Source organism: Bufo bufo, chromosome 1, assembly GCF_905171765.1.
Source record: "Bufo bufo chromosome 1, aBufBuf1.1, whole genome shotgun sequence".
In the NCBI taxonomy this organism is placed as follows: domain Eukaryota; kingdom Metazoa; phylum Chordata; class Amphibia; order Anura; family Bufonidae; genus Bufo; species Bufo bufo.
This window is the reverse complement of record NC_053389.1, coordinates 189,956,337-190,028,425: the sequence shown is the minus strand read 5'-3', so window position 1 is coordinate 190,028,425 and position 72,089 is coordinate 189,956,337. Positions and strand designations below refer to the sequence as shown.

Below are 72,089 nucleotides of genomic sequence, written 5' to 3'. Positions count from 1 at the left end.
CTCCTATAATGCAGACGTTTGGATCCGTTCAGAACGGATCCGTCTGCATTATAGCTTAGAAAAAATTCTAAGTGTGAAAGTAGTTCAGACGGATCCGTCCAGACTTTACATTGAAAGTCAATGGGGGACGGATCCGTTTGAAGATTGAGCCATATTGTGTCATCTTCAAACGGATCCGTCCCCATTGACTTACATTGTAAGTCTGGACGGATCCGCTTGGCTCCGCACGGCCAGGCGGACACCCGAACGCTGCAAGCAGCGTTCAGGTGTCCGCTTGCTGAGTGGAGCGGAGGCTGAATGCTGCCAGACTGATGCATTCTGAGCGGATCCGCGTCCACTCAGAATGCATTAGGGCAGTACGGATGCGTTCGGGGCCGCTTGTGAGCCCCTTCAAACGGAGCTCACAAGAGGAGCCCCGAACGCTAGTGTGAAAGTAGCCTTATAGAAGTAGAGAAATATGAAAGATGAAGTATGATGGCAGACACTCACAGCAAAATGCACAAACACACGTGGCAGAATTTAGGCTACTTTCACACTTGCAGTAACAGGGTCCAGCAGGATGTTCCAGCGGGGGAACAGCCTGCCGCATCCGTGCTAACGCTAGCCCACCGTGCCGCTGGAAGTCCGCTGTAGTTATTGTCTGGCTGCCTCTCGGCATGTTTGCCGTGCTGCGGCCAGACCTCCAGTCCGCCTCCATTATAGTAAATGGGGCTGCAGCGGACCTCCTTGGCACAGTGGGCTAGCGTAAGCACGGATCTTGCAGGCTGTTCCCCCACTGGAATAGCCTGCCGGACCCTGCTGCCGCAAGTGTGAAAGTAGCCTTACACATATATGAATATCCTGCTCTTAAGTCACTCAGAAACAAGACACATGCAGTTCCTATCCCACATAGGAAACATGCAATGCACGCACCAAGACATTTTTGCCTAACCCTATGAAGTGTAGCACACTTAAAGGGGCTGCCTCACTTCAACAAATGGCATTTATCATGTAGAGAAAGTTAATACAAGGCACTTACTAATGTATTCTGATTCTCCATATTGGCTCCTTTCCATCACATTATACACTGCTAGTATCCATGGTTTTGACCAGTCTACAATCCAGCAGTGGTGGCCGCGATTGCACACTATAGGTAAAGGTGTTGGCCTATGCGCACTTCCAGCCTTTTCTCTATAGTGTGTAAGCACGGCCACCGCTACTGGATTACAGGGTGGTCGTAACCACGGATACGTGCTGTGTATAATGTGATGGAAAGGAGGCAATATGGATAATAACAATACATTAGTAAGTGCCTTGTATTAACTTTCTCTACATGATAAATGCCATTTGCTGAAGTGAGAAAACACCTTTAACCCCTTTAGGCATAAATGTCTGGCATGAAATTTATTAAATCTTAACCTCCTCAGATTGCACATAATCTACGGTATATTTAAAAGGATTGTCCTACCATAATGACCTATCGCCTATCTACAGGATAAGTGATGAATATCAGATTAATGGAACACCCACTGATCATGAAAAAAGGGGTCCTAAGACATTCAATTACATTACCGCCAATCTATGTACACAAGCGTCTTAAAGGGGTTGTCTCACTTCAGTAGGTGGCATTTATCATGTAGAGTAAGTTAATACGAGCAACTTACTAATGTATTGTTATTATCCATATTGCTTCCTTTGCTGGCTGGATTCACATTATATACTGCTCGTGTCCATGGTTACAGACCACCCTGCAATCCAGCAGTGGTGGTCATGCTTGCACACTATAGGCAAAAGCGTCAGCCTCTCTGGTGGCCGGGACCATAGGAGCACACATAGGCTAGTTCTTTATTCTATAGTGTGCATGCACGACCGCCACTGATGGATTGCAGGGTGGTTGTAACCATGGAATCGAGCAGTGTATAATGTGATGGAAAAATGAATCCAGCCAGCAAAGGAAGCAATATGGATAATAACAATATATTAGGATGTGCCTTGTATTAACTTTCTCTACATGATAAATCCGACTTATTGAAGTGAGACAACCCCTTTAAGACCATGTTCCCTTGATCATGGGGGTCCCAGCAGTCTGACCCCCACCAATCAGACACTCATCACCTGTCGTGTCATAGCTGTGTCACCTTTCCATACTTCCTAAAAAAAAAAAAAATCTGGCCCAAAATATGTCAAACTAAAATAGAAATGCTTGCCTGGTAAAGGGCCTGTGTTCACTTTTCTAGTTATCCTCTATCCACAGGATTGGGGAGAACTAAGTGATCCGTGGGGGTCTGAACGCTGGAGCCCCCACTGTTCCCCCATCTTGACTGAGTGGCAGGTGCCCTGCCTCTCCATCCATTCTCTATGGGGTCGCCGGTGATGGTGGAGTACGGCGCTGGCTAATTCCAGTGGTCCCAAAGAGAATGAATGGAGCAGCAGGGCCTATGTGTAGCCTGTCACACCATAAAAAGGGGAATAGGACCCGTTCCTGGGATCAGTGGGGGTTGCAGAATCGGACCCCACTAATCATATAGTTATGCCCTATGGTGTGGAGAGGATAACTTGAAAACCTGCACAACCCCTTTAAATCCTCCACTACTCCACCACCAGTATCTTTGTACATGGCAGCAGTGATGCCTGTAAATATGGATCATCACTGCCGCTATGTAAACCATACGTGTCAATACTAGAGAATAATTTTTCGGGCATAAGTCCAACCCCCTTTCCAGGTCACAACCTTTAACAAAGCCCAAGCAAAGGTGCTAGAGGAGCAACGTGAGCAAAGGGCACAAACGGAGGGTCATAACTGAAGCGGAGACATTAGGGTCACCTGAGGCAGGGTAGTAGTGGAGATCCTGGAGCAGGGGTAACTGGAGAAGTGGCAATATTATTGGTGCATTTAGAGTGGGGCATCTGGAGCTGGGGCACTTATGAGGATGCACCTAAAGCAGAGACATTAGGGTCACCTGGGGCATGGTAATAGTGGGGATCCTGGAGCAGCTGCAGGGGTATTAGGGGGTCAACTGGAAAAGATTCAATATTAGGGGTGTTTTTAGAGTGGGGTCATTGAGGGGGGGGGGCATTTGGAGCTGGAGCACTTATGGGAGTGCAACTAAAGCAGAGGCATTGGGAGGACCTAGGGCAGAGTCCCCCCAATGCCACTCTGAACTCTGCAGAGAGCAGCACACATTCATAGATCTATGTCTGCTATAAACAAATCCCCTATTTCGCCCTTACAGTCTCCTACAGCTCACTACTGTCACACACCTGAGAAATCAGGCCAGCACCGCGGAGGAGTCCTTCTCAGCAGCCACAGTTTCCTGACAGCAGGGAGGGCAGGAGGAGGCAGACACCTTCTCTCCTCCTTCACAGCCAGCAGCCCCAGAAGTCTAGAAGATACTGCGGGGCCTCCTGTACAATATACACCAGTAGGAGGCTGCATCACTGTGCGATATTGCCACCTAGTGGTTACAATAATTATCTCTCCTGAGAAAGCAAAAATAATTACTTCATCTTAACTCGGGCGCAGGAGACTGGGAGCCCACTGAGGAATCCCCCGCCTCCCCGGTGGGGGGCCAGTCCGAGCCTGCTTGTTAGATATTAATAAGGAGTATGTATTGGGCATTGTGATTAAAGGGGTTATCCGAGAAGCACCAAGACCTTGTGCTTACACCAATTCCGGTATCATGTGCCGTACATTGGGCACGGGGGTTAGTACTGCATGTATGAGTGTGAATCGCTCGAAGTAGTTTGGGGAGAGAGTCAGACTCATGCTTGCCACGTAGGTTGTAATCCCAAACTGGGATCACGTGCCCAAGGAATGGCACATAATCCCGGAAGTGGAGGCCGCAAGGGATCATGGCATATCTCGGATAATCCCTTTAATCACAATGCACAATAAATATGTAGTGTCCCACTACGTAAGTGTGGGCACTACACAAGGGTCAATTGGGTCACGTTGTTCTCCACCTCCTGTGGAACATGGTCATTGTATTTTATATTGCATTTTAATGTATATTGTCATGTTATTTATCTCCTGTGTACCAGGCCTGTTAGGGGCGTAGTTCCTCCTCCTAGGCAGTAGAGGGAGCTAGGGAACCCCCTAGTATATATAGTCAGGTCCAGACCAGAGAGGGAGTGTGTAGTCCGAAGCCAGTGTGTACTTTAACCAGAAGATAGCTGGGAAGCAGCTTCTGACATGCAGCTAGATAGCCCAGGTTCCTAGCTTGTACCCAGGAGAAGAAGTTGCCTCCTGAAGATATCTAGCACCTTGACAAGTATAGAGAAGAGCCACTTTTATCCAGCTAAGTAGAAAGCTGAAGGGCAGAAGGATATTTACAGCAAGAGGATTATTACCAGAGGAAGGTTCCCCTCCCAAGGATAAAGCCAGCAATAGGGCATATGGGCCTTGGTGAAAGCCAGACAGGATCTGAGGAAAATACAGCCTGATCTGTAAGTGTTATTCCCTCTGAGTATCTTGCAAAGACTTTGCCTGCCAATTGTATGAAGCCTGCCTGTATTCAACATTATATATATGGAACAAACTGAAGACTGTAAATAGTTGAACTGTTCAGTAAAAAGAAGTTCTGGTTCACTGCAACTGTGTGTACCTCAATTCTTCCTACAATAAATCGGTGTGCCACCGTTACCGGCACTGGCATCACAAACTTTAAGGGATCTTGCCACAGGCACACTAAACCTACAACACCCAGGGCACCTCACCTACCACCTGGCCTGGTCCCTATACACAGAGAGTGCTCCAGAGGATCCATGTGCCAACCTCTCCATCACTGCTGTACGCCTGCCCAGGGTATATAAAAACTGTTAGTACCAAGAGCAATCCTCGGTTTGTTAACTACCCCTGTGACCTCACATTCGCTCACCCTGCAGGGCTGCGTACTGCAAATACTCCTCATCACTATCTAACAAGCGCCATTGGCTCAGCAGCAGTCTGCCATACACATGCTAACTGACTGACCACAAGGTACTCCAGTTCCATCTATTAACATGCTGGTGCCTCCTAGGCCACAACCTGTTCGTAACAACCCTACAGCGTCTGCATGTGTGACCCTTGACCTCAGCCAAGCCTCATCCTCACTCTAAGGGTCCATTCACACATCCGTGTGTGTTTTGCGGATCCACGGATCGCACATTGCCGGCACTAAGAGAATATGCTTATTCTTGTCCGCTATTGCGGACAAGAATAGGACATGTTCTATTTTTTTCAGGATCGGAATTGCGGACCCGGAAGTACGGGTCCGCATTTCCGGACATGCGGCCCCATAGAAATGTATGGGTCCGCAATTCCGTTCCGCAAAATGCAGAATGGAATTGTGGATGTGTGAATGGAGCCTTAGAGTCCATTCACACATCCGCAAATTCCAGATCCGCAAAACAAGGACACCGGCCATGTGCGTTCCACATTTTGCGGACCGCATATGGCCGACACTTTAAATAGAAATGCATTTTCTTGTCCGTGTCTGGAAGTGCGGTTTCAGACAGCACACTGTGTGCTGTCCGCATCTTTTGCGGCCCCATTGAAAATGAATGGGTCCGGATCCGTTCCGCAACGTTGAGGAGCAGATCCAGACCCATTTTGCGGCTGTATGAATGGACCCTAAATGGGATTATCCAGCTACCTAATATTACTGGCCAAACCTGGCAACAATATTATATCAATGGGGTACTCCCGACACCTCTGCCGATTAGTTGTTAGAAGGTGCCATGTGCTTGCACAAGCACTGCAGCCTCTTCACTGCTTACATGGCTCCTTGAGGAAAACCTGTTTTAGTCTGCAAGAGATTTGAGACTAGGATTGAGGTTCACCTTCCAGCAGGAAGATAACTATAAACATTCTGCTAAATCTGTGCTAGAATGGTGGGGCTACACAGCGATTTTAGCATGAACACTTATTCTGTTACCAACAATCGCTGTGTAGCGGTGCAGTTATTAAACTGAATAGGGTCAGAGAGCAATTCGCAAGTTGCTGCAACCCCAGAATCACAAAAATCTAACACTGCGGTAACTTGCTAGTCGTGAATTTTTATCGCGAATATCGGCACTTCGAGAATTCGCGAAGATCTGGAATATAGTGCTATATCTTCATAATCGCAAATATTCTAGATTTTTTTTTCATCTGAAACCATGATCCCTCCCTGCTTCTTGCTTGTGGGCCAATGAGAAGGCTGCAATATCTTTGTCTGAGCTTAGCAACATCCCTAGCAACCAATAGGAAAGTTGCCTACCCCTTACTACATAGGAACCTCCCCAGCAGCCATTTTCTGCTGTTTTTTGCAGTTCTGAGAGAGAGAGCAGTGTAATTGCTGTGCTCTGTGCTTTGCTGAGTCTTTTGGATCCTTATTCAATTACATTAGATAGTTAGTTAGCTCATATATATAATACAGATAGTCAGTAATAATCAGTAATATCTACTCAGACCTGATAAAATGTTAAGTTGCATGTATTGCGCCAAAAAATATGAGCATCATTAGTGCCGATTTGCGCAAATATATTTGAGCACTCTATCTGCTGTGACACAGTGAGAGGTTTGGTCTGGGAAAACAGGTATTTTCCTCCCAGCATGTGGATGAGCCAGGACAAGGACAGAAATGCCCGGGTCACCCGATGGTTTCTCTCCCTACAAAACATTACGTTTTCGGTGGAACACAGGGCAGACCGGTTACAGGGAAATGCGGATGCCCTGTCCCAGGTACACTGTCTGGCGTGTGTTCACCCCCTCAGGGTTGAACAAAGGAAGGGGTTTACAGTATGTGACACAGTGAGAGGTTTTGTCTGGGAAAACAGGTATTTTCCTCCCAGCATGTGCTGCTTGGCTGAGTTACAGCCAGGTGAGGTCAAAAACCAGACTGGATTTTAAATGACGGTCCGGGTTTTGGCAGCACATGGCTGTCCTTAAATAGGCAGCTGGGCTCAGTAGCCATGTCTCTGTGTTGGGTTCTGGGAGCTTTGTGTCTGGATGAAGGCTTGCTACCTGTTTGCGTGAAAACAGGTTGGTGCTGCTATCAGCAAGGACTCTTTGAGGCAGAATTGCCGCATGGTGTGAATTACCACCAACACACCGCAAGGTGACTCTTTGTTTGAATATGACTGCTTGTTTTGTCACTTGCCTGAAGTGTGAATAAAACACTGAACTGTTTGATTCAAAGAACTTGTTGTTGCCTCTATACTGCGTCCGCTAATCCTGTCTACCAGAGCGAGTCCCCACACTGGATATAAAGCTATTGTTCTGCCATGCATGCGAAATGTAATCAAAAACAGTATTGTAATGTAAAATGACTTACAGTGATCAGGAGTTTTTCCTCACAGTCACGAAAGTTGCTGACAACCATTTTCTCTAGTCTCAGGAAACTTCTAGAAGATTGAAGAAATGAAGCAAAAGTGAGCCAGGCCTGTATTGCGCACGCAATACGCGCATATTACATTGGCAATTTTCCCAATCAAGAAAAAAATGACTGGAGATCACAAATTCTAGAATTTGTGAATTTATGGCGAATATTAGGACAAAAATTCGCGAAAGAATATTGCCTATGCTGCTCATCACTAGTCACGCTGTGACCCCATTAAGTTGAATGGTCACACGACATGTGTTATAGCCAAGATCTATATATATATATACAGTGGGGGAAATAATTATTTGACCCCTCACTGATTTTGTAAGTTTGTCCAATGACAAAGAAATGAAAAGTCTCAGAACAGTATCATTTCAATGGTAGGTTTATTGTAACAGTGGCAGATAGCACATCAAAAGGAAAATCGAAAAAATAACTTTAAATAAAAGATAGCAACTGATTTGCATTTCATTGAGTGAAATAAGTATTTGAACCCCTACCAACCATTAAGAGTTCTGGCTCCCACAGAGTGGTTAGACACTTCTACTCAATTAGTCACCCTCATTAAGGACACCTGTCTTAACTAGTCACCTGTATAAAAGACACCTGTCCACAGAATCAATCAATCAAGCAGACTCCAAACTCTCCAACATGGGAAAGACCAAAGAGCTGTCCAAGGATGTCAGAGACAAAATTGTAGACCTGCACAAGGCTGGAATGGGCTACAAAACCATTAGCAAGAAGCTGGGAGAGAAGGTGACAACTGTTGGTGCGATTGTTCGAAAATGGAAGGAGCACAAAATGACCATCAATCGACCTCGCTCTGGGGCTCCACGCAAGATCTCACCTCGTGGGGTGTCAATGGTTCTGAGAAAGGTGAAAAAGCATCCTAGAACTACACGGGAGGAGTTAGTTAATGACCTCAAATTAGCAGGGACCACAGTCACCAAGAAAACCATTGGAAACACATTACACCGCAATGGATTAAAATCCTGCAGGGCTCGCAAGGTCCCCCTGCTCAGGAAGGCACATGTGCAGGCCCGTCTGAAGTTTGCCAATGAACACCTGAATGATTCAGAGAGTGACTGGGAGAAGGTGCTGTGGTCTGATGAGACCAAAATAGAGCTCTTTGGCATTAACTCAACTCGCTGTGTTTGGAGGAAGAAAAATGCTGCCTATGACCCCCAAAACACCGTCCCCACCGTCAAGCATGGGGGTGGAAACATTTTGCTTTGGGGGTGTTTTTCTGCTAAGGGCACAGGACAACTTATTCGCATAAACGGGAAAATGGACGGAGCCATGTATCGTGAAATCCTGAGCGACAACCTCCTTCCCTCTGCCAGGAAACTGAAAATGGGTCGTGGATGGGTGTTCCAGCACGACAATGACCCAAAACATACAGCAAAGGCAACAAAGGAGTGGCTCAAGAAGAAGCACATTAAGGTCATGGAGTGGCCTAGTCAGTCTCCGGACCTTAATCCAATCGAAAACCTATGGAGGGAGCTCAAGAGATGATCTGCAAAGAGGAGTGGACCAACATTCCTCCTAAAATGTGCGCAAACTTGGTCATCAATTACAAGAAACGTTTGACCTCTGTGCTTGCAAACAAGGGTTTTTCCACCAAGTATTAAGTCTTTTTTTGTTAGAGGGTTCAAATACTTATTTCACTCAATGAAATGCAAATCAGTTGCTATCTTTTATTTAAAGTTATTTTTTCGATTTTCCTTTTGATGTGCTATCTGCCACTGTTACAATAAACCTACCATTGAAATGATACTGTTCTGAGACTTTTCATTTCTTTGTCATTGGACAAACTTACAAAATCAGTGAGGGGTCAAATAATTATTTCCCCCACTGTATATATATATACACAGTACAGACCAAAAGTTTGGACACACCTTCTCAGTCAAAGAGTTTTCTTTATTTTCATGACTATGAAAATTGTAGATTCACACTGAAGGCATCAAAACTATGAATTAACACATGTGGAATTATATACATAACAAACAAGTGTGAAACAACAGAAAATATGTCATATTCTAGGTTCTTCAAAGTAGCCACCTTTTGCTTTGATTACTGCTTTGCACACTCTTGGCATTCTCTTGATGAGCTTCAAGAGGTAGTCCCCTGAAATGGTTTTCACTTCACAGGTGTGCCCTGTCAGGTTTAATAAGTGGGATTTCTTGCCTTATAAATGGGGTTGGGACCATCAGTTGCGTTGAGGAGAAGTCAGGTGGATACACATCTGATAGTCCTACTGAATAGACTGTATTATGGCAAGAAAAAAGCAGCTAAGTAAAGAAAAACGAGTGGCCATCATTACTTTAAGAAATGAAGGCCAGTCAGTCAGCCGAAAAATTGGGAAAACTTTGAAAGTAAGGGCTATTTGACCATGAAGGAGAGTGATGGGGTGCTGCGCCAGATGACCTGGCCTCCACAGTCACCGGACCTGAACCCAATCGAGATGGTTTGGGGTGAGCTGGACCGCAGAGTGAAGGCAAAAGGGCCAACAAGTGCTAAGCATCTCTGGGAACTCCTTAAAGACTGTTGGAAGACCATTTCAGGGGACTACCTCTTGAAGCTCATCAAGAGAATGCCAAGAGTGTGCAAAGCAGTAATCAAAGCAAAAGGTGGCTACTTTGAAGAACCTAGAATATGACATATTTTCAGTTGTTTCACACTTGTTTGTTATGTATATAATTCCACATGTGTTAATTCATAGTTTTGATGCCTTCATAGTCATGAAAATAAAGAAAACTCTTTGAATGAGAAGGTGTGTCCAAACTTTTGGTCTGTACTGTATATATAGCCCCAACCATAAAGGGGACCTGTCACCACTAAATGCAATACAATCTACAGGCTACACAGTGATTTTGGCTGTGACACCCGTTGTGTGACTAATAATCACTGTGTAGAGGTGCAGTCTTTAAACTGAATGGGGTCACAGTGCGACTTGCAAGTTGCTGTGCCCCCGAATTGCAAAAATTTAACAATGCGGTAACTTGCTAGTCACGCTGTGACCTCATTCAGTTTAATGGCCGAACTTCTACACTGTGATCATTGGCTAAGACAACCATGTAGCCCTAGCCTTAAAGGGAACCTGGGATCGCGCAAGTCTCGCGCATGCCCGATGCGCTCCATGTTACTGCACGATCCCGTCTCCGGCTCCCGCAGTCAGCCGGCAGCTTTGTTCTCACTGCGCATGCGCCGACCATTTCAATTGTGTGCGCGCGCCCGGCGTTTCTTTTGAGGTAATATAATATTTGTGCCCCTGGCTAATGTGCCTAAATAGTGTAATACCTGATGCTGGTGAGGTCGGGGGCGAAGCGTGACCACTAGCCTGCGTTCTCCTGAGCCTGAAGCCAGTGATCACGCTGATTCTGCGGACAAGAAACGTCAGGCGCGCCCGCACACTTGAAATGGCCGGCACATGCGCCGTTGCCTCCTTGACTTCAAGCTGACTCTGAAGATAGCGAGAAGGGTGATTAAATATGCCTTTTTGTACAGTATGCAGCAACCGATGGAAGAATGAAAAACATCATTGTGAACACACTGGGGGCTGCTGTAAGGTAATGATGTCTGTTTTATAAGTGTTTTGGAGGTGACAGGTTCCCTTTAAAGAAAACCTGTCACTACAAAAAACAATGCAGTCTGCAAGCAGCATGTTATAGAGCAACCCCAAGCCCCGCAAGAAGCCCGGGCCCCTAATGCTAGTTATATTTACCCCGCTCCCTGCCACCAGCATCACTTCCAATGCCTGCACGGCCGCTGCATGTCCCTGTTGCGCGGATCAATACATCCAGCGGGGGGGGGGGGGGGAGAGGTCTTAGGGCGGCAGCCAATAGCAGGCCGCAACCGGGACGAGCCTCCCTAGCATCACCTGCAATACTAGGGAGGCTCTCTGTATACACACTTACACATAGAATGCTAATGACCACAACTATCAGTGGCTGACAGCTATCTCTGTATACACACTTACACAGAGAATGCTATCAATCACTGATAATACCTCCCCATGTACAACTATCAGTAACTGACAGCTATCTATGTATACACGCTTACACAGAGAATACCATCAATCACTGATAACACCTCCTGTGTACAGTTATCAGTGACTGTCAGCTATCTATGTATACACACTTACACAGAGAATGCTGTCAATCACTGGTAACACCTCCTCTGTTTACAGATATCAGTGACTGACAGCTATCTCTGCATACACACTTAGGCTACTTTCACACTAGCGTTTTAGTTTTCCGGTATTGAGATTCATCCTAGGGTCCCCGTTCATTGTCAATGGGGAGAAAACTGAACAGAACGGAATGCTCCACAATGCATTTCGTTACGTTAAGTTGCGTTCCCATACCAAAGAGAAAACCGCAACATTTTGTAGTTTGATTTCCATCCTGGGAATGTGGAACAAGACGGATCCTGCATGACCTCCAAAGCAAGTCAATGTAGACGGATCAGTTTTTTCTGCCACAATCTGCCACAATAGAAAACGGATCCGTCCTCCATTGACTTTCAATCGTGTTCATGACGGATCCGTCTTGGCTATGTTAAAGATAATACAACCGGATCCGTTCATAACGGATGCAGATGGTTGAATTATCAGCAACGGAAGGGTTTTTGCTGAACCCTGCCGGATCCAGTAAAAACGTTAATGTGAAAGTAGCCTAACACAGAGAATACCATCAATCATTGATAACACCTCCCCGTATACAGTTATCAGTGACTGACAGCTATCTATGTATACACACTTACACAAAGAAAACTATCAATCACTAATAACACCTCCCCTGTGTACAGCTATCAGTGACTGACAGCTGTCTCTCTATACACATTTACACAGAGAATGCTATCAATCACTGATAACATCTCCCCACAACTATCAGTGACTGACATCTATCTCTAAATACACACAGAGAATGCTATCAATGACTGATAAGACCTCTCATGTGAACAATTAAAGGGCTTCTGTCACCCCACTAAACTCATATTTTTTTTTTTGTGTACTTATAATCCCTATCCTGCGATATATCTATACATTATGTTATTAATCATTTTCGTTCAGTAGATATGTCAAAAAACTTACTTTTATAATATGCTAATTACCTGTCTACCAGCAAGTAGGGCGTCAACTTGCTGGTAGCAGCCGCAAAAAACCGCCCCCTCCTCCTGTTGATTGACAGGGCCAGCCGCGATCTCCTCCTCCGACTGGCCCTGTCAGCATTTCAAAAATCGCGCGCCTGTGTTGATTCGGCGCATGCGCTCTGAGATAAGGAGGCTCGCCTCCTCAGCACTCTCTCAGTGCGCCTGCGCCGATGACGTCACCGAAAGAGAAGACGTCATCGGCGCAGGAGCACTGAGGGAGTGCTGAGGAGGCGAGCCTCCTTATCTCAGAGCGCCTGCGCCGAATCAACACAGGCGCGCGACACAGGCGCGCTCAGCGGTGACTTGTGGCCAATGGTCCCATTTCACCGCTGCGGCCCTGGGCTCTGTTTCTGTAGTTGTTTTGCTTTTGAGGATTCTGCTCCACAGCTTCCACTCAGCCCTGGACACAGCTTGAGTTGGGCTGGTTTAATTTTACACTGATCTAAGGGCAGATCGCATCACTCCCTGGGCTGTGTGGGATAGGTCAGATGATCTCGCTGACCAACCCTGGCTCTCCTGCAGGTATTTAAGTGGCTCAGCCCCCTTCCCAGATGCCTCAGTATCAAGGTCCTTAAGTTTGCTGGTTCCTGATACTCTCGTGTGCTCTTGATCTATACTTCGTTCCTGGACTCTGCTTATTGTCTGATCCCTGACTGCTTGCTTTGTCTTACCCTGTTGCCGACCCGGATTGCCTGACCTGTACCTCTGCCGCCTGCCCTGACCCATTGCCTGTCTGCCTGTCTCTGCCTTGTCCTTCGATCCTGCACCGCTGCTCCTGGTAACGTCTCTGCCCACCTGGCTATGCTTATACTTCTAGTACCTACTCAGGTACCTCCTGGTCCACCTGGACCAGCTGCCACTAACTCGGGGATTGCTCTGGAGTAGCCCCTGGCAACTACCCTAATGGCTCAAGTCTATCCTCACCATCTGAGGCTCTAGTGAAAGCCAGGTAGTTGCTCAGACACGCCCCTCCAGAGTATAGCCAGTCAGTGGCACAGTGGGTTCACACCTGCTGACCCGTGACACAGCTATGTATACACACTCACACAGGGAATGCTATCAATCACTGAAAACACCTATCTCGTGTACAGCTATGCGTAACTGACAGCTGTCTCTGTGTACACACTTACACAGAGAATACTATCAATCACTGATAACATCTCCCCTGTGTACAACAATCAGTGACTGACAGCTATGTATACACACGTACACAGAGAATACTGTCAATCACTTATAACACTTCCCCTATCTACAACAATCAGTAACTGACAGCTATCTATGTATACACACTTAGGGTCCATTCACACGTCCGCAAAATGGGTCTGCATCCGTTCCGTTTTCAATGGGGCTGCAAAAGATGCGGACAGCACACTGTGTGCTGTCCACATCCGCACTTCCGTTCCGTGGCCCCGAAAAAAAATAAAACATGTCCTATTCTTGTCCGCAGACCCGGACAAGAAAAGGCATTTCTATTATAGTGCCTGCCATGTGCGGTCCGCAAAATGCAGAACGCACATGGCTGGTGTCCGTGTTTTGCGGATCTGCAATTTGCAGACAGCAAAACAGTTGCGGGCATGTGAATGGACCCTTTTACAGGGAATGCTATCAATAACTGATAATACCTCCCCATGTACAACTATCAGTAACTGACAACTATCTATGTATACACACTTACACACAGAATGCTATCAATCACTGATAACATCTACCCTGTGTACAGCTATCAGTGACTGACAGCTATCTATGTATACACACTTACACAGGGAATGTTATCAATCACTGATTACACCATCACAATGTACAGCCATCAGTGACTGACAGCTATCTCTGTATACACACTTACACAGAGAATGCTATCAATCTCTGATAACACCTCCCCCGTGTATAACAATCAGTGACTGACATCTATTTATGTATACACACTGACTGTAAGGGGCCCTCAGGCAGGGCGGCGATGACAGATTCTCTTGCAGACCACAGGGTTAAAGTCCAAATGTTGCTTTATTTATAACACCCTGGCAATACAGGCAACCCCAGTTATAATTCACTGGGTAAGGTGAAGGTCCAGCATTACAAAAACGTAAGTTAAACCAAAATAAACACCTGCCCGTCTGGGCTCTGGCTAATACAGTGAAGTTCCTAACTCACCTATTGAACACAGGTCACACAGAGAATTTGGCTTCTCTAGCCAGCAGGGCAGCCAGCTTCCCAGACTTTCTCCAGGCATCACTCTCCCTAGACTGACAGCCTGGACTGTGCTTTATTTCCCCTTGACGATCCCAGCTGGCCAGCTGGGGATCCCTCAGGCTAGGGGAAAACTTGTCCCGGAATGGGGTGGACTGGGGAGGTCCCTCTACCAAGCCTACCTTCTCCCAGTCCAATAAAATCCAACCCATAAACTTAACAAAACTGTCTCAGCAACCTACATATTGCTGAGACCATTTTAACCTTCTGGATTTTATTTACCTCACCCAGTTGAGGAAGCTGGGTGGGATATACACCCTTTCCAGGACTTTACCATACACTCTTCTGTTCACCTTACCAGAACACTTACACAGAGAATGCTATTTATCACTGATAATAACACCTCCCCATGTACAACAATCAGTAACTGACAGCTATCTATGTATACACACTTACACAGAGAATACTGTCAATCAATGATAATATTTGCCCGTAGGACTTCCGGTTCTGGCACTGGGATGCAGGCAGCAGCGTGAAGGAGCTCCGGCAGTCTCCCACCTTTAAAATCACCTCCGCTTCTTTTAAATCGGCAAGAGGTGGACAGGAGGAGTGCGGTCGGATCCCCCAACTCACCGGGACCGTTGGTACATGGACAGATATCTCCTGCGGAGCAGCAAACGGAGGATCTCAAAAGGCAAGAGCAGTGAAGTGGGCGGCATGCTCAGTAAAATGGCGAATGAGCGCCCTTCATCCCCAGTCCCGGCGACTCAGGAAAATGGTGAGTTGCTGATTCAGCCCAGCTCGCAAAGCGATCCCCCACAAATTGATTATAAATCTCTGGCCATAGAGGTGGCCAAACATCTGGCATCAGACATCAGGGACACTTTATCCAAGACGCTGTCGGCGTCCCTGCAGCAATTGCATGAAGCAGTGTCCCAGCATGACGCAAGGCTTGATGAACTAGAGCAGAGAATGTCACAGGCTGAGGAGGAATGCATTTCCTCTGCCCAGAAGATAAGTGAACTGTTTAAACAAAATACCACTTTATTAGACCGGATTGAAGACCTTGAGAACCGGTCCAGGCGAAATAATTTACGTCTTCTGGGCCTACCGGAAATGGTTAAACAGCAGGCTCTTATAAATCTGTGTGAAAGGGAGCTACCGCTGGCTCTGGGGCTGGAGGGATGTCACAAAGTGGAAAGAGCGCATAGAATTGGCCCTGCAATGGAAATACAGCAGCAACCATTTAGGGAGACCCGTGGCGGAACGCCTAGACCCCGTCAAGTGATAATGAAATTCCTGGACTACTGTGATAAGGAATCAATACTACGTGCCTTTAGATCCAGGAAGGAGCCGCTGAAGATGATGGGGCACACAATTCTGCTGTTTGCAGTTTATTCTACCGCTGTGGCGAAGAAAAGAAGAGGAGCGATCTGGTGGCCCAGAGTGGAAAAGAGGAGCAGATCAAGACCATTGGGAAGCCAGGAATGGAGGCGGAAAATCTCCCAATCGCAAGGAGGCGTCTTATCCTAGGAGATTACTTATTGATTTTGATCAATAAACAATTGAATAGCGTGGTTTTGCAACACTCGGCTGATTCCCAGGGCAGATGGCTGCAGGTCCAGAAGGCCCAATATAGCATTTATAACATATATGGCCCAAACACGGGGAATGCACCTTTCTTCAGGGATGTGGAATTGAAATTGTTAGGGGATACCTGTAACAACAAGATAGTGGGTGGAGACTTCAATGCGGTAGCTCACGGGATTGAAGATATAAAAAAAGCTGGGGACAGGGTGGGGTCGGAAGGATCCCAAGACCGAGCATTGAAGTCATTAATGGAGGGAGTGGGGCTCATTGATCCGTGGCGCCAGCATCACCCAGATGAAAGGAGTTATACCTTCTACTCCCACTCACAAAATTAATGGTCTCGAATAGACTACATTTTGATACCTCATTCTCTGGTGCATAGAGTGGAGCTAACAGACATCGGTGACATTGTAATTTCAGATCATACATCGGTTGTTCTAGTCTTGATAGACACATTTCCTAGAGGCCCAGATTATATATGGCGCTTTCCTTCACATCTATGTTCCAGAGAAGAGTTCATAGACAAGCTGATCATCTGGTGGGAAGAATACTGTCACGGCTGAGGATGGGGGAAACCCTCAGCCGTGCGATATTCTGAAGATGTCCGGTCGCTACTCGGCCAGGACGACAGAATTAGGGAGCAGGTCACCTCCTATTGCGTCCCTAACACTGACCCTGTCTCCTAGCCGTATGAGCCGACCCCGATGGTAGGAGGGCTCATACTCTGGAACCTAATAGTCCCTAGAAGCCCTCAGGCTGGCCCAGAACTAGGAGGAGGGTAAGACTACCTATTCCTCCTAGGCACGGAGGAACAGGAGTCTCACTGGCCAAACAGCAGGGAGAAGGGGAACAAGAACAGACCTATGAATATGACAGGTGAACCAAACAGTTCCACACTAACCTGCCACAGCCTTGCTGACTGGAACCCGTGCTCAGAAACGCTGTCCACACAAACATTAGACAAACCGCACACACATAAGAACACAGAGGAACCAGGACATTCATAGCTGCAATAAAAACCAAAAGCATAGGACATCAACTAAACATCAGGGATTTGGATTTATGACCGGAAGGGTGGCCCTTACTGGAAGGATGGTAACAGGATACCAGGAGGACGACTCCAGCAACATGCCTGGAGTACCCCTCAAGCTTCTGCCATCAAGCAGGAAGCTAAATAGCCCAAGCGGCCACACCCACACACACACTAGGAAAGGAGCTTAACCCTTCCATCACCAAACCAGGTAAGTGTCACTTACAGGGGAAGTGTACAGACATCAAACTCCCTTTCACCAAACATATAAAAAGTGAACACTAAAACCAGACGTTGCCAGAGGCAACCGCATGCCATGACAGCGAGCGCCTAGCAACCGCTCAGGTCGCTCCACTGCCAACAACCTTATGTTGCCAGCGGCAACCACACGTGAGGCAAGATACAGAGCCCACACCTGTGGAAGACAACATAAAACAAACCGCTGACAACAGCATGCGAACCAAGGAGTCACGACCACAACCATGGTCGTGACAAATACAAAGCTGACAATATAGCTCACTTGGAGACTCCTAGATTGTTTTGGAACACATCAAAGGCAGTCATAAGGGTAAAAATCATGGGATACATATCTGGCCCAGACCTTGCCAAGCTAAGCAAGCCAGAGGGTTAGACAGGCCTATATTAGCTTCAACCTAGACCCAACTGAGGGTAATAAAAAGAGGTGGGTGGAGGAGTGCCAGAAGTTTGAGAAATGTGAAAAAGACTCGTTGAGGAGCGCAGAGTTTGAGGCCAGGTTATACAAGTTTGGCAATAAGTCTGGGAAGCTGCTGGCCAATCTTGTGAAAGGCCTTAGGCAACCTCAATTTATCAACTGTCTAAAAAACTCTGAGGGGGAGTTGGTACATAATTCAGCTGAAATCAACTCGATAGTGGGAGAGTTCTATGAAAATTTATATAAAGATGACGGCCAAGTTGACATGACCGATTCCCTTCTGGACAAAGTACGGCTTCCCAGGCTGAACGCTGAACAACTCCTGGCCCTGAATTCTGACATTTCCCTGACGGAACTTCAGGGTGTGGTTAAACAGTTAAGTAACTCAAAAGCGCCAGGTCCGGATGGATTTACCGGGGAATATTATAAAGCTCTGTCGAATCAGGTCTTACCGGTTATGTTAGACTTGTTCAATGAAGTCCTTAAAGGACAATCATCATTAGATAAGGATAATATGTCTTACATCAAATTACTTCCTAAACCGGGGAAGGACCCATTATTGCCAGGGTCGTGAAGGCCCATTTCGCTAATTAACATTGATGCTAAAATTCTATCTAAAATAATAGCGGATCGTTTGGCCAGGATATTACCCCATGTCATAGGACATGAACAAGTGGGATTTGTTCAGGGAAGATCCGCAGTGACAAATATTCGGACAGTGCTAACAGTTTTGGACAGAATACAACATGCCCCTGAGGAGGGAGAGTCTCCAGCCATGCTTACATTAGACGCTGAAAAAGCTTTTGATGATGTAAGGTGGGCATAGCTGGAGACAGTCCTGTATAAGATGGGATTCAATGGCGCGTTCAGGGCCTTTTTGTCTCAGCTATATCATAAACCAACGGCCAGGGTTTACACGCAGGGCTTCTTGTCTAGACCCTTTGGCTTGTAGAAGGGGACTCACCAAGGCTGTCCCCTGTCCCCCCTTCTATTCAACCTAGCATTTGAACCACTAGCCAGGGAGTTATGTAACTCTAATGCTTTTGAAGGCATTCGAGTTGGGAAAACCCAGGTGAAAGCTGCGCTATTCGCAGATGATGTCATACTATTTCTGGCAAAGCCATGGGATCATATAGGGAAGATATTTGAGACTTTGGAAGTGTTTGGGAGGTACTCTGGGTACAAAGTTAATACCTCTAAATGTGAGCTACTGCCTCTAGGCCAGGACAATAAACGTACCTGGGTTTCTCCTACTGGGATAGGTCTGTCACAAGCTAAATCTCAAATTACCTACCTGGGCATCAAAATAGGGAAGTCGCCACACTCCATCTATCAACTGAATTACCCTCCACTGATCACCAAAATCATATATGACCTTGATAGGTGGCAAAATTGATGGGGAGGTGTCACCTGGTCAAAATGATGGGGATGGCGCGGTTACTGTACCCTCTCCAAACCATACCTCTACTTCTACGTCATGCAGATGTTGCGGGGCTAGAAAGTAAATTCATTAGCTTCATTTGGAATGGAAAGAAGCCAAGAATATCCATACAAAAATTAAAGATGCCAAGGGAGCAAGGGGGTCTCAATTTTCCTGACGTTCGGGGGTACAATATAGCCTGCCTCAGTAGGCACTTAATAGACTTGTTTAATGATACGGCATACGCCTAGAACGACAATTAGCAGCACCCTGGGACTTCAGGGCGCTTGTACACACTAGTCTGCCACGTCTCCTGTTTTTAGCTAGACGTTCACTAATCTTGAGAGATTACATTATTACTTGGAAGATTCTTAGGAAACTTTTTGGTTTGCCATACCAGTTCTCCAAACATATTCCTATCCATAACAACCCAACCTTTATCCCTGGGCAATGTGAAAAACCCTTAAAGAACTGGGCGACTAGGGGAGTGAGGAAAATCGGGGACCTATTCCACGAATAAGAGGCTAGATGGGCAACCTTGTCAGAATTGGAGGATAAGTGGGGCTTACAGGGCCCCAACATGTTTCCCTATATGCAGGTTAGGAATTACAGCAGGAGTTTAGTAAAAATATATCACCAATGAGTTATGGCTAAACAAGTTTGATGCCCTTCTCGTTAATAAGAGTAGAACTTCTATTTCGCTCTTATATAACACTTTGAGGAACACATGGGATGACTCCACTTCCAGAGGGCTTTTCAAGAGATGGGGCGCCCAATTAAACGTCCAGGATATATTCTGCCTGTTGTTCGAGCAGGCATTACCGCATTGAATAGAGCGGTATTAAAATGAGAGGATTCATCCACCACGCGCTATATGGATTTGATCTGCCTGTAACAGCGACTAAGCCTGATAGAATTACTGCCTGCCCTAAGTGTTCTACGCCAAAAACTGACCTTCTTCATGGTCTGTGGAGTTGCCCAAGATTAGGGGAATTTTGGCGTCAGGTAGATCAAATCTTGAAAGTGACCAGCAATTACCAGAAAAAGCTGTCACCATCGATAGTTATATTGCAGGCAGATAATATCGAAGGAACCGCAGGAGATGGGAATGGGAAAGAGACGGGCCTCACTACATTAGGTAACAAAGTGGTGGTGGTAGCTAAACAGTGTCTATTATCAAAATGGATAGAACCAGATGTTCAGACTATTGAGGTACTGCTGAGACAATTGAGACATACCTTTCATCTAGAATGGTTGGAAGCTGTTACTAAAAAAGAAACTTTAGGGAAAAAATTATACAGGACGTGGAAAAAATTTATCCTAAAATACGTACAGGAATCAGAGTATAATTCCATAAGGGAACCCTTCCGGTTGTCAGCATTGTATCTACAAGAAGACTTAAGGGCCAGCTAGGCAAGTTGAAGCTGGGGAGAGGAGAATCTGCTGAAGGGAGTTAGGAGTTGTATTACTCTGCAAATTTAGGAGGTACTGGAGAAGGGGGATTGTAAACAATAAAAATTGTTGTGCCAACACCTAAATGTACTGCTTATAAGTGTAATCAATATTGTACATGTATAACGATTCATGTTTTACAATTATTGTAACTGACATGTATCTGTCGATCAATATGGCTCAACGACAATAAAGATTTGTTAAAAAAAAAAAAAGCCGGGGGGGGGAAAGGAACATACTTCCAGATTTGCTTGTAAACTAGGTGAATCTTCACTTCCTGTGTCTGTTAAAATATGATTAAAGGTGATGTCCACCTTTAAAAAAAAAAAATAATAATATTTCCCCATTTACGCATCAGTGACTAAGAGCTATTTCTGTATACACACACAGAGAATGCTATCAATCACAGATTGCACCTTCCCCGTGTACAGCTACCAGTGACTGACAGCTATCTATGTATACACACTTACACAGAGAATGCTATCAGTGACTGATAAGACCTCTCATGTAAACAATGAAGTCAGAAATAGCAGAGATTTCAATGTATAAATTACAAGTTTTACTGAATCTTTTCATATATCAGTCTGCTCTGCTTCTTCTGCTATATAACATGCTGCCAGCCAGGGCTGGGACAAGGCCATTTGGTGCCCAGGGCGAAGATGGCAAACTGCGCCCCCCCCCCCCCCCCTTTTTAAGAAAGAATCAATGTTGTTTCAAAACAAGAATATACTTAAAGCAATAGAACAAAGGACTGTGGGACTTTGAAAGTCACAGACACTATAAAGTTCCCCCCCATCATCATGTGCCAGTATAAAGTCCCCCCCATCATCATGTGCCAGTTTTGTAATAAGCCCCCCCCAATGTGCCAGTAACACTATTGTAAAAAAAACCAAAAAAAAACACTTATACTTACCTAAGTGTCAGCGATGCGATGCAGCCTCTTCCTGTGTCCCACGCTGTAATGTAAGGCTCAGGCGGCACGATGACGTCATTGCGCCGGCCTCTGATAGGCTGCCGGCCTAGTGCCTGCAGCCAGGGGCGTACATAAAAATCACTGGGCCCCATAGCAGGAATCTAAATTGGGCCCCCATTCCCCTTTTATAGCCCCTCCCTTTGTTCCATGAACTATTCTTGCTGCTACGTTTTATAATTTATGCCATCAGGGCCGGAATGGGATTACAAAACAGCCCTGGCACACAAAAGAGGTATAATAGATGCAGATGTATATTATATACAGCAGTGTACAGTTATGTGAGGTACGCGGTATAATAGATGCAGTGTGTACAGGTATATAGTATATTCCCTAGTGTTCTGATATGTGAGGTACAGGGTATAATAGATGCAGTGTGTACAGGTATATAGTATATACAGCAGTGTACTGATATGTGAGGTACGGGGTATAATATATGCAGTGTATACAGTATATACAGTAGTGTAATATGTGAGGTACGAGGTATAATAGATGCAGTGTGTACAGGTATATAGTAAATACAGCAGTGTATTGACACCTCGTACCTCACATATCAGTACACTGCTGTATATACTATATATCTGTACACACTGCATCTATTATACCTCGTACCTCACATATATAGTATATACAGAAGTGTACTGATATCTGTACACACAGCATCTATTATACCTCATACCTCACATATCAGTGCACTGCGGTATATACTATATATCTGTACATATTGCATGTATAATACTGTGTAATATATGCAGTGTGTGTGCATGTATGTGTGTGTATATATATATATATATATATATATACAGAGCAGTGTATTGATGTGACACATAGAAGGTATAATACTGTAGATGCAGTGTTTATAGAAATATCTGGTCAGTTATGCATTATAGTCACTGTGAGGTACATGAGGTAGTGGTAACTGTCTGAAGTAGTATACATGAGTGAGCAATGAGTAAAAACAGGGCATGGAGGGGGGGGGGGGGGGGGTAAATGATGAAAAGTGGAGGACCTCCTCTTACCTCTCCATTCCAGTCTGTATGGATCAATACAGAGCTGCTTGTGAACTTTTAATACTTGCTGTTAGGGGTTGAAGGACCTGTGATGATGTCATCACAGGTCCTGGCAGATGTACCTTTGAAACCTAGGAACTACACCATTTTTGGTGCAGTTCCTTTGCTAGATTCTGCAGGACCTGTGATGTTGAAGATGATGTCATCACAGGTCCTGGCAGATGCACTGTTCTAACCTGGGAACTACACTTTACACTGTGCAGTTCCCTTACAGGACCTGTGATGACATCATCAAAGGTCCTTTAGCTTTAGAAAGGTAAACAGGAGTAATTAGGGGGCGGGGCCTCTCCTCCACTTCGGTGCCTGCCTGCAGCCTATCAGAGGAAAGGGAAGGGACACGCCTCTCCCTCCCCTGCACCTCCGCTGGCACAGACAGTTTACAATGGAGATGAGCGCAATGGAAGCGCTCATCTCCCTGTGCCCGGCGGCGGCTGCTCACTTGGGGGGGGGGGGGGTCATTTTAGTTGGGGGGGCACAGCATGATGTAGGGGGGGCCGTGGCTGGCACTTCACCTGCGCCCCCCTCCTGTCCGCAAATGGTAGCGCCCAGGGCACCCGCTCCTTCGGCCCCTGCCTTGTACCGGCCCTGCTGCCAGCAGATTGCACTGCATTTCCTGTTGACAGGTCCTCTTTAAAACCCTCTAGTGCAGCTTTAGCAGTATGTTTAGGGTCATTGTCCCGCTGAAACAGGTTTTCCCTCAAGAATTGTACAGTATTTACTGCCATCCATCTTTACTTCAATCCTGACCGGTTTTCCAGGCCATACCAATGAAAAACATCCCCCAGTCTAAAGGGGAACATTTAAATGTCTTGGACTAGCCTAGTCAAGGTCTAGACCTTAATCCACTTGAGAATCTTTGACTTGACTTCAAAACTGCTGTGCACTAACATAAGAGTCTGGTGTCTGTAATTGTAGCAAAAGGTAGTTCCGCAAAGTATTGACTTTCAGAGGGTGATCACTTATGCACAAGTTCTCTGTTCTTTTGTCTGAATTATTGTTTGTGTTGCAGTAAAAAAAAGTATTTTCACCTGCGATGGGCGGCCGCGCCCCAGGGCCCTACTATATCACGACCCAGGTGTAGGATGGCTGAGTGGTATAGTGCGGCCTATCTGTTTCTTTATGTGTCACGGTGCTCCTACCTGGATACAGCTGGACCCCAGGCTTTGGCTCCAATGCAATAAATAGGGGGAATAATTGACGAATAAGAGAATAACTGGAGTCCAGACCTTGAGATGAAATTTAATAGCAGCTTTACTTTGAATAAACGTTCTCCAAACAGTTTCAGGCTTTGTCTTGGTTCCAGCAGGCTATAGCATTAAACTGGCAGGCACTCTGCTATATCTCTGTTTCTCTCTGACTCTGCTGTACTGACAGGCTGGTTGCATAACTCAGCTTCCTATGTATGCTGCACTTCTTCTCTGTAGTCTGCCAAGGAATAGGTTAGAATCCTGGCAGCTCCAACATGGAGTCTCAACCAGCACAAACCAGAACTGCCACATTTCCTTCTGGTAGCAAGCAGGACTGGTCCACTTCGGCCCAAAGGGGGGAGAATGGTATGGTAAGTTCCATTCTCTCTAACGATAGCTCTGCCATTTACGCTGCCACCTGCTGGTGAACCAGGCACATTACATGTAATAAACAGTTACATAACAAGATTATGAATGCACATTGTGGAGGACCTGGAAAGACATACATAAGATTACATTATATTATCCCATTAGAGATAGTAGCAGGGTGCAGTAGTGGTTACACCACTCTGGGGTGTTACATACCTTTAAAGTAATAGACATGTTGTGGAAATCAAAAATTACCCCCCCCCCCCCTCCCCAAAAAAATACAAAAATAATTCAATTTTATTCAGGATGAAAACTGCTGAATTTTAGGATTTTAAATTTTTTTTTATATAGATAGTGGCATTCCCAAAACTTTTAAAAAGTATAGCAACCTTGTGTTCTTCCTCTAGGTTAGCCCACATCATGCAGCATGAGTGACTCTTGATTAACACAATGGAAACCAATATACTGATAAACCAATATCATCTGCTGCACTTTAAAAAAAAAAAAAAAGACTTGTTTGATTTTACTACAAGAGTGACCCAAGCTGAATGGTTGAATACTAAATGACATTCACTACAATGGTAGGTCTGTAACCTTTCCTTCACTGTCTGTTTTAGATTAATGTGATATCCTCCTGTCTGTGCCTTAAGGAGATTCCCAATTTATTTTATTCAGAGGCTAAGAATTACTGGCATTGTGACCTGTCTTATGTCCCGGAATTCAGTACATTGCAAACATTGGCTCAGGTTTCGGATGCTGTGCTTTTCTTCTGCATCTTTATAAGATGTCACTCTTGATAAGGGACTACCCCACTTGCCAACTGGCGTCCTACATGCCCCAGGCAGTTTAGACTGTCCCAAGTCAACGTAGACCTTGGCATGAAGATTACATTTTCAATGCAAGAGAGATTTGCAGTAAACTGTCTAAAACAAAAACTGTGTTTGTTGCCCATAGCAATCAATCACATCCTAACTTTCATTTCTTATAGCATTCTTGAAAGATGAAATCTGTGCAGTGATTGGTTGCTATGGGCAACAAAGACAGTTTTTCTGTAAGACGGTTTCATAAATCTGCCCTGTTGAGTCAAATATAGTATTAGACGCAATAGAACACTGGGGCAGATTTATCAAACTGTCTTAAACAAAAACTGTCTTTGTTGTCCATAGCAACCAATCACAGTACAGCTTTCATTCTGTATTCTTCACAGTTGTGCTGTGATTGGTAATTACAAAGACAAAAGGTTTGAAAAACAAAAACTGTATAAACCTCCCACAATTCTATTTTTTTTGCTTATTATTTTGTACCTCTTTGGCAAGTTCAATACTACAAAGACTTAAATTTGTGGGGGGGAAAAAATGGGATTTCTCAAAAACTTCAAAAATCAGCAGTGAGTTGATAAAAACTAAAATTATGTAGATGAATGATGATGGTGACTCGTCAGCTACAAGATCCATAATCCATAATTGAGTAGAGTAGCTAATATCAGCATTGATATTGCTATCCAGATAATTTATGGCATATCAACCTATCAGGAGCAGCTGGTGGTGGCAACAGTGAGGACGGTTTATAGAGAGAAGGCTGTGATGTGAGTAGCGAGGGTTCGAAGAGCGAGTGCTCATGCGTTCAAGTGGATGAGATATCTGTTTTTAAAATTTTAACTCCTGAAAGAAACTTTAACCATATTTAATGGCCATTAGAGGGGTGCACTCCTGCCTATACGGCCATTTATAAACGGGCCCATTGATTTCAATGGGGGCTATCTGGCCGTGAAAATGGGCAAAAATAGGACGTCCTTTTTTTTGGCGGCCACTATCCACTGGCCATTATAAAAACAGCCATGTGAGTAGTTTCATAGACTTTATTTGGTTCTAAAATGGCCGTGTGAATGTAATCTAAGGAAGGGATCACAGCAACGTTTTAGCATGCACGTGGAGCTTTTTTCAAGCAATGTGATATATGAAAAACAGGAAATACAGTTGAAACCAGAAGTTTACACACACTATATAAAAAGACACATATGCATGTTTTTCTCAATATCTGACATGAAATCAGAATAAACCTTTCCTGTTTTTGGTCAATTAGGATTACCATAATTATTATTATTTGCCAAATGCCAGAATAATGAGAGAGAGAATGTTTTAAGGCATTTTTATTACTTTCTGCAAAGTCAAACGTTTACATACATTTCATAAATATTTGGTACCATTGCCCTTAAACTGTATGACTTCGGTCAAACGTTTTTGGATATCCTTCCACAAGCTTCTCACAATAGTTGGTCGGAATTTGGGCCCATTCCTCCTGACAAAACTGGTATAACTGAGCCATGTTTGTTGGTCGCCTTGCTCGCACCTGCCCTTTTAGCTTTGCCCATACGTTTTCAATAGGCTTGATACAGTCCTGATCAAAAGTTTAAGACCACTTGAAAAATGGCAAAAAATCATATTTAGCATGGCTGGATCTTAACAAGGTTCCAAGTAGAGCTTCAACATGCAACAAGAAGAAATGGGAGTGAGACAAAACATTTTTTGAGCATTCAATTTAATGAAAACAATGAATAAACTGAAACAGGCTGTTTTTCAGCTGATCAAAAGTTTAGGACCACACCTCCAAAAAAAAAACTAAACCCCCCCCAAAACAGAAATCCAACTTCCAAACATGAACTCAGTAATGAGTAGCTCCGCCGTTATTGTTTATCACTTCAAAAATTTGTTTCGGCATGCTTGATGCAAGCGTTTCCATGAGGTGAGTGGGAACATTTCTCAAAGTGGTGAAGACGGCCGCACGAAGGTCATCTACTGTCTGGAACTGTTGTCCATTTTTGTAAACTTCCCTTGCCATCCATCCCCTAAGGTTCTCAATTGGATTTAGATCAGGGGAACATGCAGGATGGGCCAAAAGAGTGATGTTATTCTCCTGGAAGAAGTCCCTTGTCCTGCGGGCATTGTGTACTGTAGCGTTGTCCTGTTGAAAAACCCAGTCGTTACCACACAGGCGAGGGCCCTCAGTCATGAGGAATGCTCTCTGCAACATCTGGACATAGCCAGTGGCCGGTTGACGACCCTGCACTTCCTGAAGCTCCATTGTTCCACTGAAGGAAAAAGCACCCCAGACCATTATGGCGCCCCCTCCACTGTGTCGCGTGGAAAACAACTCAGGTGGGATCTGCTTGTCAGGCCAGTAACGTTGGAAACCATTAGGACCATCAAGGTTACATTTTTTCTCATCAGAGAATAAAACGTTCTTCCACCTTTGAATGTCCCATGTTTGGTGCTCTCTTGCAAAGTCCAAAAGAGCAGTTCTGTGGCGTTCAAGGAGACGAGGTCTTTGAAGACGTTTTTTGTTTTTGAAGCCCTACAGTCTCAGATGCCGTCTGATGGTTATGGTGCTGCAGTCAGCACCAGTAAGGGCCTTAATTTGGGTCGAGGATTGTCCAGTGTCTTGACGGACAGCCAATTGGATTCTCCGGCTCAGTGCTGATGAAATTTTTTTGGGTCTTCCACTTGACTTTTTTGTTCCATAACCCTCAGGATCATTTAAGAATTTAAAAAATTCCAAATGACTGTCTTACTGCATCCCACCTCAGCAGCGATGGGCGCGCTGTGAGAGATCCTGCTTATGCAGTTAAACAACCCGACCACGTTCAAAAAGGGAGAGTTTTTTTGCCTGTGCCATCACAACGTGTGACTACCTGACAGAAAATGACAATGAATCCACATCTTTGCACAGATTTGGGCTTTTAAAGGCATGTGGTCCTAAACTTTTGATCAGCTGAAAAACAGCCTGTTTCAGTTTATTCATTGTTTTTATTAAATTGAATGCTCAAAAAAATGTTTTGTCTCACTCCCATTTCTTCTTGTTGCATGTTGAAGCTCTACTTGGAACCTTGTTAAGATCCAGCCATGCTAAATATGATTTTTTGCCATTTTTCAAGTGGTCTTAAACTTTTGATCAGGACTGTATCAGGGCTTTGTGATGGCCATTCCAAAATATTGACTTTGTTATCCTTAAGCCACTTTGTAACCAGTTTGGCAGTATGCTTCGGGTCATTGTCCATTTGGAAGACCCATTTTCGCCCAAGCTTTAACTTCCTGGCTGATGTCTTGAGATGTTGCTTCAGTATTTCCACATAATCTTCTTTCCTCATGATGACATCTATTTTGTGAAGTGCACCAGTCCCTCCTGCAGCAAAACAACCCCACAACATGATGCTGCCACCCCTGTGTTTTACAGTTGGGATGGTGTTCTTAGTCTTCCAAGCTTCTCCCATTTTCCTCCAAACGTATCAATAGTCATTATGGCTAAAAAGTTCAATTTTAGTTTTGTCAGACCACAGGACATGTCTCCAAAAATGTAGGTCTTTGTTCCTGTGTGCATTTGCAAACATTAATCTGGCTTTTTTATGATTCTTTTGGAGTAATAGCTTCTTCCTGGCAGAGTGGCCTTTCAGCCCATGTTGATATAGTACTCGTTTCACTGTGGATATTGACACAATCTTACCAGCTTCCGCCATCATCTTCACAAGGTCTTATGCTTTTGTTCTTGGGTTGATATGCACATGTTGGACCAAAGCACGTTCATCTCTGGGACACAGAACCCGTCTCCTTCCTGAGCGGTATGATGGCTGGACGTTCCCATCTTGTTTGTACTTGCGTATAATTGTTTGTACAGATGAACGAGGCACCTTCAGGTATCTTGAAATTGCACTCAAAGTTGAGACAGACTTGTGTAAGTCCACAATTCTCTTCCTGATATCTTGGCTAATTTCTTTAGACTTTCCCATAATGCTACAAAAAGAAGCAGTGTGTTTCAGGTGTGCATTTAACTACATCCACAGGTGTGTCTCTAATTAACTCAGATGTTGCCAACAAACCCAACAGAAGCTTCCAAACACATGACATCATCATATGAGCAGTCCAGAATATTTTTTTAAAGGCATAGTAATCTCAGTGTATGATTCTCTCTCTTTCTCTCTCTCTCTCTCTCTCTCTCTCTCTCTCATTATTCTGGCATTTGGCAAATAATAATAACTATAGTAATCCTAATTGACCAAAAACAGGAAAGGTTTATTCTGATTTCATGTCAGATATTGAGAAAAACATGCATATGTGTCTTTTTATATAGTGTATGTAAACTTCTGGTTTCAACTGTACATACACAGTGTAATGACATCATAAATGGAGTAATTAAGCACAAAAATATAGAACCAGATCTAATAAAAAAAATTGTGAAAACGTGGGTGCCCTGAATAATAGTATTTATATTACTGCCAAGAGAGTATTACAGCTGGAGAGCCACAGGTTGGACACCACCACACTACCACTGGCCACTTTGTTGGGTATGTAATCAGCCATGGCAAATATGAAAGAGATATGTAGAGAATAAATGCTTATCAGCGTTCATATAAATCAGTGTCATGGATGAATATGAAGATAGAACACTTGGGAGACACATGGATGTGCAGTGTCCTCTTTATGGAGACCTCTCAAACATAACTTAGATCTTCAAAAGCCTAAACGGATGCACAAAATGGGAGATGGAGAACATCATTAATGTGCATCAACCTCCTACACACAACTAACATGCTACTTTTGTAAAGCCTATGTACATTTTCATATAATGGACATCTGTACATTGTGTTGGCAACAGGCAATTTTCTCTTCTTTTCGTCATGTTGTTTTTTTTCTACTGGAAGCTACTTAACGATTAGATTCATCTTGCACCAGACATATCCAGAGTCAATGTCTGGTGGGCTGTAATATTGTTAAAGGGGCAATTATTCTCCATTATATAATATTATGTCTTATATTAATTCTTACATTAAAGGAAGTGTTTTAGTTTAAATATGCAGAATAAGAATGTACTGGCACACAAGTTTTCCCTCCTGTCACGGAACCATGAACCAGACGTACAACAAGAGATAAGTGAAAATAAGAAGGCTTTATTGAAAATAAAGCTGTAAAGCAAAAGTCCAAACGAATGGTGAAACCGAAGCAGAGTCTTGAGAGGCAAGAGATCAGAAACCAGAAGGGTAGTCAGACGAAGCCAGGATCAGGAACCAGCAGGGTAGTCAGACGAAGCAAGGATCAGGAACCAGCAGGGTAGTCAGACGAAGCCAGGATCAGGAACCAGAAGCAGCAGCAGTCTTAGAAGCATGTGAACACAGGAGGACCAAGCAAGGAACTGAAGCCACAGACCTCCTATATATATGAGCTAGGCATCCAGCTCCTCCCAGTGGGAAGGAGGAGCCGCAGGGTGGAAGGCTACAAGAAACCCAGAAACCAAGATGGCCGCCAGCACATGTCAAACGAAGGAGAACAGCAAGAAGGTAAGACCATGACAGTACCTCCCCCTCAAGGGCCCCTCCTCCGCGGAGCAAAAAACGGTTTCTGAGGGAAGCGTGCGTGGAAGGCTCGGAGCAAGGCAGGAGCATGGACATCTGCGGAGGGAACCCAGGAACGCTCCTCTGGACCATAACCACGCCAATGGACCAAAAACTGCACCCGACCGCGGACCAGGCGTGAGTCCAGGATATTGCTCACCTCATACTCCTCATGATTGCCCACTCGGACCGGACGAGGCCGAGGAACCGAGGAAGTGAAACGATTACACACAGTGGCTTCAACAGGGAGACATGAAACACGTTAGAGATCCGCATGCCAGGAGGAAGCGCAAGGGCATAGGCTACCGGGTTTACCCTGCGAAGCACTCGGAAGGGACCAACAAAGCGAGGCGCCAGCTTGGGAGTGGGCACTCGAAGGTTGAGGTTGCGGGTGGACAACCATACACGGTCTCCGACCTGGTAGGAAGGAGCAGGCGCTCGTCTGCGATCAGCCTGGAGTCTCTGGCGCTGCGCAGAGGCCTCAAGGGACTTCTGGATCTGTACCCAAGAAGCACGTAGGACGGAAAGGTGATCCTCCACCGCCGGAATATCCTGGGGAGAGAATACCTCCGGTAACACGGCAGGTTGGAACCCATAATTGGCCATGAAGGGAGACGTCCCAGAGGAAGAGTTCACCGCCGTGTTCCTGGCAAACTCAGCCCAAGGCAGAAGGTCAACCCAATTGTCTTGGTGATCGGAGACATAGCAACGAAGGAATTGCTCCAAGGCCTGATTGGATCGTTCTGCGGCCCCATTGGACTGAGGGTGGTAGGCCGAGGAGAAGGAGAGATGAATCCCCAACTGGGAGCAAAAGGCGCTCCAGAACCTGGACACAAACTGACTCCCCCGATCCGACACAATCTCCTTGGGCAAACCGTGCAACCGGAAGACCTCCCTGGCAAAAATCGTGGGCAACTCTTGTGCAGAGGGTAACTTCTTGAGAGGAACACAGTGGCACATTTTGGAAAACCGATCCACAATCATGAGAATGACCGTATGGCCTCGGGATGCAGGGAGGTCCACAATGAAATCCATCCCCAGGTGTGACCATGGGCGCTCCCCGGTGGCTATGGGTTGCAGAAGGCCCAACGGAAGGTGCCGAGGGGACTTACTCTGGGCACAAACGGAGCATGCCGCTACATATGCGGCGATGTCGGAACGTAGGGAAGGCCACCAGAACAGACGTGAAACAGCCCAGGACAGCTGATTCTTTCCAGGATGCCCCGCGGTCTTGGAGTTATGGTAGGTTCGCAACAACCCAGTGCGCAACTCCTCAGGCACAAAACATCTGCCGTTGGGTCTCCCAGAGGGAGCACCAGATTGAGCCGCCAAAATCTGCTCACCCAGGGGAGAGGTCAGGCTGGTGCGAATGGCGGCCAGGATCTGATTCGGAGGTATGACCGAAGTCGGAATCGACTCCTCCCTGGACAGCTCGGAGTACTGCCGTGATAGGGCATCCGCCCTGATGTTCTTGGAACCGGGTAGGTAGGAGACCACGTAATTAAAACGTGACAAGAACAGAGCCCATCTGGCCTGACGTGGTGTCAATCTCTTGGCCTCAGAAAGGTAGGTCAGATTCTTATGGTCCGTCAGGATGAGAACCGGAACCACCGAACCCTCGAGCAAATGCCTCCATTCTTTAAGGGCCTGCACGATGGCCAATAACTCCCTGTCACCAATCTGATAGTTGCCCTCCGCGGAAGACAGTTTCCGGGAGTAAAACCCACAAGGAAGCAGAGGACCCTCTGGTGTTCTACGCTGAGGCAGAAGGGCGCCTACTCCCGTCTCAGACGCGTCCACCTCGAGGACAAAGGGCAACCCAGGGTTGGGATGCGACAGAATCGGAGCCGACACAAAAGCGGACTTTAGGGCCTCAAAAGCTCGGATGGCCTTGAGCGCCCAGACCTGGGAATTACTGCCCTTCCTGGTCAGATCCGTGAGAGGCTTGGCCAGCATGGAAAAGTCCCTGATGAACTTCCGATAATAATTGGCGAAGCCCAAAAAGCGCTGCAGGGAACGAAGACCACTGGGCTGGGGCCACTGTAAGACAGCCGAAACCTTCTCAGGATCCATGGAGAACCCCTCAGCGGAAATTATGTAACCTAAGAAGGTTACCTGGGATCGGTGAAATTCGCATTTCTCAAGCTTACCGAACAGCTTGTTCTCTCGTAACCGTTGCAACACTCGTCTGACATCCAGAATGTGGGCCTCCATGGATTCAGAATATACCAAGATGTCATCCAAATAGACCACCACACACTGCTGCAACAGGTCACGGAAAACATCGTTGATGAATTCCTGAAAGACTGCGGGCGCATTGCACAACCCAAAGGGCATAACCAAGGATTCATAATGACCGGTCCTGGTGTTAAACGCGGTCTTCCACTCATTGCCCGCCTTGATCCTTACCAGGTTATATGCCGCCCTCAGGTCGAGTTTGGTAAAGACCGTGGCCCCTTTAAGGCGATCGAACAGCTCGGAAATCAAGGGTATCGGGTAAGCGTTCTTGATCGTGATGCGATTGAGACCCCTGTAATCGATGCAAGGCCTCAACTCACCGCCCTTCTTTTTCACAAAGAAAAATCCAGCCCCTGCCGGGGACGAGGATTTGCGAATGTGTCCGCGTGAAAGCGCCTCCCTCACGTACTCCTCCATGGTCTCATTCTCCGCTACCGACAGTGGATAGACTTTGCCACGAGGAGGAACGGCACCAGGTTGTAACTCTATGGCACAATCGTATGGGCGGTGCGGAGGTAGGGCAACCGCGCGCACCTTATCGAATACATCCCGGTACTCCTCGTATTCAGGAGGCAACAGAGAGTCCGAGGAAGTACACAGCAACTTGACAGACCCATGGATGCAACTAGCCCCACACTGCGGTGACCACGAGAGGATCTCGGCCGATCTCCAATCGAAAGTCGGATTATGCTTCTGGAGCCAGGGGTACCCCAAGACCACCGAGTAGTGTGGAGACGAAATAACCTGGAGACAGACCGACTCTCTGTGAACGGCACCAATGGCTATCCCCACTGGAAGGGTCTCATGAGTCACGTGTGACAACAGAAGGGGTCTGCCGTCTATCGCCTCAAGAGCCAGTGGGGAACCTCGAGCCTGCAGAGGAATGGAATTGGCGGCAGCGAACACACTATCAATGAACAAACCACTAGCACCAGAGTCCACCAACGCCTGGGTCGTCACCGAGCCCCCGACCCAGGAGAGGACAACAGTGATCAGTGGTTTGTCAACACGGGAAACCGGGGACGAGGAGACTCCACCCAAGATCTGCCCCCGACAGGATCTCAGGTACGAGCGTTTCCCGGACGGTTCGGACATGTCAACCGAAAATGCCCACCGAGACCACAGTACATGCATCGACCCTCGCGTCTCCGGAGTACCCTCTCCCCCTCGGACAGGCGAGCAAACCCCAGCTGCATGGGTTCACCTCCAGACAAGTCATCCCCAGAAGGCGTGGGAGGAGAGGGAGGCACGGGTGGGACAGCAAACGTAGGCGCCAATCTGTTAGAAGACCTCCGCAGGCTCTCCTTAAAGGAAGGTCTCTCCCTGAGTCTGGTGTCAATCAAAATCAGGAAAGAAATAAGAGACTCGAGCTCCACTGGTAGGTCCTTAGCTGCAACCTCATCCTCCAAGGCATCCGAGAGACCATGAGAGAAAGCAGCGACCAGAGCCTCATTATTCCAGCCCACCTCTGCTGCCAGGGTACGAAACTCAATGGCGTATTCAGCTACGGATCGTGAACCCTGTCTGATGGACATAAGGAGCTTCGCAGCAGAGGCAGCACGAGCCGGCACATCGAATACCTTCCGAAGAGAAGCAACAAAACCGGAAAACTCGGCAACCACCGGATTGTTGTTCTCCCATAAAGGGCTGGCCCAGGCCAAGGCCTTGTCCGAGAGCAGCGAGATCAAGAAGCCCACCTTTGATCTCTCAGTAGGAAAGGCATGTGGCAGCAACTCGAAATAAATGCCCACCTGGTTAAGGAAACCTCGGCACTGAGTTGGCTCTCCCCCAAAGCGCTGTGGAAGAGGGGCAGAACCGGTCATACCCCGAAACACCGCAGGCGCAACAACAGGTGTCGGGGTAGACTCTTGCGCAACAACCGGAGCGGCAGTAGGAGCGACAACCGACCCATCGGCAACGGGAGCGAAATGAGCCGTGCGTTCAAGCAGGGTTTGCAACGCCACAGCGAACCGACCCAACAGGTGATCCTGCTGATCAAGTCTGGCAACCAGCATGGGTAGCGAGGATGGCCCTGTACCGTCAGAACTCATGGCTTGGTCCTAATGTCACGGAACCATGAACCAGACGTACAACAAGAGATAAGTGAAAATAAGAAGGCTTTATTGAAAATAAAGCTGTAAAGCAAAAGTCCAAACGAATGGTGAAACCGAAGCAGAGTCTTGAGAGGCAAGAGATCAGGAACCAGAAGGGTAGTCAGACGAAGCCAGGATCAGGAACCAGCAGGGTAGTCAGACGAAGCCAGGATCAGGAACCAGCAGGGTAGTCAGACGAAGCCAGGATCAGGAACCAGAAGCAGCAGCAGTCTTAGAAGCATGTGAACACAGGAGGACCAAGCAAGGAACTGAAGCCACAGACCTCCTATATATATGAGCTAGGCATCCAGCTCCTCCCAGTGGGAAGGAGGAGCCGCAGGGTGGAAGGCTACAAGAAACCCAGAAACCAAGATGGCCGCAAGCACATGTCAAACGAAGGAGAACAGCAAGAAGGTAAGACCATGACACCTCCAGACACATTGACAGCAGGAGACAGGCCTCATCATAAATTAGGCGCTTCCGCCAGCAGCGAAGATGCTATCATAGACCGGCATAAAAAGCCAGTCTTTGATAAAAAAAAAAAAAACATATATGTATCAGAACCATACTATTTAGAAGTGGGATTTTATGTTTTCAATGTTTTATTGTGGTTTCTATTCGAATGATCGTCTCAGTCAGTGATTTGTTCTTTTTAATAAATTTGTATTATAGATATATGCTGTGGGTTACTTGAGTGCCCGTACATTTTTAATCTTAGTATGTATTTAGTTTTGCAAAGACTGGATACTCTGTAGTGCAGTGCATTTCTTATCTGGAATATCTGTTCCAACCAATGGGCCACTCTTGTCCAACGTTCGGCTTGTTTAAATATTTTTGTCGCATGCCATTTGTACAGTAAAACATTCCCCCTTCATAGCAATTTTTAGAAGTGGTGAGAAAAGGGGGTCGTACCATGGGCAGGGAGTGGGCCGTGCCGCAGGGCCACCACATTTATCTTTTTTTACACCAGTTTTCTGGGTGTGGTGTGGTCTAAAATTGTGGGCGTAGTCTCATTTACCATCTTCTACGCCTGTTTCAGACGTAGAAAAAGGTCTTAATGTAAGACAGCTCAAAAGCTGTCTTACATTTAGAACTGGCAGAGGATTCGCCGAAGTTATGAAGAGGCCGGCACCTCTTCATAACTTCGGCTGAACCACCACCAGCGCTAGGGCTTTATTAAGACCAGCATCTAAAATGCCAGTCTTAATAAATGTGCCCCTTAATTCTACAGCAGCTACGAGGCACATCTCGGCTGAAAGATGCGCCAAATATATGAGAGGTCTGCACCTCTGCATTCATTTTGGAGCATCCTCAGGCAGTACAGGGAGAATCAAGACCGGTGTACAATATGCCGGTCTTAATAAATTTCCCCCACTAGTTTTTTATTGTAATGAAAATTCTAAAAGAAATCTTATTTCTCCTGACATTCCTGTTTTAGTAAATATCAGAATTCCCGAATTGCAAATTCACAATTCTATGTTGTGACATTCCTTTGTTATTCATAGAAACATAGAATGTGTCGGCAGATAAGAACCATTTACTGAATACTATGAATAGCCCCTGGCCCTATCTTATATGAAGGATGGCCTTATGCCTATCCCATGCATGCTTAAACTCCTTCACTGTATTTGCACCTACCACTTCTGCAGGAAGGCTATTCCATGCATCCACTACTCTCTCAGTAAAGTAATACTTCCTGATATTACTTTTAAACCTTTGCCCCTCTAATTTAAAACTATGTCCTCTTGTAGCAGTTTTTCTTCTTTTAAATATTCTCTCCTCTTTTACCTTGTTGATTCCCTTTATGTATTTAAAAGTTTCTATCATATCCCCTCTGTCTCGTCTTTCTTCCAAGCTATACATGTTAAGGTCCTTTAATCTTTCCTGGTAAGTTTTATCCTGCAATGCATGTACTAGTTTAGTAGCTCTTCTCTGAACTCTCTCCAAAGTATCAATATCCTTCTGGAGATATGGTCTCCAGTACTGCGCACAATACTCCAAATGAGGTCTTACTAGTGCTCTGTAGAGCGGCATGAGCACCTCCCTCTTTCTACTGGTATTGCCTCTCCTTATACACCCAAGCATTCTGCTAGCATTTCCTGCTGCTCTATGACACTGTCTGCCTACCTTTCAGTCTTCTGAAATAATGACCACAAAATCCCTTTCCTCAGATACTGAGGTTAGGACTGTATCACTGATTTTATATTCTGCTCTTGGGTTTTTACGCCTCAGGTGCATTATCTTGCACTTATCAACATTAAATTTTAGTTGCCAGATTTTTGACCATTCCTCTAGTTTTCCTAAATCCTTTTCCATTTGGTGTATCCCTCTAGGAACATCAACCCTGTTACAAATCTTTGTGTCATCAGCAAAAAGACACACCTTACCATCGAGGCCTTCTGCAATTTCGCTGATAAAGATATTAAACCATATGGGTCCCAGAACAGATCCCTGAGGCACTGGTAACAAGACCATGGTCTGAATATACTCCATTCACTACAACCCCCTGTTGTCTGTCCCTCAGCTACTGCCTAATCCATTCAACAATATGGGAGTCCAAGCCCAAAGACTCTAATTTATTGATAAGCCTTCTATTTGGGACAGTATCAAAAGCCTTACTAAAGTCTAGATATGCGATGTCTACTGCACCTCCGCCATCTATTTTTTTTTTTTATCACCCAATCAAAAAAATCAATAAGATTAGTTTAACATGATCTCCCTGAAGTAAACCCATGCTGTTTTTCATCTTTCAATCCATGGGATTTTAGATGTTCCACAATCCTCTCCTTGAGTATGGTTTCCATTAATTTCCCCACTATTGTCAGGCTTACTGGCCTATAGTTGCCCGATTCCTCCCTACTACCTTTCTTGTGAATGGGCACATTTGCTAATTTCCAATCTTCTGGGACAACTCCTGTTACCAGTGATTGGTTAAATAAATCTGTTAATGGTTTTGCTAGTTCACCGCTGAGCTCTTTTAATAGCTTTGGGTGTATCCCATCAGGCCCCTGTGACTTATTTGTATTAATTTTAGACAGCTGACTTAGAACCTCTTCCTCTGTAAAGACACATGCATCAACAGATTCATTAGTCTTCCTTCCTAACTGAGGTCCTTTTCCTTCATTTTCCTTTGTAAAAACTGAACAGAAGTATTCATTGAGGCAGCCAGCTAGTTCTTTATATTCTTTCATATATTCCTCCTGGAAATGTATGAATAAAATGACCACATCATCTTGTCAATAAGGTGTGTCACTGCACTCTCCAGTGCTGACAATGTCAGACATTTTGGGACACACCCTTATTGACAAGGAGACGGTAACACTGAGTTGTCAGTCTATTCACACATTTCCAGGAGTAATAACAGAGAAACAGCACAACACAGAGTTTTAAGAAAAGATGCTCCAGAACTATTATTTTATGAGCAATATAGGGTTTTGTTTTGTTTTTGCCAAAAAGAAAAGTCAGGCGAGCTGAAGTTCTCTTAAACTCCTGTTCATATGTCCTATTAGGATATTAAGCATCCATAGAGAGGGATCCCCTGCTCAGCACCCCCCCTAACCAAACAAGATAGCTGCTTGCAGGGGAGTAGCTAACGGCTCGTGGGCCCTGGTGCAAGAGTTCAACTTGGGCCCCCTTCCCTCAGTGCTTTTTGGCCAGGGGCAGGGGTGCACGGCAGGGGTGCACATAGCCTTCGTACTGCCTGAGGCAAAAATTGAAACGGCACCCCCACATGCCAAATTCTTGACCTAACCCCTTACCCAAAAAAAATCACAGAAAAAACTAAGATAAAAACATCCTGCACGGTATGATATACAAATCTGCGGATGTCACTGGCCATATTATTGAAGAAAATCACAGAAATAAGATAATAATGCACTTAGTAAAGTAGATGCAAGCATTATATATGGACAAAGTCCTCACTCTGATATGATAATATCTGAGACACTTAGCCAATATATTTTGATCAGAACACATCTGAGCCCGCCTACCAAGTCTATGTAGTATTTGCTTGAGGGAGTGGCACCTTCAAGTGTGAATGTGCACCTATTTTATCTTGGGAGTAGCATTCCTCTGCACTTTTGCCCTTCCTATCCAATAGAGCGCCTTGATTAGGTGGTACATATAGGTGTGCTTGCTCCTCCTCCCATTGGTTGCTTGATGCACATGGAGGTGACTAGGAGCAGCACACCATATGTGCGGCGTCTGCGCTCCTGAACATAGAAGCCCAATGGCTTAGGTAGGTTTAGCGTAGGACCCGCCTGACCTGAGACCACCTTGGCGCTTGGTAGGCGGGCTCAGATGTGTTTTGATCAAAATATATTGGCTAAGTGTCTCAGATATTATCATATCAGAGTGAGGACTTTGTCCATATATATATATACGTATGGCGACTGTAACTTATCTCTGTGATTTCATGTAACCATCTGTATTTTTAGAACCCATGGCAGCCTGGGTGGTTCTGCGGGTATTTTCGCAAATATGACAACAGGAAGTGTTAGTGCACTGGAGCAGGGGTACTTTGAAGTCTGGACATTTTTGGACATTTTCCCCAATGCAAAGTCATCAACTCCTTACTTTATTTCACTTTAAAGGGTTAACTTGCACTGACTTATACTGTTTAATACTGTGAAACTGCATTTTACATGTCTGTGTGATATATACCCTGTTCATTTGCACTGTATTTGTAAGGGACTGTGGAAAGGGTTAAGGAATACTGAGACTTTTGGGACTTTCTAGCTAAAATGAGAACCTAATCATTTTCCACAGTTACCATAAGAGTTAAAGATGAGCATGTTTTGGAGGTAAAAGTCAGACTTGTTTACTACAAAAACCAGACAGACTGACCTTTTTGATGTCTGGTTTAGCTAGGCTGTTATGTATGAGGACTTGTTTTTATTTGGAAAAACTGCTTTGTCATTCCTATTAGGTATCATTGAAGTTCTAATGCAAGTCTATGACAGATGCAAATTGAAATTTTGTATCTGTTTGGGCTGAGTTTCTCCACTCCACACCTCCCAGCAGAAGGTTATAGTTTAGCTACTCACTGCCTCTCTCCTTCGTGCGGATCAAAATATTCAACGAGGCGGGGGGGGGTAGGTTTGTATGAACGTTGAGCCAATAGCAGGCTGCGACGGGACCGAGCCTCCCTAGCGTCACACTGTGGCCTGCTAATGGCTGCACACCACTGATCTTTTGATCTGCCTAACGGGAAGATGCAGCGGCGACTGTGAGGGCATCAGAAGCAATGCGGGTGCCGGAGAGCTGGGTAAGTATGACCAGTATGAGGGGCCCAAGCATTTTGAGGGCATTATAGGGGTTGGATAAGCCCTTTAAGGAGAGCAGTCAGGGCCCAAGTGCTCTGCAATTAGTGATCAGTGCTTAGAAGAAGAGACTCTATCACACTGAATGAGTGACCAGAAGACTTTGAGACGGGGATACTCTGCCACAGACCCTGGATCACCAGCCTTTGACCAGAATACCAGCCATCTGAGAGTTATAGAGACAGCTAGCTCAGGCCTTTCCTCAGCACCAAACCTTCTTCCAGGGAGAAGACTGGAGAAGCCACCTCAGTGCCTTGTATGTATTGTTTTGTACTTGAACTCCTACAGTAAAGAAGCACACTGGTTTACTGCAGAACCTGACTTCTATCCGTATGAGCAGACCCAGATGGTAGGAGGGTTCATATACAGGAATCTGGGCCCTAGCTGACCCTGAATATCCCTGGATTAAAGTCAGGACTGAGACACCCTGTTCATCCACAACAATGATGAACAGGAGTCTCCACAGGCCTAGCAGCAAGGAGAGGAGAAGACAGTGAACAACAACTGGATCGGTAGGTAAGAACCCAGTGATACAACAACACACCAGAACAACTAGCACTTACCTGCCGCAGCAACAGGAAGGAACACTGACACCAATAACTCCCTGGACCCCCATGCGGACAGGATGTATGACAGCACCAGGCAGAGCTGATCACTGACTTGTGGTTCCCCCCTGGGGAACTCAGGAGCCCTCCAGGAGCCCTCTCACCAAATGCACAGACAGACAGGGGAAATGTCTAGAAAACATGCTGGACTACAAACACCAACAGACCAGACATGTAACAACAACTAGACTTACAACAAAACCCCAAACAAATCCCACACCATACAAAGAGACATGTAAGGAAGGGTAGAGGATATAACAACAATGGGAAGACATTGATGTTAAACTAGGTGGCCCTCACACTGGACAGATGGAATATCCAGGAAAGGAGCAAGGCTCCAGCACCAACCAAGGATGGAATACCACTGACCTCGTTCTCACAGCAACAGGATAAGTAGAGCCATGAGACCACACCCAGATCCACACCTTAACCCCATAACCACCAGACTGGGGAGAGGGCAGGAAACAGTAGCAGTGCACACACATGCAGAAACAACACATTGCCCCAGGCAACTGCATGCACGGTAGACGTATCATGGCAAACTACACCGGGAACGAGACCCAGCCGTGACACTAGGTAAGTGTTTTTGTTTTAACACTACAGGGCTTCACTATTGTAAGGAGGGCACTAAGGGTTCAACACTAATGTAAGGGGGGCATTAAGGGGCATTCTACTGTGAAGGGAGCACTAAGGGAGCATTCTACTGTGTGGGGGCACTAAGGGGGCTTCACTACTGTAAAGGGAGCACTAAGGGAGCATTCTACTGTGATGGGGACACTAAGAGGGAACAACTACTGTGTCGTGCACAGTACTTTACTATACTGTAAAGTAAACTCTTGACTCCTCCTGTCCAGCACCAGTAAGCATTTTATTTTCCTATTTTCACATGACTGAGTGGATGGAGGGTTGTATGGTGAGCATGGGCAGTCTTCACTAGCCGCAGGAGGGGGGTTTCAGGGAAGTTGCTCAGGGGGCCCATTCAAAAAGGTTCTATGTATCCCGGTAGAGATGAGCGAACCGGTCGAGATTTGTTTTGGGTCCGGTTTGTGGAATTTTTGAAAAAGTTTGGTTCATACCCATCAATTTAGGTCAAACCGAAGTTGCACCAATTGCCCTGAAAGTTGATATATAACCCCCTCTTTTTTTCCTCCAACATCTCCATGCTCTGGAAGGCAATGACAGCAATAGTAAATGATGTCTGAGTGACAATGACATACATAGCTATGGGTAAATGCACATTTGACGCGTTATCATACAGCGTGTTTAAAAACACACTGTGCTGGCACATGTTTTAGTATTAGTACATCATGATGATAGAGTGGGCACCGGAGCTGTGCACGCCCAATCAATATAGGGGTCTGGCTGTAACTGTCAGCAGGACCCCTTCTGTATCTGCCGGCATTGCTGTAAATGCTTATGCCGGCGGGTTAAATGCTGCAGCATATAAGAGGATAGCAGAGCAAGGGGGCTCCCTCTGCCTCTCCATTGGCGCCCCATGCTGCAGTGACAAAAAAAAATTGCATCTAAAATTCTAATCCATCTAACATCCAAAAAAAAAATATAACATTTACAAAATGATGCCAACATAAAGTAGACATATGGGAAATTTATGAGGTATCACGATCTGATAAATATTTACCTTTATAAATTAAGGTAAAACATATCAACTTAAATGAAGTATAATATGCCACGAGCAAAAAAAAAATGTTTTAATGGTTTGGATAACTAAAAGCGCTCCAGAGTTATTACCACATAAAGTAACACAGTTAACTGGTCAGGAAAGTGAAAACTGGCCTAGGGTAGAAGGGGTTAAACACACACGTTGTCATGAGAAGAAATAAAAAAGAACGTGATGGTTGGAAAGTAACATAAGTGGCATGATGCAAGTCGCAGCCTCCACACAACGTGATGGTAGGTAGACAGACAGAGAGACAGCAAGAGTGCCAAGATGGGGCACCGGCAGCAAGAAGAGGTCTATTGATCACATTCAGCCTGTCTGGACTGTGAGAAAATGTCTATGTTGATGCATTTATGTTGCTTAAAGAAATTTAACACCCCCCACCCCTCAAAAAATTTAAATTTCAACCGCGTTAACCACCCCTAAATAATTTAACATAAAACACCAGAGAACATTCTTGTTTGGCAATAATGAAACAAACACTTCAATGGTTTTAATATTCCAGACACATAGTAAAAATATTTTAAAACTGAACCATGATTTATTGTAAAACACACCCAAGTGGTGTTTTCTTCCAAGCAGTTCAAATCTATCGGCTCCTATTACACATTAGGGTAAAACATACACTACTCACAAAAAGTTAGGGATGTTTGGATTTCGGGTGAAATTTATGGAAAACGTAAAACGTTAACGCTACAGTGATATTATATCATGAAAGTAGGACATTTAAGTAGAAGCATGCAATTGTGATTTCTTTATCTCAAACAATTTATTGAAACACAAAATGTCAATGTCTCAAAAACTTGTCATGTGGCGTTGAGTTTGACGATGACGTCTCATGCTGTTCACAAGTCGACTTATTGTCTGCTGAAGCATGGCATCCCACTCTTCTTAAAGGGCGGCCCTCAGGTCACTGAGGTTCTGGTGTAAGGAGTTACGAGCCTCTACACTGTGATTCAGCTGATCCCATAGGTTTTCAATGGAATTCAGGTCTGGAGAAAGTGCAGCATCCGTTCCCTAATGATGCGAACTCGATGAGCTGTCGCATTGTCGTCTATGAATATGAAATTAGCCCTGTGTTGTTCATGCAGAGGCACAATGACTGGATTAATGATGTTATTCAAGTAGTATGGGCTTGTCACTGTACCACTGACAAAGTGTAGGGCAGTTCTGTATTGACTAGATACACCTGCCCACACTGTAACACCACCAGCAAAGGCTCGTTTGGTGACAACAGTGGCAGATGCATAGCTCTGTCCTTGATGTCTCCAACATCATTGGCGGCCATCATTTCTGCTCAGCATGAATCGACTTTCATCAGTGAACAGCACTGAGGCCCACTGGTCACTCGTCCAGCGTAGATGCTCCTTGGCCCATGCTAGACGATGACGCCTGTGTTGGTGATGTGGTCAGGTACCCTGACGAGCACGCAGAAGATGGTGATGTAAATGGTTTTGGATGGTCTGACATGACACTTGGGTGCCTCTCACCTCTCTTAAATGTGCCTGGAGTTGTATGGCATTCATCATCCGGTTCCGCAGGCCATTTTTCACAATGAAACTGTCATCAGTGTGGGATGTGGCCAAAGGACCTCCACTTCTATGCCTTTCTGTGACTCTTGCAGTCTCTCATTATCTCTGTTGCAATCTGCTGATGACACGCTGTGACACTCTAACATCAGTGGTCACTTTCGTCTGAGACCATCGTGCTTGAAGCCTCGCAATATTGATCAATTGTTAGGTGTCGTCTTGGTCTTATGATGTCAAAATGTGAACAGAATGATGAGGAGGACTGTTCAAATACCAATTCTAATTGAACCAGGGAATTTATTGGGGCGATTCATGGATCAAACACCTTTTAGAGAACAGCAAGTTGTGCAAAAAGTACCGAAACATTGAACAGTTGGGCATGTGCATTCAAAAGTTTATATAAGGTCACATTAATTTCACCTGTAAAGGTTAGAGTGCATTTTAGGTTCATCCTGAAATTTCATCCACAGGCCAAATATTCCTTTTTGTGAGTAGTGTATACATAAGACCGGAGGCCAGGACATCTAGATAGCAAACAATGATTATCACTATTGCTCTAATAACAACATAAACTAGTTTTCATCTTCATCCTTAACCACCTCCGGACCGCCTAACGCAGGATCGCGTTCCGGAGGCGGCAGGGCTGCGCAGAGTCACGCATATACGCGTCATCTCGCGAGACGCGAGATTTCGCTCAAAGCCGGCCCGCACATGCGCATCGCGGGCCGGCAAAAGTTAGAGGACAAGTTCGTCACCAGCCTGCCAGCAACGATCATTGACTGGCAGGCTGGCGATTTTCCAAAAAAACGAATGAAAAGCCAGATAACACATCATCTTAGTAAATATGATGTGTTAAATGGCTTGTCTGCTCCTCTGCTGGTCCTTTTCGTCGGTTGGTTCCAGCAGAGGAGCAGACATCACAGTGAGTAGCACCAAACACTTCACCTTAGCCCCAGATCACCCCCATCACCCGAATTAACCCCTTGATCACCCCTGTCAATCACCTAGTGAAAAGAAAAAAGGGATCAGTGTAAACTGTCATTTTTTTTTTTCACTGGTATTGACTGATAGGTTTTAGGATAGTTTAGGCCCCTTGGTTAGGTAGTTTAGCGTCAGTTAGCGCCCAGCCCACCGCACTGCAGTCACTGATTCGCTGATTAGCGTATCGCTAATCAGCATTTGTACTTTTATAGTATCTGTAAGTGATCAAAACTGATCACAGTCAGATCTATAATTGTATTAGTGTCACCTTAGCTCGCCCTCCACCCAAAACGCAGTGTTTGCCCGATCAGGCCTGATCAGTCGCCCACACGTGCGTTCACCCCCGCCTGCCCCGCCGCAGTGACAAAAAATATTATATTTTTTGATCACTGCACAATCACTTTCCAAGCGCTGCGGCGATAAAAAAATCAGTTTTCATATTTTTTATCAACCGCAGCGGCCTCCGATACTTCGCTAGCCTCCCCTTTGTAAGACAGGCTTGCTTTTTTTCTTGGGTAGTCTCAGGGAATATCCCTAAATTTAGTAGTCCAAATGGCAAACAGGGGGTATTCTTCTGAAGAGGCCTACAGGCTTCTGACCCAGTCGGATGAGGAATGGGAACCCTCATTTGACGAATATAGCGGGTCAGAATATAAACCTGTAGAGAGCAGTGGCAGTCTGACCCAAAGTTTGGAAAAGGAGGTTGAGGTCCCTGATAGCACCAGGCGTACCAGGCCCCGTGTCGCTAGACCACAGGTTGTGCAGGATCCGTTTCAAGGGCAGCAGAGTGGGGCTGGCGCTGTCGGATCACGTGGTGAGGCATACACCAGCAGCGCAGCCCTCCCTGGACCTAGTACCAGCTCTGCCGTACAACATGGTGAAGTGGCGAGCACCAGAAGGGCAGTTGAAGCTGGTACGGTGGCACGTGCAATAGTTACCCCGTCGCAGCCACCGCAAAGACAGGCCCGTAGAGCCCCTAGAGTCCCTGAGGTGCTGGCAAACCCTGATTGGCAGTCACCAACTTCAGCCGCACCTGTAGTTCCCCCTTTCACCGCCCAGTCTGGAGTTCGGGTTGAGACAGCTCAGATCGGTTCGGCCCTGGGATTTTTTGAGCTGTTCTTGACTGCGGAGCTCTTGGACTTAGTCGTGGCAGAGACAAACCGGTATGCCACACAATTTATATCCGCCAACCCGGGAAGCTATTATGCCCAGCCTTTCCGGTGGAAACCAGTCCAAGTTTCCGAAATAAAAAAATTTCTGGGCCTTCTCCTCAACATGGGCCTGACAAAAAAGCATGAATTGCGGTCATATTGGTCCACGAACCCGATTCATCACATGCCCATGTTCTCTGCTGCTATGTCCAGGGCACGTTTTGAGACCATCCTGCGTTTCCTGCACTTTAGCGACAACAGCACCTCTCGTCCCAGATGCCACCCAGCTTTTGACCGGCTCCACAAAATTCGGCCCCTCATAGACCACTTCAACCAGAAATTTGCATATTTGTATACCCCCGAGCAAAACATCTGCGTAGACGAGTCCCTAATACATTTTACCGGGCGCCTTGGCTTCAAACAATACATCCTAAGCAAGCGTGCCCGGTATGGGGTCAAATTGTATAAGCTCTGTGAAAGGGCCACAGGCTATACCCACAAATTTCAGATCTATGAGGGAAAAGATCAGACCCTGGAGCCAGTCGGTTGCCCTGACTACCTGGAGAGCAGTGGGAAGATAGTCTGGGACTTGGTGTCACCCTTATTTGGCAAGGGGTACCATCTTTATGTGGACAATTTTTACACAAGTGTGCCCCTCTTCAGGCATTTGTTCCTAGAACAGATTGGCTGCTGTGGCACCGCGCGAACTAGTAGCGTGGGCTTCCCCCAACGGCTCGTTACCACCCATCTTGCAAGGGGGGAGAGGGCTGCCTTGTGTAACGAAGAACTGCTCGCGGTGAAATGGAGAGACAAGCGTGACGTTTACATGCTCTCCTCCATTCACGCAGACACGACCATACAAATTGAAAGGGCAACCCGTGTCATTGAAAATCCCCTCTCAGTCCACGACTATAATGCACTCATGGGAGGGGTGGACTTCAATGACCAGATGTTGGCTCCCTATTTAGTTTCCCGACGCACCAGACGCTGGTATAAGAAGGTGTCTGTATATTTGATTCAATTGGCGATGTACAATAGTTTTGTTCTCTACAGTAAGGCTGGGAGAACGGGATCCTTCCTCAAATTTCAGGAAGAGATCATCGCGAACCTCCTGTATCCAGGAGGTTCCGTGGCCCCATCCACCAGTGTAGTTAGCCGTCTACACGAGCGACATTTCCCCAGTGTCGTTCCTGGTACCTCAACCCAACAGTCACCCCGAAAAAGATGTCGTGTCTGTAGCAGGAGTGGAATAAGGCGTGACACCCGCTATTTCTGTCCTGACCACCCTGCCCTATGCTTTGGAGAGTGTTTCCAGAAGTACCACACACAGGTACACTTAGCATAGGGATTGCATCTCACAGGACAGGCACACAGGGCTAATAGGGCCCTTTTACTCACAGCTGCTGCAAACCTCTCCTTTCACCTGGGATAAAGTGCATAATGTACTTTGCCACATCTTTGGGCGATTTGCGCTTTGCACATTGTCCCATGGGGAAGGAGAGGTTTGTCCTATAAAAGTAAAAAAAAAAAAATCACAGGTAAGCAAAAAAGTTAACGTTCAGTTCAAAAAGTTAAAAAAAAGTTTATATGTTCTGTTCAAAAGTTATTATAAAGTTAATAAATTTATTGTGTTGCGGCCTGGTTTTTTCTTTTTGTTTTGTTTTTTTTACCTTCCAGGTGGACCAACCGATCGACTAGCTGCAGCACTGATGTGCATTCTGACAGAAGCATTGCGCTGCTGTCAGATTACACACAAGTCGGTGTATGCAGTGCTGCAAGACGAGATTTCTCCTCTGCAGTAAAAGATACGTTTGCCGAGGCATATGAGCTGAGGAGGTGGCGGTGTTCATATACTTTGGCAAACACTTTGTATATATAAAAAAAAAAATCCTGGCAATGATTTATTCATTCACATCGATTGATGTGAATGGAGAAATCTGGTTTGCCAGGGCATACGAGCTAAGTGGGTATGGATGTTGGGCGGAGCTCCTATGTCCTGGCAGACAACTTTTCCCATTTTTTTATACAAAGTTATAAAAAAAGGTAAAATACAAAGTTGGCATTTGACCAAGATATTTATCTCACCCAGCATGGGTATATGTAAAATGACACCCCAAAACACATTGCCCAACTTCTCCTGAGTACGGAGATACCACATGTGTGACACTTTTTTGCAGCCTAGGTGGGCAAAGGGGGCCACATTCCAAAGAGCACCTTTCGGATTTCACCGGCCATTTTTTACAGATTTTGATTTCAAACTACTTACCACACATTAGGGCCCCTAGAATCCCAGGGCAGTATAACTACCCCACAAGTGACCCAATTTTGGAAAGAAGACACCCCAAGGTATTCCGTGAGGGGCATGGCGAGTTCCTAGATTTTTTATTTTTTGTCACAAGTTAGTGGAAAATGATGATTTTTTTTTTTTTTTTTTTCTTACAAAGTCTCATATTCCACTAACTTGTGACAAAAAATAAAAACTTCTATTAACTCACTATGCCCATCAGCGAATACCTTGGGGTGTCTTCTTTGCAAAATGGGGTCACTTGTGGGGTAGTTATACTGCCCTGGCATTCTAGGGGGCCAAATGTGTGGTAAGTAGTTTGAAATCAAAATCTGTAAAAAATGGCCAGTGAAATGTGAAAGGTGCTCTTTGGAATGTGGGCCCCTTTGCCCACCTAGGCTGCAAAAAAGTGTCACACATCTGGTATCTCCGTAGTCAGGAGAAGTTGGGCAATGTGTTTTGGGGTGTCATTTTACATATACCCATGCTGGGTGAGAGAAATATCTTGGTCAAATGCCAACTTTGTATAAAAAAATGGGAAAAGTTGTCTTTTTGCCAAGATATTTCTCTCACCCAGCATGGGTATATGTAAAATGACACCCCAAAACACATTGCCCAACTTCTCCTGAGTACGGAGATACCACATGTGTGACACTTTTTTGCAGCCTAGGTGGGCAAAGGGGGCCACATTCCAAAGAGCACCTTTCGGATTTCACCGGCCATTTTTTTACAGATTTTGATTTCAAACTACTTACCACACATTAGGGCCCCTAGAATGCCAGGGCAGTATAACTACCCCACAAGTGACCCCATTTTGGAAAGAAGACACCCCAAGGTATTCGCTGATGGGCATAGTGAGTTCATGGAAGTTTTTATTTTTTGTCACAAGTTAGTGGAATATGAGACTTTGTAAGAAAAAAAAAAAAAAACATAATTTTCCGCTAACTTGTGACAAAAAATAAAAAGTTCTATGAACTCACTATGCCCATCAGCGAATACCTTAGGGTGTCTACTTTCAGAAATGGGGTCATTTGTGGGGTGTTTGTACTGTCTGGCCATTGTAGAACCTCAGGAAACATGACAGGTGCTCAGAAAGTCAGAGCTGCTTCAAAAAGCAGAAATTCACATTTTTGTACCATAGTTTGTAAACGCTATAAATTTTACCCAAACCATTTTTTTTTTACCCAAACATTTTTTTTTTATCAAAGACATGTAGAACAATAAATTTTGAGAAAAATTTATATATGGATGTCGTTTTTTTTGCAAAATTTTACAACTGAAAGTGAAAAATGTCATTTTTTTGCAAAAAAATCGTTAAATTTCGATTAATAACAAACAAAGTAAAAATGTCAGCAGCAATGAAATACCACCAAATGAAAGCTCTATTAGTGAGAAGAAAAGTAGGTAAAATTAATTTGGGTGGTAAGTTGCATGACCGAGCAATAAACGGTGAAAGTAGGGTAGGTCAGAAGTGTAAAAAGTGGCCTGGTCATTAAGGGTGTTTAAGCTAGGGGGGCTGAAGTGGTTAAAGAGGACCTTTCATCAGTTTTGACATAGGTTTATTATGATATTACCTTGTAGGGAGGCCCCCACTGATGTCATGGGTGTATTTTCTTTTCAACCCCCACCCCCATCTCGGTCGTCCGCTGTGGCTCCCGGATGATTTGACGTGCTGTATTATAATAAGTATTAAACTCGCGACTGGGTGAAGACGCAGTCTTCTGCTGTGGGCGTCTCCTTCTCCCTGGCTGTGAGCGTGATCCAATCAGAGCGGACTTCTCGCAGCCAGGGAGAAGGAATCTGGAAAAAAAAATACACCCATGGCATCAGTGGGGGCCGCCCTACAAGGTAATGCCATAATTAGCCTGTCACGAGGGTGTCGAGGACCACGCCTGACTCCGTTATACCCGGGGTCAGGAAGTCGCAGCGGTTGGCTGCACGCTCTATTTAAGATAGGGCTGTTTTCCTTATGGTAGCTTTCTGGGTTTGCTTAGCAAACCCTTTTGGCTCACTCAGGGATCCGTAGCTCCTTCTCCTCAGCTGTTCCTTGTCCAGCACTCCCAGACCTCCTTATATTTCTCTCTCACACTTCTCTGGTTGCCAGAGATAGAGCTTCCTGCCTGGACATCTATTCTGACCTTCTGGAGCTGTGTTGCTGCGTTCGCTGGTAGTTGGTCCAGTACGCTACCCTCCAGATCCCTGTTGGACCTTTTTGGTTTATTGTGGTCGCCCACCTGGGTGTATGTGTTTGTATGTTTTGTCTGTCCTCTCCCTGGTGTTTCCCTCTTAGTGATAGTGGTGTGGACTAGCGATCCCACCGGCCTGTTCACTATCCAGGGCTCATATTAGGGAAAGCCAGGGTTTAGGCACGCGATCGCCGCACGGGTGAGGAACCCATCTAGGGACGTCAGGGCAGTCAGGTGCCAGCCGCAAGGTGAGTTAGGGGTCACCACCTTTCCCTCTCCCTTGGGCAGGGGTTTTCCTCCCTGTGCGTGTCGTCGGTCATTACATTATCTCTGGCCATTATTTTGTGTAGGTAAAAAAAATAAAATAAATAATAAATTTTTACCTACTTAGAATCCAGTATGGATCAAATTGCTGCTCTGTCCAAACAATTTCATGGCCTGTCTTTGGAGGTGGTAGGATTGAAGGCGTCGGTCCTCCAGCAACAGCAGCAATTACAACTGACTGCAAGCCCAGCGGTTGCTACTGGTAACCAGGTTGTTGCGGAACCCAAGGTCCCTCTCCCTGACAGATTTTCTGGGGGAAGGGACAAGTTTTTGACATTCCGTGAGGCCTGTAAGTTATATTTTAAACTGCGCCCTTACTCCTCTGGTAATGAAGATCAGCGGGTGGGGGTTGTTATTTCCCTGCTGCAGGGGGATCCGCAGTCCTGGGCGTTCTCTTTACCTACTGATTCCCAGGCTCTTCGGTCAGTGGATGAGTTTTTTGGGGCCTTGGGTCTCATATATGATGACCCTGACCGAGTCGCCCTGGCTGAATCAAGATTACGGAGACTCTTACAAGGAGAGCGGCCGGTAGAGGAGTATTGCTCTGAATTCCGTAGGTGGGCTACGGATACCCAATGGAACGACCCGGCTCTCAGGAGTCAGTTCTGCTCTGGGTTATCCGAAAGGGTTAAGGATGTGCTTGCATTATATGAGACCCCCTTTTCCCTTGATGCGGTTATGTCCCTTTCTATCCGAATAGATAGACGCCTTAGGGTCAGGTTGAAAAAACCGGAGCAATTGGTAACCCCTCCCAAGCAGCAGTTAGTCTGTACGGACTTAGACGAGCCTATGCAGCTAGGAGGAACTACTCGTCAGGTCCGTCCTCCTGAGGCTCGCCGTAGGCGTGGGGTTTGTTTTTTTTGTGGGGAGAGGGGTCATTTCATTAATGTCTGTCCTTCTTTCCTCAGAAACAAAAGACCGTCGGAAAAACTACTAACCCCATGCTGTGTGGAGGATGTCAGCCGGGGGGTATACGTTTCCTCCATACGTACATCGCAATTTGTGTTGCCAGCGGTTATTATTTTTGGTGATAAGACGGAGACTATTTCTTTCTTTCTAGACAGTGGAACAGGGGTAAATTTGATAGATGCCCATTTTGCCCGCACTTTGGGTTTGTCTCTCTGTACTTTACAGAGACCCATTCCCATATTCGCTATTGATTCTGCTCCCCTGTCTCAGAGAAACCTCACGCACATGGTTCATAATTTACACCTTCGGGTAGGGGACCACCATAACGAGATGCTTTCAGGTTATGTTCTGGAGGGGCTTCCCACTCCGGTAGTGCTGGGTCTTCCCTGGTTGGTAGCGCACAATCCAGTGGTGGATTGGCAGGCCAGGGAGATATTGGAGTGGAGTGAGCAGTGCAGAGAAAATTGCTTAAATAGCAATTGCTTAGTCGCCTCCATAACTACCCTACCTACATTTATTTCGGACTTTGAGGATGTTTTTTCTGAAAAGGGTTGTCAGAAGTTACCACCTCATCGTCCTTATGATTGCCCGGTTAACCTTATTCCCGGCGCAAAATTACCCAAGACCAGGTTATATAATCTTTCGGGTCCAGAGAGACAAGCCATGAAAGATTATATCTCCGAGAGCTTGGCTAAGGGACACATCAGACCCTCTTCTTCACCCGTGGCTGCAGGGTTTTTCTTCGTTAAAAAGAAAGATGGGGGCCTGCGTCCTTGCTTAGATTTTCGCGAATTAAATCAGATAACCATCCGAGACCCATACCCTCTTCCTCTCATTCCTGACCTGTTTAATCAGATTGCGGGTGCTAGGTGGTTCTCCAAACTTGATCTTAGGGGTGCCTACAATCTGATTCGTATTAAGGAGGGGGATGAGTGGAAGACAGCTTTTAACACCCCTGAGGGGCATTATGAAAATCTAGTTATGCCTTTCGGTCTGACCAATGCTCCTGCCGTCTTCCAACATTTCGTTAATGACATTTTTAGTCATCTAATCGGCAGGTTTGTAGTCATATACCTAGATGATATTTTAATTTATTCGTCCGATCTGAAAACACATGAGGTGCATGTCAGACAAGTACTGCAGGTCCTACGGACGAATGAATTATATGCTAAAATTGAAAAATGTGTCTTCGCCGTTCAGGAGATACAATTCCTGGGTTATTTTTTATCTGCGTCAGGTTTCCGTATGGATCCTAGGAAGGTCCAGGCAATTTTAGATTGGGATCTTCCTGAGAACCTCAAAGCACTACAACGGTTCTTGGGCTTCGCGAATTTCTATAGGAAATTCATTAAAAATTATTCACTTATTGTAAAACCGCTTACCGACATGACTAGGAAGGGGACTGATTTTTCTAAATGGTCTGACGCCGCTAAAGTTTCTTTTTCCTCTCTAAAAGAGAGGTTTACCTCAGCACCTGTACTGGTCCAACCTGATGTCTCTCAGCCTTTTATTGTTGAAGTCGATGCGTCAGAGGTGGGAGTGGGGACGGTGCTGTCTCAGGGTCCGTCTCCTGGCAAATGGCGTCCTTGTGCTTTCTTTTCTAAAAAACTATCTGCAGCAGAAAAGAACTACGATATTGGCAATAGGGAACTATTAGCTATTAAACTTGCGTTTGAGGAGTGGCGTCATTTCTTAGAGGGGGCAGTCCACCCCGTCACTGTAATTACGGACCACAAAAATCTTCTGTACCTCGAATCAGCTAAGCGTCTCACCCCTAGACAGGCTAGGTGGTCGCTATTTTTTACCAGGTTTAACTTTGTGATTACCTATCGTCCTGGGGCAAAGAACACCAAGGCTGATGCACTATCTCGTTGTTTCCCTGGAGGGGGTAATGTGAGTGATCCGGTGCCCATTCTACAAAGAGGAGTGGTTGTTTCTGCGGTACACTCTGTTTTGGAGGGGAAGGTGTTAGAGGCCCAGGGGGACGCCCCGGTCTCTTGCCCCTCAGAGAAATTGTTTGTACCGTTGAACTTACGTTTCGAATTATTAAAGGAACATCATAATTCGGCACTTGCTGGGCACCCGGGTAGTAAAGCAACCTTGGAACTATTGTCTCGTCGTTTTTGGTGGCCAAGGTTGCGTCAGGATGTATTGGATTTTGTGTCTTCTTGTTCTACCTGTGCGCGCGCAAAAGTTTCACATACACATCCTGCAGGGTCTCTATTACCACTCGTCATTCCCAATAGACCGTGGACACATCTGTCAATGGATTTTATCACTGACTTACCTTTGTCTGCGGGTAAAACAGTTATTTTGGTAGTAGTGGACAGGTTTAGCAAAATGGTACACTTCATTGCGTTACCCGCACTACCTAATGCTAAGACTCTTGCTCAGGTATTCGTCAGTTAAATCGTGAAGCTTCACGGGGTCCCCTCCGATGTTGTTTCGGATCGGGGTACCCAGTTTATTTCTAAATTTTGGAAAGCTTTTTGTTCTCGTTTGGGGGTACACTTGTCCTTTTCCTCTGCTTTCCATCCTCAGTCGAATGGACAGACTGAGCGTACCAACCAAAACCTTGAGACATATCTAAGATGTTTTGTGTCTGAAAACCAAGAGTTGTGGTCATCATATTTACCGTTAGCTGAGTTTGCCATAAATAATCGTCGTCAGGAATCCACTGGCAAGTCACCATTTCTTGGTGCATATGGTTTTCATCCCCAATTCTGTACTTTCAAAGAGGGGGGGTCTTCTGGGGTTCCCGAAGAGGAACGGTTTTCGTCATCTCTTTCATCGGTATGGCAGAAGGTGCAAGCTAACTTGAAAAATATGGGAGGTAAATACAAATGCATGGCTGATAAGAGACGGTCGCCAGGTCCGGACCTAGGAGTGAATGACTATGTGTGGTTGTCTACTAGGAATATTAAATTGAAGGTTCCCTCTTGGAAACTGGGTCCTAGGTTTATTGGCCCTTACAAAATTGTAGCCATCATCAACCCCGTGGCTTTTCGCCTGGAGTTACCTCAGACTTTTAAAATTCATAATGTTTTTCATAAGTCGTTACTCAAAAAATATGTTCCACCTCTAGAACCATCACCGCTGCCACCCCCTCCAGTTGTCGTGGATGGTAACCTAGAATTTCAGATATCCAAAATTGTTAATTCTCGTCGGGTCCGCCGCTCTCTTCAATATCTGGTGCATTGGAGAGGTTACGGTCCCGAGGAAAGAATGTGGGTTCCTGCGTCTGAGGTAAACGCCGACAGGTTAGTTCGGGTTTTTCATGCCTCTCATCCTGGGAGACCTGGTCCTGAGTGTCCGGAGGCCCCTCGTAGAGAGGGGGGTACTGTCACGAGGGTGTCGAGGACCACGCCTGACTCCGTTATACCCGGGGTCAGGAAGTCGCAGCGGTTGGCTGCACGCTCTATTTAAGATAGGGCTGTTTTCCTTATGGTAGCTTTCTGGGTTTGCTTAGCAAACCCTTTTGGCTCACTCAGGGATCCGTAGCTCCTTCTCCTCAGCTGTTCCTTGTCCAGCACTCCCAGACCTCCTTATATTTCTCTCTCACACTTCTCTGGTTGCCAGAGATAGAGCTTCCTGCCTGGACATCTATTCTGACCTTCTGGAGCTGTGTTGCTGCGTTCGCTGGTAGTTGGTCCAGTACGCTACCCTCCAGATCCCTGTTGGACCTTTTTGGTTTATTGTGGTCGCCCACCTGGGTGTATGTGTTTGTATGTTTTGTCTGTCCTCTCCCTGGTGTTTCCCTCTTAGTGATAGTGGTGTGGACTAGCGATCCCACCGGCCTGTTCACTATCCAGGGCTCATATTAGGGAAAGCCAGGGTTTAGGCACGCGATCGCCGCACGGGTGAGGAACCCGTCTAGGGACGTCAGGGCAGTCAGGTGCCAGCCGCAAGGTGAGTTAGGGGTCACCACCTTTCCCTCTCCCTTGGGCAGGGCTTTCCCTGTTTTCCTCCCTGTGCGTGTCGTCGGTCATTACATAGCCTATGTCAAAACTGATGAAAGGTCCTCTTTAAAGGGGTTGAGTCACTTCAGCAAGTGGCATTTATTATGTAGAGAAAGTTAATACAAGGCACTTACTAATGTATTGTTATTATTCATATTGCCTTCTTTGTTGGCTAAACTCATTTTTCTATCACATTATCTTCATCTTCATCATCTGCATCTTTGTCATCCTCCTCCTCCATTGCAGATTCCCTTTTTGTGTCCCCAACAGCTATAGGGAAGACAGCAAGATGTGTCAGCTGCTCTTCTTCCACCGTGGTCCCCTGCTGCATGAGTGTCAGTGTCTGTTCTAAAATAAATATGAGAGGGATGACGTCGTTCGTGCTGCGTTGTCCGCATTGACAAACTTTGTGGCCTCTTTGAAGGGCTTCAGCACCCGACAGGCGTCTCGGATGAGCTGCCACTGCCTGACCTTGAAACACATGCCGCGTGCTGCGTCTGGTGCATGACAAAATCATTCATGGCTTTCCACTGCTCGTACAGACCCTTCAGCATGTGTGATGTTGAACGCCAATGAGTTGGCACTTTGCGGATTAAGCGGGGTAGTGGCAAGCTGTTCTGTCGCTGCAGATCCAGGAGAGTGTTCCTTGCCACGTAAGAGTGGCTGAAGTGCTTGGACAGTCTCCTGGACTTTTCTAGCACCTTCCACAAGCCAGTGTACTTATTTAGAAAGCGATGCACCACTAGATTGATGACGTGTGCCATGCAGGGAGCATGTGTTATTTTGCCCAGGTTCAGGGTGGCCACAATGTTGCACCCATTGTCGCTGATCAGCTTGCCCAGTTGGAGTTGGCGGAGTAAGAGCCAGCAGGATGTTTGCTGCTTGATGTACTTGAGTAACTGCTCGCCAGTGTGACTACCCTCTCCCAGGTCAATCAGCTCCAACACAACATGGCAAAGCTTGACCTGACACATGTGATAGGAAGGAGGGTTAGAGCGAGCGACCCTGTGCCCAGCTACTGTTGAGGACGGGAACATGTCCATGGAGAAAGAGGAGGCGGATAAGTGCCTGGTCTGGGAGCCAGGCTGACATAATTGTGGGAGGGGTGTGTCAAAAGAACCTGGCCTCATTTCCAGGATGCTGCCTCCCCACTGCCGGAAAAAAACATTGACCCAGTGGGCCTTGAAAAACATGTACAGTCCCTGCCCGAAAGAGCTACTTCAGGTGTCCACCGTGGCGTGAACCTTGCCGCACAGCGAATCAGAAAATCGCAGGGAGCGGCCCACGTTGTCCTCCTCGTGAGAGTTAAAGGCAGGGATGGCGTTTTGGGAGAAATAATCCCGGATAGGAACATTCAAGCGAGGCTGAGCGCATGCCATTTTAGCTCCCTAAATGCAGCAGACTCGACTAAATGGTACAGCAGCAACTGCAGAGAAAGAGGGAACTTCTGCTGCGTTGGCTGGATGCCATCTCTGTTTGCCCACGGGATGGGGTGATGCTGCTTTATGTGGTTCAATAGAGCTGTGGTGCCTACATTTGTATTTGCCTAGTCACATCTTATCTTGCTCTTGTACAGCTTGCACAAGGCAATGTTTTTGTCTTCCAGCAGCGTGAAGAAAAAATGCCATACGGGAGATAGTCGCACAGCAGAGGTGGAGGCAGCTGAGGTGTGTTTAGATCTGGTTTTGTGCCTCAGCATCAGCGGCATCACCAGATCCCGAACAGACATGGCTTTGGCTGTTCTTTAGGAGGTATGTGGCCTCCGCTCTTTTTGCTGCCACCATCTCCCTCCTCCTCAGCACCCTGATCCAACTCCCAGGTACTGTTGAGCAATCATCATCGGAATCCTTACCCTCCCTGCCGCTTCTATCGGACTTAGTTTGAAATGCTGTTTCCGTACAGCATTAAAATGTATTGGTTCAGTCGAGGAAACCTTTGTCCGAAGTTTCACAAGACTTCAGGAAATATCTTCGGTATTCCGATTTGCTTACTTAAAAACATTATAAAATAGGAATCCGAAGTGTGCTTCGGTACTAGCCAGTACCGAACCCGATTTTGGATTCCTATTTTAAAATGTTTTTAAGTAAGCAGATAGGAATACCGAAGTTATTTACTTAAGTCTCGCGCAACTTCAGGCGAGACAAAGTTTTCCTCCACCGAGCCAATACATTTTAATGCTGCAATGAAACATTTCAAACACAGTTTTTAAACGAATCGACTTCAGATCTATGATCCGAAGCTCGATTCGCTCAAGCCTAGTTGCCACATTTAAATTGCTGAGTGGCGCTTAGTTATAGTTTCTAAAATGATAAGGCAAATGTAACAAGCAATACAGCTGAATTTCTTGCCACTTTTGCAAAAGTAGCTGCCAGAACTGAATAGAAAAATGACTATGCCTCTTTACATAAGGAAAACTTAATTACCATAATTTAGCTGCTGCTCTACCTTCTCATTTACTAACATACATATTGTACTTGTCAGCTCTCCTAGAATGTGTTTGTGGCTCCGGGTGGGCCCAAACCATGCCAGTCCGAGACTGCACAGACACTACACCATTATAAACACATTAGCAAGGTTTTCTGTGAACTGTAAAATGGTGATAATTGCAATCACAGTAACCTGCAAACCTCCTCCAGCTTCAAAAATAAACACAAATCCATCCGTATGTAGTTGGCAAACCTGGTACCTGCAAATGGCAAACATTTTATAAGAGATATTTTCTCATTTCAAGTGAAGATAATACAAACCTCTTCTGTTACCATAAGTTAATAGTCTGAATGTGGATCTTGCTCATGAAGCGGTAGAAAACAGCCTAGATACGAGGAAGCCACCTGCTCCATAATGACTGCTCAAATATTGTCTTTCTGGTGCATGTGGAGAGGCAGATGCTACATCTACAGATCGTTTCCACTTTAGAACATTATAGTTGCATCTAACAGCTAATGATTTATCTGCAACTCTACATCCCTTACACTGTCAGTGAGTATAGCCTAAATTACCAGCACACATCAAAGGTAGATTTTTTTCTAGGAATTCGAGTGCTTTCAAAAATTTGCCATGGGGCCAAGTTGTGTCCAAGACACCTGTGAAGCAACTCTTTATTGACTGGGTCCAGTGGCAAACATGGTAAAGACAGGGGGTGCCATAACAAAGACAAAATTGTTCCCTATTATAATGCTGGGCTTTGCCATCCCAGACAGAAGGCTTGCTGTATTGCGCTCTACACCAATTACATGACCCTTGTACCAATTTTTCAACAGTTTCTATGGAGAGGAGAGTCCCACGCAAGTTCTTGCCACCCAACAGAAAATGCGATGTTACAAAAAAAAAAGGCTGTGCCCCATCTCTTCAAGGGCCCCATTGCAAACGTATGGACTGTGCATACATGGCCTCTATGCCCCTGTGTGGATCAGTGTAAACAGAATATTCCACCCTGCTACCCAGGCCACCATCTATATAATCTACCTCTGTTTAAAAGGAATGTGTCATCAGAAAATGACCTATTATTTAAATTACATTTTTATGTTTAACATATTTTTTATTATGTTATTTTTATTTTTCCATGTCAATATCTATATTTTAAAAAAAAGAACATAAAATCCTTCCAAGTTACTCCCCCAACGTCTCCTTCATGGTCTCTCCACTATAATTCACAATGATCAGGTGGGTTCCACTAAGGACAGACAGGCCCCGGATGGGACACAGAGGATCACTGATTTGCTTTCTGTAGTGGGAGGTCTACAAATGCCTTCTCTGCTCCTTACTTGGATGCGGAGAAGGCATTCCCACTCTCAAGAAACTTGGGCTCTCTGGTCCCATTTACTCAGGGATTCAGGCATTATACTCTTCCCCCTCGGTCAGGTGTTGGTAAATGGAGTTATGTCTTGGCCGTTTCCTATCAATAATGGAACTAGGCAGAAGTGCCCACTTTCCCCTCTCTTGTTTCCAAAGGTTTGCTGAAAGCATCAGAATGAACCCTGATATCACGGGTATATCGGCTGGGGGTCCTTAACATAAGTTGGGATTATTTGCAGATGACGTTATTTTGACACTTTCAGACCCTTTATCGTCCATACGAGCAGTACCTCAGGAAATACGTTTATTATAAGATTAACTCCGATAAGTCTCAAATACTGGCTATTAGTTTCTCATCTGCTCTCCGAACTGCTATCCAAGCTGAGTTTCCTTACCAATGGTCTTTCCCAGCTATCCCATACTTTCCCATACTATGCTTTCCCGTAGCTGACTTCCAAAAAGCTAATTTAGATCCCTTATACTCATCCATACAAGCAGAGGTCGCCCCAGAGTTGGAGTATCTATTTTATAAGGGAGGGAGGGAGGCATGGGTGTTCCAAATCTATGGAGCTATTATTTAGCTATTAATCTCAACCAACACCATCCTTGGTGGACCTCTACTCAAAGTTCTAGTTGGCCACATATAGAAGAAGCTCAATATGGGACATCCTCTCTTTTTACTCTCCTCATGTCATATGTTTTGGATAATAGAACAACTCTTCCTACTACCTCAATTCTGAGAGTATTGGTCTCAGCTTGGCTCACACTGCATAATGCGACTTCAACACATCTCAGACCAAATCAGTATCTCTATAGCTTGATATTTTAAGGCTATTGATCCCTTCTTTCCCAATCAAGTATTGAATGGGGAAAGAGATTATCTTACTTTCTGATCTGTTTAAGTCTTGAAGCTTTTCTTTGCTTTCCTGGACATGTATGCTTTACCGTCTGATCGGCTCTTTAACTATTTAAAACTGCATCATTTCTTTTTATTAAGCCCCTGTGGGTGTTAGCTCTGATAGAGGCAGGATTGGCCAGCTTGCAGACAGTCAAAGACTGTGACACGCGGGAGAAAGTCTAAATAAAGTTCCACTTTATTGTGGTTTCAAGAGCAAAAAATAAATGGCCTTTACATTTCAGGCAAAACACAAAACCAATCCTGCTTGTCTGAGCACTAACTACACAGTATCTCACTAAGGTCTAGTTCACACGAACGTTTTCTTTGCGAGTGTACGGGCCGTTTTTTTGTGTTCCGTATACAGTCCGTATACGGAACCATTCATTTCAATGGTTCCGCAAAAAAAAACGGAATGTGTTCCGTATGCATTCCGTTTCCGTATTTCCGTTTTTCCGTTCCGTTGAAAGATAGAACATGTCCTATATTTGTCCGCAAATCACGTTCCGTGGCTCCATTAAAGTCAATGGGTCCGCAAAAAAACGCAACACATCCGTATGTCTTCCATATCTGTTCCGTTTTTGCTGAACTATCTATTGAAAATGTTATGCCCAGCCCAATTTTTTCTATGTAATTACTGTATACTGTATATGCCATACGGAAAAACGGAACGGAAAAACGGAAAGGAAACAGAAACACAACGGTACTCAAAAACGGAACAACGGATCCGTGAAAAACGGACCGCAAAAAACTATAAAACCCATACGTTCGTGTGAACTAGGCCTAACTGTACTAGATACGGTACTGTCAGCACTGAAGTAAACCACAGCAAGCTACTCACAAGCATCAGAGTGTCACTTCCAGATATCATCCAGCTCTCAGGCCCAGACTCTGCCTGGGTTCTCTTCATGTAACTGGTGCAGGGGAAGCTAATCAGGCAGCAGGCTACATCTCTACCAGAGGTGGACTGTGGTTTGGGGAACCCACCCAACTCTTTCCCAATCCAAAACTCCAGGCCCTATTCCAGCTTTTCTACAAAGCCACCTCAGGAAAGCTTGAGCTTTCCACTTTTTTTTTTAAACATTCTCTTTTTATTGTGTGTAATATCAATAAAAGCATATAATCACATATACATTAACATTTTTGGAAAAAAATCAGGACCAGTGCAACTGGCCTATGTAGCAATACTTTACAGATCACACATATAACCTCCATCATATGTAAGCAGGGGGTCTTCCGACCTAACTTATCATGCATTGTGAGATTTGCGAATCTTATACACTTATTGTTCCAAAAATTGTGAAAAAGAACAACAACGTACATAAAGAAAATACATAAAACACTTAGTCATAAAACAAAAAGAAGAGTAGGTTCACTCCACTAGCCAGTTTCACAAAAATCTTAAGTCTAGGTACTAAATAATGTTAAGTTTAATCTCATTTTACCTCCACTTGATCTGGTACTTGTGGGGATGGGTAAAGGTCAGCCCATTGGCTCCTAACTAGAACACTCTCAAGGCAATCATATATCTCTTCTCCTTAATCACATTTCTGGGGGGGGGGGGAGATCTCAGACTACTCTGATCTGGTAAGTTGGCCCTTTCTTGTTGAGTTTCCATATGCGACAACCATGGTTGCCAAGTGTTCAAAAAACCTTGTCTGTTATGAGACTCCCAACTTGCCAACTCCTCCATTCTACATAAGTGGTTCATCTTCTCATACCACATGGTTAAACTAGGCGGATCGGGAGTTCTCCACAGAGCTGGAATGAGTAGCTTGGCCGCCATAATCATATGTGTCTGAAGGTTATTTTTATGGGGAATAAATTTGCCTTTAGGTTTCCACAACAATACTAGGGGAGCAGTAAGTGACAAGTGCCCTGAACAAATCTTATTCATGATGCCCTCCACCGAATTCCAAAACTGCCTAATTTTCGGACAGTACCACCATATGTGGGAGATGCTGCCCACTCCCTCCAAACACCTCCAGCAGTCACCTGAATTGCTTAAGTGAATTTTGTATAGGAATTCAGGCGTACGATACCACCTAGTTAGGGTTTTAAGTGAGTTCTCTTGCACCCTGACACATCTGGAGAACCCATGTGAGTGTGACAGGATGAAGGATCTACTAGAGTCTTCTAGGCTTATATCTAATTCTCTTTCCCAATCTCTTAGGTAGGAGGGCGGTGTATCACCTCTTTTTTCTAGGATCTGTCTGTAAATTAGTGATAGTCCTTTAGGTGGTAATTTTGGCAATAAGACCATGGTCTCCAACCAAGATGGGTCCACCATCGGGAGGTGTTTAGATGACTTATACTTCCTGCATGTAACCTCAAAATCCCATTTTTGTATATCTGAACCTACTTTCGGTGGTTCACCACGGAGGGATTCATAGAAATCAGAGGAGAAGGGCAACCTAGATAGATCTCCCACTCTGATCTCCGTTACCGAGTCCCATACTGGGTTGGTCTCCATCACCCTGTCTGAGAGAACATAAGGCAATGCATCAAGAGGAGTAACTGGGGATAAACAGCCTTTACTAAGATTCAGTGCCGGCGACTTCTGGCACTCTTTAATAGTGCCATTGGTAATAACACTTATGAGCCCCAGGGAGCCTGATGTAGGAGGTTTGTGCCAAAGCAAATGCAAACCTTGTTTCCCTAATACTTCTCTTTCCATGCGCATATGCAGGGGTGCCTCCCTCGTTCTAGCTAAAGCTAACCATCTCACTAAATGGATAGCCTGTACATATGCAAATATGTCTGGCAGTGAGATTCCTCCATGCCTCCTCTTTCTTGTAAGTAGGGAGTAAGGTAGTCTAGCTTTCTTATTCGCCCATAAAAATTTACCCATAATTGACTTCAATCTATCCAGAAAGGCTTTAGGCATCGATATTGGAAGGGAACGTAGCATATATAACAGCTGGGGAAGAACATATGAGGTTAATACATTTTTTCTACCTAACCAGGAAATCCTAGGTGTCGAGGATTTATTCAGGAACGTTTGAACTTTTGCTATTAGGGGAGAATAATTTAGATGAAACAAGTGGGCAGGATTGGCTGGTATCATAACTCCCAGATATTTTATCGCTGTGGAAGGCCACTTAAAAGGGGACATATATTTTATCCGTTTCAATTGGGAGGGGGTTAAAGAAACTCCAATGGCCGCGGACTTTTCAAGATTGATTTTAAAGTTGGAGATTTCCCCAAAGGTTTTGAAGGTATCTAGTATTTGCTTCATTGCTTCATTAGGATTAGTGACCATAAGTAGCAAATCGTCAGCAAATGCTGCCATCTTATGTGTATCTCCCTTAAATTGAATTCCTCTGATACTAGGGTCTTGTCTAAACTTCAACAGCAACGTTTCTAGGACTAATATAAACAGAGTTGGGGAGAGGGGACATCCCTGCCTAGTACCATTCTTGATAATAAAGAGGTCAGACAGGGCACCATTTACCAAAATACGGGCTGTGGGGGCTGAGTACAAGGAAAAAATAGCTTTAACAAATATATCAGGGAAGCCAAACGCTAGTAATGTACTACGCATGTAAGGCCAGCCAACTCTGTCAAATGCCTTTTCGGCATCTGTCCCTAGTAAGATTAAAGGCATGTTTTTCTTCTTAGCGTAACAGACTGCATTCACCACTCGACTAATGTTATACCTACCTTCTCTGCCAGGCACAAATCCTACCTGCTCCTCCCCCACCAACCCAGGCAGCAAACCAACTATACGGTGACTTAGCAACTTAGCCCACCATTAAGAAGCGAAATTGAGCGATAGCTACCACACGCTTCAGGATCTTTCCCTTCTTTGGGAATAATAGTGATAGTTGCCGCCTGGGCCTGTGGAGGAAGAACCGAACCGCCGAGAAGAGAGTTGCAAAGCTTAATGAAATACGGAATTAGTATGTCCGCAAATTTCTTATAATACACTATAGGGAGACCATCTGGTCCTGGGCTTTTCCCAGACGGGATGCTATGGAGAACTTTAGCAACTTCCTCCTCAGTAAACGGTTTTAGCAGATCCGTTTTATCATTGGCAGACAAGATAGGCATATCAATGGACTTAAAAAAATCATTGATGCGATTTTGCAGGGGTATATTATCACTGGTTTCAGTCCCACCTTCACCTTCCAGATTATATAGAGAAGTATAAAACCTACAAATTTCTTTCGCTATTGCCGGGGTAGCAGTTAACCTATGCCCTTCTTTAGATTTAACTACCTGAATGAAGGACCTATTCCTCTGGGTCTTTAACAGATTCAACATTAATTTGGAGCCTTTGTCTCCATGCGAGTAGTATTTGAAACGCAGAGCTTGAAGTATTTTAGCTGATTTGATATTCAGTTTATCTTTTAGTTGTGACCTTAAGGATTTTAGTTGGTTCAAAACCTCGTCTGTCTGGGCCTTTTTGTGTAATTTTTCCAGTGTGGAAATTTGCAAGAGCAGGGAATTTATTATCTGTGTCATTTGTCTTTTGACTTTGGAACCTAGGCTAATAAATTCCCCCCTTACTACTGCCTTGTGGGCTTCCCACAAGATCGGATTCGATATCTGAGGGGTCTCGTTCAGACTAAAATAATCTGTCAGTATTTTATTAACCCTTTCCTTGTGCTCTTTTTCCTCCATTAAAGTTGAGTTTAGCCTTCCCAGGCATGTCCTTAATTTGCAGCTTCATGCTCACAGGGGCATGATCTGAAATCGTGATGGACCCTATTGAGGCATCCTTAATCGCGGGTATAGCATTGTTAGATAAAAATATATAATCTAGGCGCTGGTAAGAGCCATGAACCTTAGAGAAAAAGGTAAAATCCTTAACCTCTGGGTGAAGTAATCTCTACACATCAGATAGACCCATGTCTGCCAAAGCTACCTGAAATCGACGTTTTTGTTTCCCTGATAACTGAGATGTGGCAGACGTGGAATCCACCACATGATCCAGTGCGGGATTAAAATCCCCACCCAGTATCAAGATTCCTTCAGTGAACACATCTGTATAAGCCATTTAACTTGTCCCTTATTTGGGGTGTATATAGCGGCAAGGGTGACTATCGAGTTTAAGACTTTCCCCTTAACAAATAGGAACCTGCAATTGGGGTCAATCAATTTCGCTGTTAACTGAAATGGGAGATCTTTACTGAAACCAATAGAGACACCTCTTGATGCCGAGGATGTCTGGAAAATGTTTACTAGTCATATTGGGAACATGGTCATGTCTAAAGTGCGTTTCTTGTAGAAACACAATGTTAGGGTTTTCTTTCCTAAGTGTGTGGTATACCTGGCTACTTTCTGTGGAATGTTCATTCCATTCACATTAAGTGAATAAAATGTGATGTGCGTCATATCAAGAAGACTTAATATCTGTACCAACCTCAAATCTGATGGCAGTGAACCTAGTGACTCGACTCAGAAAAACTAAATAAAATGACATTAAAACAAATATTAACAGGGTGAAAGGGCTTATCAGCCCCATAGGCGCTGTACGACGCAGTAGAACAATGACATAATGAGGATAAGAGATTGGGGGAGGGGACATAGGCAGAGACTTCTAGAAAAATCTAGATGTATCACTCACCCGATCTCTTAGATCAGACCTGGGCAAACTACGGCCCGCGGGCCGTATACGGCCCGGCGGACCTTTTAATCCGGCCCCCGGGCGGAGCCAGAGGCGTGCCAAGCAACGATACCCCTCCTCCGCGAATGAAGAGGACTTCCGACTCGGCGTGCTGCGTGTGGCATGGCGCGGTGGCAGGGAGGCAGCGTCAGCGGCAGTACTGTCTAGGTAAGACACAGCAGGGGGGGGGGTGCCTCGTGCGAGCCGTACCCGGGACCCGGCCGGCCGCAATTATTCCCTTCTCTGTAACAGCGCAGCGCCCGCGGCTCTCATAGTATCGGCTGTGACTGTCTGACACTGACAGTCACAGAGCCGACAAGCATGAAGCTGCGGCCGCCTCCCCCTGTGCTGTGTGTAGTCAGTGTGACTAACACATGGCTGATCATCTCTGAGCATTACGTTTCTAAAGGCAAGGGGGGGGGGAGGGGTGTGTACTATTGTAAGGGGGGGGGGGTGTTCTGTATATGATGGGGGGGCCGGGGGGGTGTTCTGTACACAAGGGGACAATGGCTGGATTCACAGGGGACAATGGCTGGATTCACAGGGGACAATGGCTGGATTCACATTGGACAATGGCTGGATTCACAGGGGGACAATGGCTGGATTCACAGGGGACAATGGCTGGATTCACATGGGGACAATGGCTGGATTCACAGTGGGACAATGGCTGGATTCACAGGGGGACAATGGCTGGATTCACATGGGGACAATGGCTGGATTCACAGGGGACAATGGCTGGATTCACAGGGGACAATGGCTGGATTCACAGGGGACAATGGCTGGATTCACAGGGGACAATGGCTGGATTCACATGGGGACAATGGCTGGATTCACAGGGGACAATGGCTGGATTCACAGGGGACAATGGCTGGATTCACAGGGGACAATGGCTGGATTCACAGGGGACAATGGCTGGATTCACATGGGGACAATGGCTGGATTCACAGGGGACAATGGCTGGATTCACAGGGGACAATGGCTGGATTCACAGGGGACAATGGCTGGATTCACATGGGGACAATGGCTGGATTCACAGTGGGACAATGGCTGGATTCACAGGGGGACAATGGCTGGATTCACAGGGGGACAATGGCTGGATTCACATGGGGACAATGGCTGGATTCACAGGGGACAATGGCTGGATTCACAGGGGACAATGGCTGGATTCACAGGGGACAATGGCTGGATTCACATTGGACAATGGCTGGATTCACAGGGGGACAATGGCTGGATTCACAGGGGACAATGGCTGGATTCACATGGGGACAATGGCTGGATTCACAGTGGGACAATTGCTGGATTCACAGGGGGACAATGGCTGGATTCACAGGGGGACAATGGCTGGATTCACAGGGGGACAATGGCTGGATTCACAGGGGGACAATGGCTGGATTCACAGGGGGACAATGGCTGGATTCACAGGGGGACAATGGCTGGATTCACAGGGGGACAATGGCTGGATTCACAGGGGACAATGGCTGGATTCACAGGGGACAATGGCTGGATTCACAGGGGACAATGGCTGGATTCACAGGGGACAATGGCTGGATTCACATGGGGACAATGGCTGGATTCACAGGGGACAATGGCTGGATTCACAGGGGACAATGGCTGGATTCACAGGGGACAATGGCTGGATTCACAGGGGGACAATGGCTTTCACTAATATGAGTCACAAATAGTGAAAAATGTTCATTGTTTTGGGAAATTTTGTTTAATAAATTTAAATTTTTTTCTTGTAAGGCAACCTCACTTTTTCATTGTTTAACTATAACAAGTACTCGTACCAGTTGTCCAACAATGATATTTACTGCTTTTTTAAAGAAATACAATTGATTTTATGCAGTATTGAGTTTAACCTTTTGGCCCGGCCCTCCAAAATATTTTCAGTTTCTCATGTGGCCCCATCGAAAAAATAATTGCCCACCCCTGTCTTAGATAATAGCAGTTAAACTGACCAATAAACTTAAACCATTTAAGATTCGTAACTGACAGGCGGAATGTAGAGACAGAGATCTTGCTATCTCACCATCTCCTGAAGGCACTTGGTGATGCTAAAACAGCAAAGCCGCCCTCTCAGTTCCTAAGCATGTCATTCTAAACATATGAGCAAATTGCTAAGAATAGCTGAGTACAAACAATCCTTAACGGTGACAACTTTAAGTTTCAAATACTAAAGTGCACACTTATAGTAAGGAGAAAACAACGGTGCTCACTGGAGCTATAGGCAGCAGTGAGAGAAGCTGAACCTGTACGCTCTAAATCCGGAAAGAGCAACTCAGTCCCCTGTCAGCGGCTTCTTCTTCGGATTCTTGTGCTTGGGCATAGCTTGCCAGGGTGACGGGGCAGCAAGCTTAGGTAACTTCTCCATGTTAGCAGAAGGTAGCCATGAAGGGAAATCCAGCGGGGAGATCTCAAGAGCCTGCCAAATCTTGGGAAGTTCATCTGGATGGCGGATAACTAACTGTCGACTGTTGATAGTGGTGCTTAGACCAAATAGGAAAAGCCACCTCATGGGCAGCCTCCTCTCCCTCAATTCACCCGTGAGGGGTTTCAACGCCTTGCGCTTAGCCAGGGTGCTAGCTGCCAAGTCCTGAAACAACAGGATTTTGTTCCCTTCAAAGTTGACCTCTTCTCTCTCTCTTGCCGCTTTGAGTACCGCTGCTGTATCAAGGTAGTTCAAGAGGGCACATATGGTATCTCTAGGCGGTTCACTTGTCGCAGGCTTGGGCCTAAGCGCTCTATGCGCTCTTTCAATGGTGATGGTATCAGCCCGCTCTGCTCCCACAAGTATGGCGAATATCTGCCTGACATTGTCCAGCAGTGCTTCCGCCGCTACAGATTCGGGGATGCCCCTTATCCTCACATTCTTTCTTCTCCCCCTGTTCTCCTGGTCTTCTAGGTGGAGATAAACACTGTTAACCTGGGAGCTGAGGGATCTCATTTGGCTTTGGTGACCCTTACTGTGTTGTATCACAGCAGTCTGAAAGTCCTCCAGCGCTTCTACTCTTTGCCCCACATGCGTTACCTCCGTTCTGATGGCCGCCAGTTCTGATAGCACCGGGGACAAGGCTTGAGCTAAGAATTGTTGCAGGGAGTGCTGCAGGAAGGCTCGGGTAATCGGAGCAGGATCCGGATCATCCGGCAGGTCTGAAGGAGCGCAGGAGCTAGCATCATCCGATTCGATGTCCAGGGCTGCAGCGTTGTCTTCAGCCGCCGCCATCTTCCCTCTGACTGCCGGAGACGCTGTCTTCTTATAACTGTATTTATCCAAGTCTCCATGGGTTTTCTTCACCTTAGTCACCTGAATGACATCGCCACCTCTCTCCTTGTTGAGTTTGCCCATATTTGAATCGGTCAGGGCTGTAAAATAGCTGTAGATCGGGTGATATGGTGAGGAGCTCAGAGCTCACACGTCTTCCACCATGCTTAGTTGCTCCGCCCCCCCGAGCTTTCCACTTTAAACTGGGCACTTCCTGGAACTTAAGCTGCATATGACAGGATTCTGGGGGAAAAGTACCTGCCATCAATCACTCTTTCTGTCACTGTCTCACACACCCCTATACTGGAGGTATTGGTGCCCCCTTCCCATCTATAATTGGCTCTTTAATAAGACTTAGCCTCTCGTCCACTAGGGATATATATGCTTGTGTTTTACGAGATACGGTAGTACAGAAGAGATCTCATCCTTAATTTTGAAAAAGATTTGAACTCGGTTTATGATCCTAAATATTGGCAAACAGCTTTTAAAAGGACAGCAAAAGCCACATTATGTTTCAGTCTTTTGGAAGTGTATCACAAATTAACGGTTACATGGTATTATACCCCTTACAAATGAGCTCATATTTTTCCAGGCGCAAGTAACCTCTGTTGGCGCTGTAATACGCATGTGAGTAGTATTGTACATATTTTTTGGGAATGTCTGACAGTGACACAAATTTGGAGAGAGATGTTTTCACTTCTCAGTTCTGTTCTATATTTCCAGATACTAATGTCCCCGGCATTAACGCATTTCTTATTAGGAACTAAAAAAGTCCTCATTAGATCATGTAAACTGACATTGTATGTTCTACTGGGAGCTAAACTCCTTATAGCTAGAAAGTGGAAGTCTCTCATGGCCCCATATCAGATTTGGTGGACCTATTTTCTATACACTACATATATGAGAGGTTGCATGCTCTTAGGAATAACACATTACATACTTTTATGGAATGTTGTAAACCTTGGCTATAGAGATATCCTATTCCTAAGCTTTCTAAAAATGTATAGGATATTCTATATAAATCACTGATGGCCCTACTGGAGTGGATAGTCCTCTGAGGAGACTATTAGATTTACCCTTTTTATTCTTCTTTACATATTTGTTTTTCATTGGAAAAATTTACAGACATTCTGAGGGTCTAACTGCTTCAGATATTCTAGGTTTATGTGATAGCCTGTTGTGTTGGCTGTTGAATCTGCTTTCAACTACTGTATGCTATTTAAAATGTTTTGCTAGTGTTTTCTTTTGTGAAAACCAAATGAAAAGTTAATGTTAAAAAAAAATAAAAAATCCTGCAGTTTTCGCACTGGCCACTAAGCCTAATAATAGACGCCACATCTTGGTCTGTACAGATCACTTTACTGCAGCTATCTCCTTATCTGTAATTCTAATCCTGCCTGCAATGATATCACCTCTGTGCATAGATGACACAGGATCCACCATTCACAATAGCTGATTGTTAAAGCTTATCTATTCTTTCCTTGTACAATGACCTCTGCACAGGTCACAGAGCGTGCCTAGAAAACTCTCCTCTCCTGTCCATTGTGTCTATGGCTCATGTGGCTGCCGTAAAGCAATATTCTTAATACTTTCTAAATATTGTTAAGAACAGCTCAGGTAAGATGGCTGCCCCATTAATAATTTTCAGGAAACAGAATAAAAAAATCAGAAATCAAAAGGAGATGTGTATCACTATCTAGTTTTAACTGCCAGATAAAATGTTTGGAGACACACTACCTTTAAGTGTTACCACCATTGTTTAAACCCAGCTTTTAAATAAAGTTAATACAACTCCCTAAAGGGGAGCGGCACAGATGCGTCTTGGGCCGCCGGTGACCAAATCGCACTACAAATATATCTGATCAGTGGGGGTCACAGCTTCTGCCAGGCCAGTGACAACACATTCATTGGTCAAGTGGCCTAGGAGCAGCTCAGCCCCACTGAAATGAAAAGGGCTGAGCGTGATACCAAGCAAAGCACCGCTGCCTTCTCAAACAGATGATTGGCGCTGGTGTTGGACCCCCACTGATCAGAAACTGACGACCTATCCTGAGGGTAGGTCATCAGTAGTAAAATCTCGGAAAACTTTTTTAACCTTGTACCATTGTAAATGTTTTCTAGCCTACATAGGGCTCAATGAGTGCTGCATAGCGAATAGGGACAGCTGCAATGCTGCCTGCCATGGCACAGCTACTGGGTTTTTCCAGACCAATATCAGCTGTGCCAATTAGAGTTGAGCGGACAACTGGATGTTCAGGTTCGGCAAGTTCGGCCGAACTTGAAAAAAAAATCTGGTTCGGGACCCGAACTTGACCCCGAACCCCATTGAAGTCAATGGGGACCCGAACTTTTGAGCACTAAAATGGCTGTAAAAATGTCATGGAAAGAGCTAGAGGGCTGCAAAAGGCAGCAAAATGTGCTTAAGAGCGTGGCAAATGCTCTGCAAACAAATGTGGATAGGGAAATGA

The 72,089-nt window shown here is 45.5% G+C and overlaps 1 long non-coding RNA gene across 1 annotated transcript; it reads right to left on the bottom strand.

The window, feature by feature from the left end:
- Positions 1 to 21,260: 21,260 nt before the first annotated feature.
- Positions 21,261 to 43,130, bottom strand: LOC120986906. The gene is made up of 3 exons (XR_005775838.1): positions 43,120 to 43,130; positions 42,191 to 42,195; positions 21,261 to 21,393 (listed from the first exon to the last, which is right to left on the bottom strand). It is a non-coding gene; the product is annotated as an uncharacterized LOC120986906 (long non-coding RNA).
- Between the last annotated feature and the right edge of the window lie 28,959 nt (positions 43,131 to 72,089).